Source organism: Scardinius erythrophthalmus, assembly GCF_964197995.2.
Source record: "Scardinius erythrophthalmus genome assembly, chromosome: 21".
In the NCBI taxonomy this organism is placed as follows: Eukaryota; Metazoa; Chordata; class Actinopteri; order Cypriniformes; family Leuciscidae; genus Scardinius; species Scardinius erythrophthalmus.
The window spans coordinates 2,054,405-2,110,820 of NC_138241.1; the positions used below are offsets into that span (position 1 = coordinate 2,054,405).

The 56,416-nt window shown below is 43.8% G+C and overlaps 1 protein-coding gene across 1 annotated transcript; it reads left to right on the top strand.

The window, feature by feature from the left end:
* Positions 1-2,624: 2,624 nt before the first annotated feature.
* On the top strand, positions 2,625-30,794 carry LOC308681666 (neurexin-1b-like; the record flags this gene model as incomplete). The annotated part of the gene is made up of 2 exons (XM_081350747.1): positions 2,625-3,321; positions 30,685-30,794. 2 exons carry the CDS (start codon positions 2,625-2,627, stop codon positions 30,792-30,794), a joined length of 807 nt encoding a protein of 268 aa, XP_081206873.1.
* Positions 30,795-56,416: the final 25,622 nt, after the last annotated feature.

The window sequence follows — 56,416 nt, forward strand, 5'->3', positions numbered from 1 at the left end:
CCTAACAATGAGCAGCTGTGTTTCTATTAACTAATGTTAACAAAGATTAGTAAGTATTGTAACAAACATATTGCTCATTGTTAGTTAATGTCCTGTAATGAATTAATGGGACCTTATTGTAAAGTGACAATGCTTGCCAATATTTGTATGGCAAACACTCGAGCTTTAGTGAAGGCAGTGGTGAAAACAATAGTAAAACTCATGTTTGTCGTCAGTATTTTCCAACCAGATTCATCATCTGGTTAATAGAGACTCCAAGACCTGAAATAGATGAGTGAGATGAGCGGTGGTTCTCACCCAGAGGCCCTCAGGATGACCTACAATTAGGCTACTTTAAATAGGACAAAACAAGCATGAAAATAACTAAAAAGCTTATTATTATAAGCTGAGAAGTATAATAACGATAATGCTGTGAATAACTTGGGTAACACTTTATAAAACTGTTCCGTCATTAATGAATAACTACACAGGAACAAATGAGTAACGCATTATTAACATTCTAGTAACTACTATTAACTAACAAGAAACTCTGATTAAAGAATTAGTAAGTAATAGTACTTAGTTGAATAAGGTACTTCACTTGCTAATCAATTTATTCAATTTATATACAATAAAAAAGTATATACTGAATAAATCATTAATAACTGGAATAATCTTCGTATTAAGCATCGCATCTGAAACCTTTCTATGAGTCTGATCATTCAGTATATGATCCGTTACCTTTCCCTACTCCACTAGTTTGCCGGATCCGTCGCCTCCCGTTGTTCCGGGATCTCGGAGTTAACAAATCAAGCTCTGCTCGAGATGTCATTCTGGGGTGTGTTTCCCGTACAACGACGCATCTCGAACACTTAAATTACACTTTTATTTATTTTTATAATAATAAAGTTATATGAAATATAAACATTTAAATGGTGGCTGTCATTAAAACTTGCCAGATTTATTTAAACATGCATTAAATATTGAAGAACATTAAAAAAATAATAATGAATATGTAATATGGTGCGTATATTTAGCAAAATGCTCCTCTCTAGAGTTAATTTTTCTCGCAGACTGACGAGTTTATGGTCACTGGATATGGTTTTTCTGACGTAAATGTGACGTTGCATGACATTGTTTACAAGCTGATTTACTGACGTCTTTCCACGGTTGAAACACTGATTGAGCGATTCCATGTCACATGATACAGACTTCGATAAGTTGTACTCTACCTTTTAACACTTTCAGACGCTCATTCATGTTTATCTCGCACTGTAACTGGTGTTATTAAGGCGGAAGAGAAGATCACGTGCTTCCCTTGAGCTATTTATGTTTTTTAATTTCGTAAGAAAATGGACGTAATTTGAAATCTGAGACTTTGTTTCATAATAATAGTAACAAAGCACAAAGATTATTGCGATTTATTGGATGGGATGCGCTACAATGTTCCATTCATTCATCAACTGAGAACAGGATGACTAATCGATTCTTGGGTTTTAAGAATCGATATCGATTCGTCACTAACTAGTCTCGAAACTATATTGTCGCAAATTGGTCGTTCAACCACGTTGGTTAATGATGTCATGCAGGAGTAATACTGTAACTACTTTTAATGAATCTGTTTGAGATCGAATTATTGCTAGATGTTTTGCTATAAATTACGGACATGACATCTGAGAATCATGCTTCTGGGAAGCTCACCCCAGATTATCAGCTGAACTGTTTTATTGTGTTTCTCTCCAGAGTCAACGGCCCTGTGTTGAGGGATCAGAGATGACGTCTGCCGGCTTCATCGGAAACAGGATTTAACCCACAAATTCAGACACAAGACACAGTGATGGCACATGAACGTGAATAAGGTTGATAACATGAGGACCATAACATGTCTCTAAACATCTTTTGGCTTCTGGAATTTGGAGATTGTGTTCACGATATGTCCCAGAAACAATCTTTCTAAGACTGTGTTCACACTTGGCAGGTTTGGTTGAATTAAAGCGAACTTTGGTGCGTTTGTTCTGTTAGTGCGGTTCATTTGAATAAATGTGAACGCTGCCATCCGAACCAAACAAGCGGACCGAACCGCATCTCCTCGCATCAGCTCTTCTTTACAGAATTTATAAGCTCTTTTCTAGTTCTCATGTGATAACAATACCATATGTACGGATTTAACCCAGCACACAACATTGTTTTGAATGTTCGGTAAGTTAAAGTTAAAAATGACAGTGTGAACCGGACTGTTTTCTTTTTTGAAATGAAAGGATGAGCTGGTGCGTTTGTGCTTTATCAAGTAAGTTATGCAAGATTGTACACGCAAACATAACAAACGAAACCCAACGCCCTTATCCAGATTGCGTTATTGATTTAGGCTATACATATAATCTTTGAGACATAAGAATCAATCTTGATATGGATCTCATCCGTGATGATTTATAGCCTACAGATGCTGGAATATATAAAAGAGATTTGGCTAGTTGTCACGTTTTTCTCCAGTAAGTATCAGGTTAGATTTTTTGTGTCTATACTTTTTTTTGTATAGACACATGCATTAAAGACTTATTTACAAAACTATTAGACATTAGACATAGACTGGTCTGGAGTACAAGTGTGAACACACCCTGAGATATACGCTGAGCTACATCTGCATCATGATTCCTCCAGTGTGCCGAAGCGCTGGTCTTCTGTGGATCGGGCTGGTGGTGTGTGCGGTGGACGCCGGGGCCGGTCTCGGTTTCACGGGTTCAGACGGACAGTGGGCCTCGTTTCCCATGTGGAACGCTTGCTGTGAGAGTCAGATGAGCTTCAGCGTGAAAACCAAGAGTTCGAAGGGCCTTCTTGTGTACTTTGACGACGAAGGCTTCTGCGATTTCCTCGAGCTGCACATACACACGGGGAAACTCAGACTGTGCTTTTCCATTTTCTGTGCCGAGCCGGCTTGCGTGCTCTCAGATGTTCTCATCAGCGACAACCAGTGGCATTCGGTCACGATTAGGAGGAACTTCAGAAACACCACCCTCGTCGTTGATGAGGACATCAAGCGGGTGGAGGTTAAGTCCAAACGGCGGGATATGACCGTCTTCAGTCACTTGTTTTTAGGCGGGATTCCTCCCGAGTCGTTACAGCTGACATCGGACACTGTGAAGGATCACGCTCCCTTTATGGGCTGGATAACAGAGCTGAAAGTGAACCGTTCTGAGCCGGTCCTCATTAACAGCGCCGGGGTCAGCGCTGACCTCTGCGGCTCAGACAACATGTGCTTAAATGGAGGCGTCTGCAGTGTAGTCAATGACCAGCCCACATGCGACTGCTCTGAAACCGGCTATCGGGGAAGGGACTGCAGTGAAGGTAAGAAATCTGCATTCAGAAACACTGATGAAGGTGCAAGTCATGTGTAAACCAAGACTAATTCATGCATTTCTGCCTTTGAGTTCAAATAACTCAAACCTTCTCTTCCTATGCTCCTAGACTCTTCTCATATTAAAGATGCACAAAATCTAAACATTTTTAAATCCAAACAAAAAACTCACTTTTTTAGGTTGGCTTTTTCCTAATGGTTTTAATTATTTTGTATTCCAGTGTGTTCTTTTGTTTTTTGTACGCTTTGTATTTCTGTGTATTTTTTACTTTAATTCTTATTTATTTTTCTCTTTTTGTGTAAAGTGCCTTGAGAAGCTGCTTTAAAGGCGCTATATAAAATAAAGTTTATTATTATTATTAAATACATTCTTACGAACATCTACACTGGCGAGCAAAAGTTTGGAATAGTTACGTTTTTGCAAGAGTGTCATCTTCTCACCAATGCTGCTTTTTATTTGATCAAAAATACAGTAAAAACAGTGAAATATTATGACAATGTAAATCAGCTGTTTTCTATGTGAATATACAGTAAAGTGTAATTTATTCCTGTGATCAAAGCTGAATTTTCAGCATCATTACTCCAGTCTTCAGTGTCACATGATCCTTCAGAAATCATTCTAATATGATGATTTATTATGAATATTTCTGATCATTATCAATGTTGAAAAGAGTTCAGAATTTTAGGGTAAGATCTTAAAAAAATATAAATTAATTATTTTATTCAACAAGTACGCATTAAATTGATGTGTTACAAAATACTGTATTCACATAGAAAACTGTTCTTTTAAACTCTAATAATATTTCACTGTGTTTACTGTATTTTTTTATTGAATAAAAGCTGCCTTTGATGAGCAGAAGAGACTTTTTTTTTAAGCATAAAAAAATCGTAAGTAATCCAATCTTTTGACCGCCTATTTATTATTGTCCTACATAAATCACAGAGATCTTTGATGTTTGTAATGCACTTTGTCTCATGGTTTGCTTTCGTTCAGTAAAATAAGATCCAAGACAGATGAGCTCAAGTTTTTCATTCCATGATTATAGTACATAAATGAGCAATTATGGGTTATGCTTTATTTTACAGTGTCACTGTTACATATGTTACATGTAGGCTAGTTACTATAGTAATAACTATAAATTATGCATAATTACATGCAACTAACCCTCAACCAAACCAAACTCTAATCCTAACCCTTAATATTACTCAGTACTTAAATGTATAATTACAGTGTAACAAAGACACCTTAAAATAAAGTGTAACCCAATTGTGTATATATTGTAATTAAATGTGGCATATTGTAATTACAACGCTGTATTTTGTTTCAATGAAAAATTAAGTAGCCTATGTTGTGCAGGATCAAATAATTTCGGTAATTTTTGTAGATTAGCTATAGACTGGATCAGTCAGCAAGAGTTATAATGATGTTGAATAACGCCTATTCTCTATAATCTCTGACAGAAGGTTTCTCTTGTTTTGAGTGCATGGACATGGATGCAGTGTGCAGACAATAGTGTCATTAAACACTGAGAAGATCATCATTAGTTGGTTTAAAGGCAGGAGAGAAGCTTTCTTTGTATGCTGGAAGGTCTTTTCTTCTGAGACTCGTCATAAACAACTACCCACATTATGGATATTAACACATCTAATGTTTCTGTCACCAACAGCAGCTGTTTTGTTGCAAATTGCATTCACCACACTTTTATTATCAGTAGCAGTTTTGGCGAGCACAGACTCCTTAATAGATTCTTTATAATAAGCTCATTGGTCACACTTTAGATTAGGGTCCAATTCTCACTATTAACTAACTATTAACTATTACTTTTGCCTCAATAAACTCGTAATTACTGCTTATTAATAGTTAGTAATTAAGGGATGTAGAATATGATCATGCAGAATAAGGCATTAATATGTGCTTTATAAGTACTAATAAACACCAAATATCCTAGTAATATGGATGAAAATAAGCAATTTAATCAGAGCATTGTGCTAAAGTAAAAGAAAAAAAAGAAAAAAAGAATTCCTTATGTATTAATTATGAAATGTTTGAAGTAATTAGTGTTTTGTGGTTGTATTCATTGACATTGTGGTGGATTTTTAATAGATAAAATAGTAAACTGTATATTAAACTAACCATGTTTCTAACATCTAAACTTATTTATCTTTTTAGGCCTAACATGATAACACTTTGAAACACAATGTACTAAAACGTTCTGTCCTGTGTTTTTGCATGTTGTATGTTGTGTTGCCATACCCCTTTTACTTTGGTTGTGTGAGTGTAAAAATAACAAATATGGGAAATGAAAGTAGACAGATGACTAGGTTAGAACCTTGTGATTAACAATGAAGTAATCATTAAAACAAAGTTTGCTTTACTTAGTAACAGAAGGGTTTGCATATGAAGAACCAATCAAATTTATATCATTTTGCCATACCTACCTATTCTATAAAAACTGTTGTATTCTTTTAGCTGGTGGGATTCTCAATGGAATTTGTCTGAGATCCTCCGGCCTTGCTTCTTCTTGGGGGAGATTCTCTGAGAACTGCTCGAGAGATCCTGCGGCCGTGATTAAATCATTTAGAGGACATTTATTCGATTATTATTCCTGCGCAGGAAGTAAGCTAGCTAGGGGAACAGGTATTAGCACCCAGCCGATGTCTATGTGTAGATGCGCTAGGGTATAGGATTAGCACCCAGCCGCCGTCGATGTGTAGACGCGCTAGAGTATAGGATTAGCACCCAGCCGCCGTCGATGTGTAGACGTGCAATCCACATCAGACTATTGTCATTCCCTCACAAACGAGGCCTACATTTCCCATAACTCACTGCCCGGACTCATCCCTGATTGCATCCACCTGTGTCTCATTACCTTGTTAGTCTCAGCCTATTCAAACAATGTACAATCATTCATTCCCTGCGAAGTCTTGTATGTCTCACTGCATTTCTGAGCGTGTTTGTATTCTGTTTCTCCCGTCTCTCTTGATTCTCTGCCTGTCCCCTCGGATTTCTCTCTTTGCCTCAGCCCTTATCTGTTATTGTTTGGATTGTTTGTTTGTGTATGACCCTTGCCTGGATTTGGATTACAATTGTGGATAACCTTCGACTAGGGATGGGCATTCGATTAAATTTTCTTAGTCGATCGTCGGGAGAATTAACGATCGACTATCGATTAATCATTAACATTTTTATATTGAAATTCATTATTTCTTTAACTTTTTATAAATTAAAAATGCAATGAAAAAACTAAAATAAAGTTTGTCCCCGATGAGATCTTTATTACAAGAAGATCAACTTGTGGCAGTGAAACTGGACGTTCGGTAGACTTGAAGATATGCCCTGCGGTGCTCTAAAACAGCGGAACCTGCAGCTGCGAGCCGGCGTTCTTAAACAGAGACCCATGGCCACTTCATTCATAGTTATCCGATCGTGAAAAGACCAGGTGTAAATGCCCTCCGAAACGCATTCAAGACGGATTTAAACCCGATCGCTCAAACCACTTCAGGAGGAGATCTGAGACGCATTCCAGACGAAACTGGACAAGAGTAAATGCATCTGGTTGTTGAAACCACATATGTAAAGTTGACTTATCCCAAAAATGCTAAGAAATAAACGTGTGAGAGCGTGTTATAGGCTATATGTCATGTTATAGCCAGATATGACGACGCTACTTCAACACGCATCACCACAGATGAGCATCTATTCATCAAGCCAACGTGCAAACTATCGCAAATCAAAGTGAAAGTAATTCATCAACACACAATCATCTTCATTAAAAGTAAAGAACCGAAATGATCTTACCAGGGCTGTTGCCGCAATATCTTGTTGCGGTCTTTGATTTAGAAATTTTCGCTGATGATCAATAAAATGCAGCTCATATCAGTTGCTTTCAGTGACGTGCAACAATTTAAATATCATATCGCGGGAATTCAAGATCGGATTTATATCCGTTTTGCAAAAACACATTTATGTGACCAGGTGTAAATGGAAGCGTTTTGATAAATCAGATAGCTATCCGATCTGAGAAAATGCATGAAGTTCCCATAGAACTTTTGCACCAGTCTACTGATTTCTGTTGAGAAAGATAAGCATGTTGACATGATCTGGGATCGGATGCGACCGCAACCTGGTGACAGCCAGTCCAGCCGCCGAAAACACCCGCTCTGAGGGGACTGACGTTGCCGGGATGCACAGGTAGCCTACCTCCACGCTAAAATTAATTCCATTGCTTCAAGACTCACACTACGCAACGCAACCTGCATTAGTTTAATCGATAACAAATAAACGTTATCGACGAAATTCTTAACGATCAATTATCGATCGTCGATTAATCATGCCCATCCCTACCCTCGATCACACCTGAGATTTCCTAGACCTTGCGCATTTCACCGACTTTCCTGATTTTGCCCTTATTTACTTTTTTTTGACTCAATGAGTTCTATCAAAGAAGACTCATCCGTGATGGTCCTCGAGGTTCACTCATCGAATTTATGGACTATGCTCTGTTGTTAGCTGGTTCCTCCTTCACTGTTGGGTAGGTTGAGGAGGACTCTTCCTCTAAACTTTCTTTTGGGGTGGGAACCATGCAACAAGCGCCGATGGCCACCGAGCTTGGCCCAGTACAGTCACCAGCATGCCCAGTTCTGATGATTGCTAGTCCTGTGTTTTATGTACCTCCCTGTCCTTTGGTTCCCACACCAGAGCCTGAGATTCCTCACGTCATGCCTGCCGCGCCTGTGTCAGCTCCGGAAGATACAGCACTCATTCATAGTCGCCACGACTATTTTGAGTGTGTGGGCAGCACACACATTGGCTCCAGCCCGTAAGCCCTCGGCCAAAATGGCCGCCACCCTTCCAGAGTCTCATCCCGTCATGGCCGCCCTTCCAGAGTCTCGTCCCGTGATGGCCGCCGCCACACCTGTGTCTTCTGACAAGATGGCAGCATCTACGCCTTTGTCTTCGGACAAGATGAAGCCTCTACGCCTGTGTCTTCGGACAAGATGAAGCCTCTACGCCTGTGTCTTCGGACAAGATGGCAGCCTCTACGCCTGTATCTTCGGACAAGATGGCAGCATCTACGCCTGTGTCTTCGAACAAGATGAAGCCTCTACACCTGTGTCTTCGGACAAGATGAAGCCTCTACGCCTGTGTCTTCGGACAAGATGAAGCCTCTACGCCTGTGTCTTCGGACAAGATGGCAGCATCTACGCCTGTGTCTTCGGACAAGATTAAGCCTCTACGCCTGTGTCTTCGGACAAGATGGCAACATCTACACCTGTGTCTTCGGACAAGATGAAGCCTCTACGCCTGTGTCTTCGGACAAGATGAAGCCTCTACGCCTGTGTCTTCGGACAAGATGAAGCCTCTACGCCTGTGTCTTCGGACAAGATGAAGCCTCTACGCCTGTGTCTTCGGACAAGATGAAGCCTCTACGCCTGTGTCTTCGGACAAGATGGCAGCATCTACGCCTGTGTCTTCGGACAAGATGAAGCCTCTACGCCTGTGTCTTCGGACAAGATGAAGCCTCTATGCCTGTGTCTTCGGACAAGATGAAGCCTCTACGCCTGTGTCTTCGGACAAGATGAAGCCTCTACGCCTGTGTCTTCGGACAAGATGAAGCCTCTATGCCTGTGTCTTCAGACAAGATAGCCGCCTCTACACCTGTGTCTATGCCGGTGTCTTCCGACAAGATGGCCGCCTCTGCCCTTGAAGTGTCGGATCTGCCCGGGCTCCCTGAACCGTCTGATCCGCCCTGGCTCCCTGAAGTGTCGGATACGCCCGGGCCCCCTGAACCGTTGGATCCGCCCTGGCCCCCTGAAGCATTGCATCCACCCTGGCCCCCTGAACCGTCAGATCCGCCTTGGTCCCCTGAAGTGTCAGATCCGCCCGGACCCCCTGAGCATCTGGAAGCCGCTCCTTTGAGGAGGGGCTATGTAACGGTCACCAGCTGGAGTGCCCTTGAGAGCCACCAGAGGGCACTCCACATCAGACTGTTGTCAATCCCTCACAAACTGCATTTCCCATAACTCACTGCCCGAACTCATCCCTGTTTGCATCCACCTGTGTCTCATTACCCTGTTAGTCTCAGCTGTACACTCATTCATTCCCTGCAAAGTCTTGTATGTCTCACTGCATTTCTGAGCGTGTTTCTATCCTGTTTCTCCTGTCTCTCTTGATTCTCTGCCTGTCCCCTCCGATTTTTCTCTTTGCCTCAGCCCTTATCTGTTTTTGTTTGGATTGTTTGTTTGTTTATGACCCTTTCCTGGATTTGGATTAGGATTGTGGATAGGCCTAACCCTTTAAATAAATACTGCATTTGGATCCTCAACCTTCGTGTCTCTGAGCAGTTCATGACAATTAAGCAACAGAAAATATACTAGCATTTTTACATCAAAGATTAATCCATTAGATTTCATTGCTATTTCCAACCAATCTCACTTCAAAATAATATTTCTCAGGTGGAAGAAATTACTAATATATTTGTATTTTAGTTAATAAATGTTATAAAGAGGTGTTGATCATCACCTATACATGTTAAATTATGCATCAGATAATGTTAACATATGCACTATTTAATGTTAAGAGAGTAGTATATGTGTAAATTAACATTAACAAAGATGAATCAATGCTAGACATCTTATCATATAATGCATAATGTAGTGTTAATGAAAACAGCCTAATTGTAAGTTTTACCTTTAATGAACTTCATAAAACAGTTTGAAGTAGCAGTTCCAGAATATGATTTTAATTCTCGTTCAGGCCGAGAATAGCACAGCACTGTAAAAGTTATCATGTTGTATAACAGTGAAGTCCAACTGGTTTAGAATACATATAACAGTTGTGTTTCAAAAAGATGCTCAGGCTTAGTTTTTTTTTTTAGATGAGTAGTACAGTATGTGGTAATACATGCAATTTTGATCCTCTTCTGTTTTTTTCTGGGAATGCAGTCATATGATTATTACATTTTCATCTGCCTGCTGTTAGTCATTTCTCTGCCATTGGAGAAGCATTTTATTACACAAAAATATTCATCATGAAATATCAGATGAAAACATTCATTATGTAGTTGCCTACAATCAGTTGAGCAGCATAAAATACATTGTCTTAAAAGAAGAAATTGGATGAAAAAAGGATGACAAAATAAATAAAATAAAAAACTCAAGTGTGACTACCACTTTAAACAATAAAAAATGGAAAGGACAATTCTCCGGGGGTGAAGCCACAGCACTCCCTGCCAAACACCAGATAAATATATGGGGCATTTCTCAATATCAAGAACACAAAATTCGACTCAGGAGAACTAGCCTACCCCATTAATTCTGCAAATGGATCGCTCTGCCTACGCCGGTTATGTGTAAGGCAACAATAAAACAAAATATGTTATTTAAAACCACTCTGTTTGCCTGTTTTTGTTTTCATGTAAAAAATCTTAAACATAACAACAGCCACACAAATGTGGTTCATGCAACACTTACATTGATTATCTTCACTGCTGCATGTATATTTATAACAGAACATAATATAAAACACAACCCTGCCTCATTTACATTTTAAGAATATAAAACATATTAATATGTAGTTCTGGCAATATGTGCAAATGTACTCTGATAATTGTCAGTTTAATAAAAATTTAATTAACTGCCTTAGACATTGTTGTATTGATTAAATAAATAAATAACCTCAACTCTGGTGCTCACGTGTTACTGTCCTGGAGATTTTAGCTAAAAAATAATCAAACACACCCGAACAAGCTAATCAAGGTCTTTTTTTATTATTTTAGCATATAAGGGGCCGTTTACATGACAGTTTCCAACTAAAACTCGAAACTTTTTATGTGTTTTGGCCGTTCATTTAAACAACAACAGCGTTCTGGGGGCCTGAAAATGCAAACTTTTGAAAACAGGTTTCGAAGTGCACATTTTTGAAAATTATATCATTACTACAAAACTACTTAAACTATAGAAACACGAGTCTGTGAAAATGGTCAATAGGGGTGTAGTGTTTCTTTACAAAGTGACATCGCCATCTACTGGCCTGACAAGCAATTTTAGTCGTTTTGGCGGATCCGTGTGAAAGGATCGTTTTACTACATTTTTCTCCTGTACACAATAAAACGCAAAAGAAAAACTACTTTTTTTAATACATCGTTGTCGTGTAAACTTACCCTTAGAATGTTGCTGTAATACTCAGTTACTGCATCTTTTTATATAAGTACATACCAGTACACAAATCTAACAATGAAAACTCAATTCATAGATTACATAATTTAAAAATGGATTACATTTTGTAATAATCACCAGCTGGAGTGCCCTTGAGAGCCACCAGAGGGCACTCCACACCAGACTTTCATGTTCACTCACCGACTACATCTCCCATCATTCTCTGCCTGGACTCATCAGCACTCATTATCACATTCACCTGCATCTCATCTTCTTGTTTAGTTCACCCCATATAAGCCTGGTTCACCCCATCACTCACTGCGAAGTTTTGTATGTTGTTGCACTGCATTTCCGAGCGTTTTCCCTGGTTTCATGTCTCTTGGTTTTTTGGATTTCTTGCCTGTTCCCTGGATTACTCTTTTGCCTCTGATCCCTGCCTTTTTTGATTGTTTGTTTCGACTGCCTTCCTGTGTTTGACCCCTGCTTGTGCTGATTACGATTCTGGATTACACTTCAAATAAAGCTGCAATTGGATCTCAACCTTTGTGTCTTGGAGCAGTTTGACCTGCATGGAAGAGGTATGCTTAATGATATTTTTTCGGGGAGGATTATCTGAGCCGCTCGGTTCAAGCATGCCTCTGCACAATCCTCATTGGACTCTTGGACAGTATATTAACTTGGCCCTGCAATTGAGCGATTCAGCTTTTACTGTGGGTTTGGCGGACGAGGAGCCCCGCAACCCCACAGTACCTGCCAAGTCTGAGCTTCTCCATGTCAGCCCTGCCGAGCCTGCGCTCCACGTCAGTCCTGCCGAGCCTGTGCTCCACGTCAGTCCTGCCGAGCCAGAGCTTCACGTCAGTCCTGCCGAGCCAGAGCTTCACGTCAGTCCTGCCGAGCCAGAGCTTCACGTCAGTCCTGCCGAGCCTGTGCTCCACGTCAGTCCTGCCGAGCCAGAGCTTCACGTCAGTCCTGCCAAGCCAGAGCTTCACGTCAGTCCTGCCGAGCCAGAGCTTCACGTCAGTCCTGCCGAGCTAGAGCTTCACGTCAGTCCTGCCGAGCCAGAGCTTCACAACGTCACGTCTGCCGAGCCAGAGCTTCACGACGTCACGTCTGCCGATCCAGAGACTGTTCACGTCACGTCTGCCGATCCAGAGACTGTTCACGTCACGTCTGCCGATCCAGAGACTGTTCACGTCACGTCTGCCGATCCAGAGACTGTTCACGTCACGTCTGCCGATCCAGAGACTGTTCACGTCACGCCCGCCGAGCCAGTGTCTCCGGACAAGATGGCCGCCGCCGAACCAGTGTCTCCGGACAACATGGTCTCCGCCGAGCAAGTGTCTCCTGATAAGATGGCTGCCGCTGAGCCAGTGTCTTCGGACAAGATGGTTGCAGTCGAGCCAGTGTCTCCGGACAAGGAGGCCGCTGCCACTTCGCCTGAGCCCTCCGCAGAGATGGCCGCCGACACGCCTGAATCTGAGCCCTCAGCAGAGATGGCTGCTGCCACACTGTCTGTTCCTGTTCCTGAGCCAGTGTCTATTCCTGAGCCAGTGTCTGTTCCTGAGTCGGTGTCTGTTCCTGCCCATAACCCCATAGCCGCCCCCAAGGAAATTTTGGGGGGGGCAGTGGTCTTCAGAACTGTCTGGTCCGTCCTGTAGCCCTGAACCGCCAGGTCCGCCTGGTCCCTCTGAACCGTCTGCTCCGCCCTGGTCGCCTGCACTGCCTGCTCCTCCCTGGCCGCCTGAAGGGTCGTCTCCTCCCTAGCTGTCTGCACAGTCTGCTTCGCCCTGGCCGCCTGAAGGGTTGTCTCCTCCCTGGCCGCCTGAAGGGTTGTCTCCTCCCTGGCCGCCTGAAGGGTTGTCTCCTCCCTGGCTGCCTGAAGGATCATCTCCTCCTTGGTCGCCTGCACTGCCTGCTCCGCCCTGGCCTCCCGTCTTGCCGCAGTCTCCAGGTCCTCTTCCACTTCACAGGCCTGGCCCTCCATCCCGCCCCCGGGTCTGCCTCCGCTCCACCACCCTCCTGGACTGTTTTTCTGAGCGTCTGGAATCCGCTCCTTAAAGGGGGGGCTATGTAACGGTCACCAGCTGGAGTGCCCTTAAGAGCCACCAGAGGGCACTCCACACCAGACTTTCATGTTCACTCACAGACTACATCTCCCATCATTCTCTGCCTGGACTCATCAGCACTCATTATCACCTTCACCTGTATTGCATCTAGTTCACCCCATATAAGCCTGGTTCACCCCATCACTCACTGCGAAGTTTTGTATTTTGTTGCACTGCATTTCTGAGCGTTTTCTCTGGTTTCATGTCTCTTGGTTTTTGGATTTCTTGCCTGTTCCCTGGATTACTCTTTTGCCTCTGACCCCTGCCTGTTTTGATTGTTTGTTCGGACTGCCTTCCTGTGTTTGACCCCTGCTTGTGCTGATTACGATTCTGGATTACACTTCAAATAAAGCTGCAATTGGATCTCAACCTTTGTGTCTCAGAGCAGTTTGTGACACATTTACAGCACCCAGAGTACTATGCATTCATTCTTTTACTCCAAAAAGTAATACTTGATTTATTTTTCTTTATAAAAATCCATAATCACACACTTAATCCTGGCTCCAGTTAAATCTGTTTAATGACAATAATTAGTAGTGAACAATACCAGAACAATAATTAAGCATCTTTGCATAATTTAGTAAAATGCAGTAATCTAACTGAATTTATACATATACCTACCCCCCTACTTTTTATTATGGAAGGCATAAGAGACCATTATTATTATTATTATTTTTTTTTATTTTTTTGGTCTTGTGACTTTTTTATGATTTTATGGTCATTTCAATCATTAAAAGCAGTTTAGTTGGGTTGTGAGTTCTTTGGGCCATTAGGTTAGTCTTGCTTTGATGCATCAAATCCAAGTACTAACTTAGGCTGTATAAGACCATATATATGTCATAGATTTGCCATTGCCAGTTGGCTTGTAATACACTACTAACACTGCATTATTTTGATGTGTTCATTTTGTGATACTTAACCACTTAGTAGTTATTTTAATTGATCAGTGAGTATAAAATATTCAGTGCTAGTTGTATAATAGTGAAGTACTCAATTCATCAATTTGCCATTATCTACAAACTAGGTCATTACTCTTAATTTTTAGTTACTACTGGTGACTGAGGAGTAAATGCTTAATATTCCTTGTTATGTATAACTATGGATCAATATCTTTTGAAATATATAGCTATCCAGTTATATAATTAATAATTATATCAATGATGTTTTTTTTTCAATGAATGAGTAACAGGGTTGTATTAACCTTGATACAAAAATACCCGAAATGCCATGAAATTTTGTTCATTTGCAAGAACCGTCCAAATGTCATACATTTGTCCAAATGTCACTAGAATGAATCAGATTTTCCAGCTCTAAATGAAAGTAGAAAGCCACGAATATCTTTGTTTACCTCATGTGATATAATACATGAAACACAAATGTGACAATAAAAGAGTTTTGATGTGCCTACCATTATAGCATTGCAGAAGCAAACCAAGCGATCGACAAAATGTCCTGTCTCATATCAGATTTACATGGAAAATAACCTTTTTTTTTTGCTTGTTGCCTTATCACGTCACAACATGGCGTTATATATAACAGTATCTTTTCTTCAAAGCATTTGGTTCAAGCTTATATGAAATAATACTGGGATTATGTTTGCTTTTCATGTTGTGAAAATCTGAGGTGTTACTTTACTTAACAACACATTATGAAGTTAGATCAATAGCTAGGCTACATCTTTCACCATAAATCAGTGAGCTGATGAATTGAACCACATGTCTGTTTATTTCACTGCTGTATCTAGCATATATATAAAGCTCACAATGCTGCTTATTATTTGAAATTCGAACTTTCCATTAAATGATTTAAAAAGCTTTTTTCATTACTTTGATCAGACGGAAGGATTACAGGATTTGGGCCTCTGTCTCCATCTCTCTCACACACAAATCACTTTGATTTGCTAAAATAATTACTCTGATGCACTGATCTGTGCTGTAATTCTAGATATCAAACATCACATTATGGACAACTTTTACTCAACATCTATCTTTCTGATTAATTTTATGCATCAATGATTTATATTTTTTATTATCTTTTTCTTTATGCTGCGGAAATGTTATTTAATATGATGTTATTCATTTAAAGGGCAACTGTACTTATTCTTGAGGGAGAGAGAGAGAGAGAGAGAGAGAGAGAGAAGGGGGGGGAGGGGGGGGGATGAGGAGGAGGGAGGGTCGAGCTAGTCCTAGGATTGCTCTGTAAATTAAATTGAGAATATTATGACGGCAAATCAATGCCAATAATAAACGAGCGCACAACTGATGCGGGCGCGCGCGGTAAATGACTTCCGCGAGAGGATAACAGATCTACACGCGAAGAAACGGGAACTCGCGAGCTCATTCAAACCCTGCGCGCGCGCATAACATCATCTCTGCACGCGATACAAGCCCTCTCGCGCGCGCATGATCATTCCCCACGCGCTCGCGCTTGATCTGCTCTCGCCTGCTGCTTTTGCTCGCTCGAACAATTTTATTTTTGGCAGTCGAGGGGCGGGACTTACTGTTTTAATAACCTTAAATGTCATTGGTTACTTTTCCCCTTTTCCAGAAGTCAGTTGCGATTGGACGCCTGTCCAATGACTCGTAATTCACTTGACTTGAGACATGAGACATCACTTCATTTGTTTTATTCATTGTGGTTTATTGATGTGTGATGTGATTTAATGCATTGTTAATACAGAATAGATTCTTACCAGATAACTTTATTAACAGAAAGTGTTGTTGCATTGTATTGTCAAGAGATATTTAGGCTACAGACTATGACGCATTTCCATGGTTATTAGCATTGCAAATTGACCCAAATTTGTATACATTTTTACATTTTATATTTATAACACTGTGATTTGTGATATTGGCATTAAAATATCTTAAAGAAATTGGAGAAAAACGGGAATGTAAAGTCATACAAGTGAAACTCGAAAAATTAGAATAAGTTAATGTGCAAAAGTTCATTTATTTCAGCTTACAAGGTGAAACTAATTCAACCTACAAGGTGAAACTAATATATTATATAGACTCATTACATGCAAAGTGAGATATTTCAAGCCTTTATTTGTTATAATTTTGATGATTATGGCTTACAGTTTATGAAAACCTTTTCACAATATTCTAATATGGAATTTGTTTCTAATTTTGAACTATTGCATGATGTTCTAACTTTTCGAGTTTCACCTGTATTTGCTGTATATCACCACTACATTACCACTATTCTCATTCACCACTATTTACGTTTACCCAACCAAAATTATATTAGTTCTGTGAACCTCAGAAATGTAAAACGTGACCATTAAATAGTTGCAAATATAACAAGGGCTTTGGATGAAAGATACATTACTTGTTTATATCAATATTCAAGAGTTGTTGTGTAAGCTTTTTGTTATCATCCTGTGTATTACTATTATGTGAATTTTGAGTGGTTTATTATATTTTCTATTAAATGTAAAAGGGATTCTGGATTCTCAAGATACAGTACAAGGCATAAATAATTACACCCCTCTGAAACCCAAACAAATTCAGAATTTTTTTCTTTATCTAGGACATTTAAAAAAAAAAAAAGATATGTTATGTTCAGATGGGGTGTAATCATTTATATGGTGTACTGTACTTGCCTCATACTTTCTCTTATTAGGTTAATAGTTAGATGGTTAAGATCACTATATATTTTAATATCTAATTTGCTGGGTTTAATTTTGTTCCTCTATATTTTGTAGCAAATTCTGAAAAGGCATATGTAAGCTAATTCATGCTGTGTAGGCTACTGTATCTTAACTTGAAAAGCCAGAACCCCTTTTGCATTTAATAGAAAACATAATTAACCACTTATATTACCTAAAAATGTATGTGTCATTAGTCTAGCCTAAATATCTCTTAACGACACAATGCAATAAGACTTTCTGTTAATAAAGTATCTGGTAAGAATCTATTCTGTATTAACAATGCATTAAATCACATCACACATCAATAAACCACAATAAATAAAACAAATGAAGTGATGTCTCATGTCTCAAGTCAAGTGAATTACGAGTCATTGGACAGGCGTCCAATCGCAAATGACTTCTGGAAAAGGGGAAAATAACCAATGACATTTGAGGTTATTAAAACAGTAAGTCCCGCCCCTCGACTGCCAAAAATAAAATTGTTCGAGCGAGCAAAAGCAGCAGGCGAGAGCAGATCAAGCGCGAGCGCGTGGGGAATGATCATGCGCGCGCGAGAGGGCTTGTATCGCGTGCAGAGATGATGTTATGCGCGCGCGCAGGGTTTGAATGAGCTCGCGAGTTCCCGTTTCTTCGCGTGTAGATCTGTTATCCTCTCGCGGAAGTCATTTACCGCGCGCGCCCGCATCAGTTGTGCGCTCGTTTATTATTGGCATTGATTTGCCGTCATAGAATATAACTAATGCATATGCATGCTATTTTAAACACTGTAGTCTATACCAGAGAAGCGACGTGTTAGTCTGTGAAAATACTTGTGTCAGGCAGGCTACACAAATATTGATCTTGACATTGTTAGCCTCTTGTCTTTTTTACATGTCTTACACTGTACATTTAACTTAAAATATAAAATTTTGTACAAGAAAACAGCCCTTATTAATGAATTATTAGTAGCCTATTGTAGTGTCTCAGGGAATCTTGCTCATTGTCACATAGCTCTTCTGCGGCTACTGCACTGAAGCGGCAGTTTAAGGTAAGCCCAGACTTCAGCGAACGTCAAGTAACTTTTGTCTGGTTAATACTTTTAAAGACAATTTGCCTTGGCCATAATGTCAAATCAAATGAAAGAATGAAGGTGATTCTGATAACACATTTATTAACCCTCTGGGGACCAGGCTGTTTTTGGGGTCCTTGAGATGTTCTGACATGCCTTGACATTTGTGCTTTTTTCAGTTATTTATAAAGACGTTAATGGCAAAGGTGTAAATTCACTCTATATAGCACAAACAGGGCTACCATAATATGCGAGCAACGTGTATGTAGATGTTTGTATTTTTAAGAGAATAATGTTTATGCGTGGTTATTGGAAAAAATTAAAATGAAAGTTGCTGAATTAAGACCACAAAACACATATTAAATATGTGTCCACAAGACTTTTGACCAATGGATGTTGTCCCTTTGAGTTCTAGCTTCAAAATTATGTTAAAATAGTCTTGCTTTATCGTTCACAAAAAAATTACATTGATTTAAATGGTGTAAAACGTACTCGGTTACTAATGTAACCTCGGTTCTCTCTAGAAGAGGGAACGAGTATTGCGTAAGTAGCTTACGCATCGGGAAAGTCTTCTTTCTTCGAGATCTGAAGCCAAAAAATGATCCTTAATTTTGTATTCATTGTCAACGCAGTGCAACAGCCAACAGACCTAGGCAGGCTAAATAAGCGTGCTCATTGGCTGCTCGGCTGCAACTGCTTAAGCCTATCGGTGAGCGCTCTGAACGCGGCAACCAATGAGGGCGCTTCGCGCCCTCCACACCCTTCTAACCGTCAGAATGGGCGTGGCCAGCGTGTATATATTCAGCGCTCACAGGCTAAAATTCTGGTTTTCGCAGTCTGAAGCGCAAAAGCTCGTGGCGCGACACGGCAGGTTACGCAATACTCGTTCCCTCTTCTAGAGAGAACCGAGGTTACATTAGTAACCGAGTACGTTCTCTTACGAGAGGTTCTCTCGTATTGCGTAAGTAGCTTACGCATCGGGAACCCTTTGTCAACGCCGTGTGCGCCGAGCATCCAGCCCATGAATCCCAGGGGAACCGGGGAAAACACTCTGCTGGGAAATGTGGCCGGTCGGAGAGACGGGCCAGCGCAGTACATGCACTTCATGCAGCATATGAAATAGAGCGGCGCGGCCGGTCTATAAACATAACAGTACAAACAGTAGGGCCGGCGGAGCGAGCCCATACAGTACATAAGCACTCATAAGGGTAGGAGAAAACGACATAGTCGGTCTCACATGAAGAGAAAAATTCCCGCGCGGCAGAGAATAATTCGGGCGGCCAGCAGCGCGGGCCAGCACCGATAACAGCGCGTAACGGGAAATAGGAAACAGAACGGATCAGCCGGTCTGAGTCAGACACTTCACCCTGAGTAGTTACCAGAATAGCGCCAGCATATGAACGTAGTCTGCACACGGGAGCTGGGCAGAGCATACATGTCACTTATACTGACAATATTTTTGCCTGTAGGGCAGGAACTTCCAGGTTATAAAACCTCACGAATGTTGACGGGGAGGCCCAGCTCGCCGCCATACAAATGTCGTGGATAGAAATTCCGCTGGACCAGGCCCACGACGAGGCCATGCCTCTAGTGGAATGGGCTCTGATGCCCAGAGGGCACTGCAGGTGTTTGGAGGCATAAGCTGCTGCTATCGCGTCCACTATCCACCTGGACAAGCTCTGCTTCGAGGCGGCAAGACCTTTGGTGCGTCCGCCGAAGGAAACAAAGAGCTGCTTTGAACGCCTGAAAGCGGCGGAGCGCGTGATGTAAACTCCCAGCGCCCGGACAGGGCATAGGAGGTTATCACTGTCCCCACTATCGGATGCTGGCAGAGCCGAGAGGGAAATAACTTGTGCCCTAAACAGGGTTCCAATCGCTTTGGGGATGTAACCGTGCCTCGGTCTGAGAATGACTTTCGAGTCATTCGGCCCGAACTCGAGACATGCAGGGCTAACAGATAGCGCGTGCAAATCACCCACTCGTTTGACTGAAGACAGAGCTATCAGAAAAACGGTTTTAAGCGACAGATACTTTAGATCCGCGTATTCAAGCGGTTCAAAGGGAAAAGCCTTTAGGGCCGCCAGGACCAAGGACAGATCCCACGAGGGAACCGAGGGGGGGCGCGGGGGATTCATCCGTCTAGCTCCTCTGAGGAAGCGGATAATGAGCTCATTCCTTCCCATTGCCCGGCCGCGCGTCGTCTCAGCGAACGCTGTAATAGCGGCTACATATACTTTGAGCGTGGAAGGGGATCTGCCCTTTTCCAACAGCTCTTGTAAGAAGGAGAGCACCCGCGGGACCCCGCATGTGCGCGGATCCAGGTTTTGAGTAGCGCACCATTTAGAAAACACCGACCATTTAGACGCATAGAGCCGTCTCGTGGAGGGGGCTCTCGACTGTGTGATCGTGTTCACGACCCCTTCTGACAAGTCAACGGGTATCCGTTGATCACCCATGCATGCAGCAACCAGCGCTCTGGATGGGGATGCCAGATCGATCCAGCGGCTTGGGAGAGGAGATCCTTTCTCACCGGGATCGGCCACGGGGGTGAGTGCGACAGCCTCACTAGCTCTGGGTACCAAGTTTGGTTTTCCCATCGCGGGGCTATAAGCAGCACTGAGTGGTGCGTTTCTCTGATCCTCGAAATGACCTGTGGCAACAGGGAGATCGGAGGAAAAGCATACAGCGGGAGGCTTGGCCATGTCTGGGACAGCGCGTCCTCGCTCTTCAAATAAAACTTCAGGCATTGAGCATTGTCTTTCGATGCAAAGAGGTCGATTTCCGCTCTGCCGAATAGGCGCCAGAGAAACTGGACTGTCTGGAGGTGCAGAGACCATTCTCCCGGGGGAATGTTGTCCCTGGACAGTCTGTCTGGACCGACATTCAGGTGGCCCGGTACGTGCGCGGCTTTCAGCGAGCGCAGCGAGCGGTAAGCCCACACGAGAAGGCGTTCTGTCAGCCTGCACAGATTCCTGGATCTGACACCGCCCTGTCGGTTCACATAGGATACCACGGACATGTTGTCCGAGCGGACTAGCACATGGTGATCCCGTATGAATGGGAGGAAGCGCCTGAGCGCGTTCTCGACCGCTATCATCTCCAAACAGTTTATGTGGAGGCATTTTTCCCGGTCTGACCATAGGCCAAAAGCCGGTTTGCCCTCGAACAGAGCGCCCCAGCCTGAGGTGGAAGCGTCCGTCGAGATAATTTTGCGGTGTGAGATAGCTCCCATTGTCACTCCCCGCTGGTACCAGTCGGCCGCTAACCAGGGCTTCAGAGCTGAAACGCAGCTCTGAGTCACTCTGATGCGAATACCGCCGGAAGCCCATGCTCTGTGAGGCACTCGGGCATTCAGCCAGCATTGTAGCGGGCGCATTTGTAAAAGACCCAGCCGAAGCACTGCTGCGGCTGAGGCCATACAACCCAGTAGCCTCTGAAATGTTTTGAGAGGTACGGTGCTGCCCGGCCGGAGGGACGCGGCCAGGCGTCGAATGCAGCGCGCGCGCTGTGTCGACAGGCGGACCGTGTACTGATATACCTGACCGTCGAAGGCGAATCTCAAGAATGGCCTGTGACGGGGTATTATCAGGATCTGAAAAGCACGCGTCTTTTAGATCGAGAGATATAAACCAGTCCCTCGGGCGAATTTGCGCGAGAATTTGTCTGGTTGTGAGCATTTTGAACGGTCTTCTCATAAGAGCCTCGTTCAAACGTCTCAGATCCAAAATTGGTCTGAGTGCTCCGTCCTTCTTGGGAACGAGGAAATAACGGCTGTAAAAGCCCGACTCGCTCATGGAAGGGGAAACCGGTTCCATAGCCCTTTTGCACAGAAGTGTAGCTATTTCTGCTCGAAGTAGATGTGCTACTTCCCCATTCACTCTGGTCTCGATACGCGCTTGAAAGCGCGGAGGGCGGCGAGCGAACTGCAGAGTATAGCCCTGTTTTACTGTGCTTAGCACCCGTTCTGATGCGCCTGGAATAGTTTCCCACGCTTTTGCGTGTGCAGCCAGGGGCAGAATGGCATCCGGGCTCCGATCGCCGCGCATCGCGGGCTCGAGAGCTCGAAACGGAGGGGCGGGCGCGGCGCGCGCGGCGCGCGTGCTCTTGGTGCTTAGATACGGCAGATCGCACGCAGCGATAGCTGGCCGTTTTACACACAGTGTCCCGGTGGCTTTAGACGGGGAACATAAAGTGTGAGGCGCGACGCGCGATGGCGGCGTCGGGGCGAAAATGTTCGTTAGTATGTGTGAGCGCTCGAGGGCGGGCACAGGAGTTACATTCAGGGGCGGGCGCGGCGCGCGCGCTCTTGGTGGTTAGATACGGCGGATCGCACGTAGCGATAGCTGGCCGTTTTACACACAGTATCCCGGTGGCTTTGGACGGGGAACATATAGTGTGAGGCGCGAAAATGTATGTGTGAGCGCTCGAGGGCGGGCACAGGACTCACATTTAAAACATGACCGGTCGTGCGAGGCCGTGTGACAGAGCGGGCAGTGAGTAGGTGTGGGCACGGAGAAGTGGACACGTGACCTACTTTTAACACTAAAGCGGCTTTTGCCTGCTTCATGAGAGTGGGCTCTGTGAGAGACACGGGATGTATAGTGCTTGTGTACAGGGGTGAGCACAGAACGTGGGCACATTCACTGTACTAGAAACACATACGGCGTCAGCCGTGCAACCAGACATTATGTTCTTTTGACATTTTTCTGGGTTGCCGTGAGAACGGCGGATGCGCGCAGGCGAGCGGGTAGATACCGGCTCGTTGACTGCGGGGTAAACAGCTGCAGTAGCCGTGGCAACGGGGACTGACAGAGCGTTAAGCTTCGACGGTGGTCCAGCCGCAGGGCTGCGGGATTTAACCGTCTTTTCTTCTCTCGTGTTTAGACGCTCAAAAAATACTCGAGCACCCTGAGAAGGTGTGGTGCGAGGGGCGGGTTCGCTTTCTGTAAGTAAGAAAGACTGGCCGCGAGCTCGGAGAAGCAAGCAGCATAAATTTTATTTTCCCCGAGAGCTGGGATCGAACGCGGGTCTCTCGCATGAAAGCGTATGATTCTGCCACTGAGCCACAGGGGAATCACATAGGCTTTCAGTTAGCGCGAGCATATAAAAAGCGACCTCATGTGTCGCGTCGGCGTTCGTTTGCAGGCGAGCGTGTGTTTAAAACAGGCTCGTTTACTGCAATAGTAATATTTCCAGTCGCCTGAACTTAAGAGGGGACTGAGAAATGTGTGAGAATTGGCGGTTGTCCAGCCGTAGCGAGACTAACACACTCTCTTCTCTTTTCGCTGGTGAGTGAGGCGCGCACGCTGAACGCTGCTCGTGACCGTCCGCTTTGTCATCCCTTGAACGGCGCAATCTGCGCGGCCCAACGAGGGAGAGAGCGGGCTTGTTTTCTGTATGTAAGAAAAACTGGCCGCGAGCTCGGAGAAGCGAACAGCATAAACTTTAACTGCCGCGAGAGCGGGGACCGAACCCCGGTCTCTAGCTTGACAGTCTAGGATTCCGCCACTGAGCCACAGGGGAGAATACATTAGTATCATGTCTTGTGACGGCGTTTGCTTGCAGGCGAGCGTGTATTTATAACAGGCTCGTATACTGCAATAGTAACAATTCCAGTCGCCTGAACTTAAGAGGGGACTGAGAAATGTGTGAGAATGGAGGTTATAGTCCAGGCCACGGCGGGACGAAAACACTCTGTTCCCCTTTCACCAGTGACGCGCGAGGACGGAGTAGCTTTCTTGTAACGTAAAGAGAGCTCAGACCGTCCGCTCCTGCTATCCCTTGTGAGCGGCGCAGTTTGCGCGGCTCGAACAGAGGGAGAGGAAACTCGCTCCGAGACCGTCCGCTCCTGCCATCCCTCGTGAGCGGCGTATTGCACGGCTCCGTCCTTCTTGGGAACGAGGAAATAACGGCTGTAAAAGCCCGACTCGCTCATGGAAGGGGAAACCGGTTCCATAGCCCTTTTGCACAGAAGTGTAGCTATTTCTGCTCGAAGTAGATGTGCTACTTCCCCATTTACTCTGGTCTCGATACGCGCTTGAAAGCGCGGAGGGCGGCGAGCGAACTGCAGAGTATAGCCCTGTTTTACTGTGCTTAGCACCCGTTCTGATGCGCCTGGAATAGTTTCCCACGCTTTTGCGTGTGCAGCCAGGGGCAGAATGGCATCCGGGCTCCGATCGCCGCGCATCGCGGGCTCGAGAGCTCGAAACGGAGGGGCGGGCGCGGCGCGCGTAGCGCGCGTGCTCTTGGTGCTTAGATACGGCAGATCGCACGCAGCGATAGCTGGCCGTTTTACACACAGTGTCCCGGTGGCTTTAGACGGGGAACATAAAGTGTGAGGCGCGACGCGCGATGGCGGCGTCGGGGCGAAAATGTTCGTTAGTATGTGTGAGCGCTCGAGGGCGGGCACAGGAGTTACATTCAGGGGCGGGCGCGGCGCGCGCGCTCTTGGTGGTTAGATACGGCGGATCGCACGTAGCGATAGCTGGCCGTTTTACACACAGTGTCCCGGTGGCTTTGGACGGGGAGCATATAGTGTGAGGCGCGAAAATGTATGTGTGAGCGCTCGAGGGCGGGCACAGGACTCACATTTAAAACATGACCGGTCGTGCGAGGCCGTGTGACAGAGCGGGCAGTGAGTAGGTGTGGGCACGGAGAAGTGGACACATGACCTACTTTTAACACTAAAGCGGCTTTTGCCTGCTTCATGAGAGTGGGCTCTGTGAGAGACACGGGATGTATAGTGCTTGTGTACAGGGGTGAGCACAGAACGTGGGCACATTCACTGTACTAGAAACACATACGGCGTCAGCCGTGCAACCTGACATTATGCTCTTTTGACATTTTTCTGGGTTGCCGTGAGAACGGCGGATGCGCGCAGGCGAGCGGGTAGATACCGGCTCGTTGACTGCGGGGTAAACAGCTGCAGTAGCCGTGGCAACGGGGACTGACAGAGCGTTAAGCTTCGACGGTGGTCCAGCCGCAGGGCTACGGGATTTAACCGTCTTTTCTTCTCTCGTGTTTAGACGCTCAAAAAATACTCGAGCACCCTGAGAAGGTGTGGTGCGAGGGGCGGGTTCGCTTTCTGTAAGTAAGAAAGACTGGCCGCGAGCTCGGAGAAGCAAGCAGCATAAATTTTATTTTCCCCGAGAGCTGGGATCGAACGCGGGTCTCTCGCATGAAAGCGTATGATTCTGCCACTGAGCCACAGGGGAATCACATAGGCTTTCAGTTAGCGCGAGCATATAAAAAGCGACCTCATGTGTCGCGTCGGCGTTCGTTTGCAGGCGAGCGTGTGTTTAAAACAGGCTCGTTTACTGCAATAGTAATATTTCCAGTCGCCTGAACTTAAGAGGGGACTGAGAAATGTGTGAGAATTGGCGGTTGTCCAGCCGTAGCGAGACTAACACACTCTCTTCTCTTTTCGCCGGTGAGTGAGGCGCGCACGCTGAACGCTGCTCGTGACCGTCCACTTTGTCATCCCTTGAACGGCGCAATCTGCGCGGCCCAACGAGGGAGAGAGCGGGCTTGTTTTCTGTATGTAAGAAAAACTGGCCGCGAGCTCGGAGAAGTGAACAGCATAAACTTTAACTGCCGCGAGAGCGGGGACCGAACCCCGGTCTCTAGCTTGACAGTCTAGGATTCCGCCACTGAGCCACAGGGGAGAATACATTAGTATCATGTCTTGTGACGGCGTTTGCTTGCAGGCGAGCGTGTATTTATAACAGGCTCGTATACTGCAATAGTAACAATTCCAGTCGCCTGAACTTAAGAGGGGACTGAGAAATGTGTGAGAATGGAGGTTATAGTCCAGGCCACGGCGGGACGAAAACACTCTGTTCCCCTTTCACCAGTGACGCGCGAGGACGGAGTAGCTTTCTTGTAACGTAAAGAGAGCTCAGACCGTCCGCTCCTGCTATCCCTTGTGAGCGGCGCAGTTTGCGCGGCTCGAACAGAGGGAGAGGAAACTCGCTCCGAGACCGTCCGCTCCTGCCATCCCTCGTGAGCGGCGTATTGCACGGCTCGAACAGAGGGAGAGGAAACTCGCTCCGAGACCGTCCGCTTCTGCCATCCCTCGTGAGCGGCTCAGTTTGCGCGGCTCGAACAGAGGGAGAGGAAACTCGCTCCGAGACCGTCCGCTCCTGCCATCCCTCGTGAGCGGCGTATTGCACGGCTCGAACAGAGGGAGAGGAAACTCGCTCCGAGACCGTCCGCTTCTGCCATCCCTTGTGAGCGGCGTATTGCACGGCTCGAACAGAGGGAGAGTACGGGTATCTATCACATTCGCCTCATCTCCTGCCGCGGCGGCGGCGCGGGCAGAGCCGGCGGTAGAGCGGCCGGGAGGGAGAGGGCGAGAGAGAGCTCGAGGGAGAGGTTCCGGCGAGCTCCTCAGTCACAACAGTCTCCGGTGGTCGCTGCGAGCGGCGCTTCTTATTGCGCGGCCCGGCAGGGACAGGCGGAGCGACAGCTTGGTCGAAAGCTTCAAGTCGAGCCCGCAGGGTCGACATTGAAAGCTCTTCGCACTCGGAGAGTGCGGTGGCGGCGTGCAGAGAGGTGGCGGTCTCCGTTGCTGAGCGGGGCGCGGCACGAGCCGCAAAAACGAGGCGTTTTTACAAAAACGCCTCGTGCTCTTTTAGAGTACACACAGAAACAGTAATAATGTAAAGGATATGTCGCCGGATAGCGTAGCAGGCACGGATGGCTGAAGGCGGCGAAGACGGCCGGCTTCCTCAGGCGCTGTCCTAAGCTTGCTGGTCGCTGGTTTCAACGGCGGCGGCTCTCAAGATCCAGCGATGCGAAGAGCGTCGCTGAAGACAAGAAAATCAGAATTTTAGCCTGTGAGCGCTGAATATATACACGCTGGCCACGCCCATTCTGACGGTTAGAAGGGTGTGGAGGGCGCGAAGCGCCCTCATTGGTTGCCGCGTTCAGAGCGCTCACCGATAGGCTTAAGCAGTTGCAGCCGAGCAGCCAATGAGCACGCTTATTTAGCCTGCCTAGGTCTGTCGGCTGTTGCACTGCGTTGACAATGAATACAAAATTAAGGATAATTTTTTGGCTTCAGATCTCGAAGAAAGAAGACTTTCCCGATGCGTAAGCTACTTACGCAATACGAGAGAACCTCTCGTAAGAGAACAGGCTTTGCTTGGAAAGCCAATATGCGAGGGGGAGGAGTAGTTTACACATTAGATTTCAATGTCCCACCCACTCTGCATAATGACTCTGCATAATTAGCCATTCATTCAGGTGTGACACTGACTGAGCCACAATACAAGGACAAAATATGTATTTAGAAGTAGGCTTATATTGACCATTTAAGATTTCGCTTACATCTCTCTTGTAAATATGTTTTGCTATTTTATTAAAAATGTTACAATTACAAGAATAATTAAAATTTCAACAATATTTCAAGTGTACTCTTTCTTTGTAAAAAAGAAAAAGAAAAAAGATTATAGGCCTACATTTTATCATATGTATTCATTAGTTTGAATATAGACAATTGCTAAACAAAAGCTTATTTGATGTGGCAGTATATTCTACAGTAGCCTAAAAACTGTACCCAAATCTAGTCAACAAGTGACTGACTGTAACGTTGTTTTTATGAAATATTAGGGCATATACATGCTAATTTGCAGTTTAATAAGTTGCTTATACAAATACATTTTATTTCATTTTATTTCAACATATTCCAGTCGATTTTTACTCATCTCAGTAGGCTATAGCAAAGCAGTTTATTCTTTCACACACAGACGCGCGATTCATATTTAGGCTAAACAGTCTTTACAAATATGTCCCCTTCATTCATCTCACAGAAAGGCGAGTCATATTGTAGAAATGCGCTTCATCTTTTTGCGGTTTACATAGGCCTACACTAACGTTATTCCATAACGTTATTCCACACGTGAGAAAAGAAAACAGCCTACCTCTTTCCTCAGCGGAATCTGCTCCTCATATCAGGATATATTGCTCCTCATATCAGCAACATCTTTTCTCCATAAGGAAAGCTAAATTATGCCTCACTCGATCGCGACGCGCTTTGTTTACAGCTGATGTGGGCGTTTCACAGGTGTGAAATGGTTCTCAGAATTTGCGTTTGAATAGCACGCGCTCTCCGGGGAGTGGTCACATTACTGTGAATTAGCTCGTAATGAGCTCGACTGGAGTCGCTCTCTTTTTATACAGGTTACAGAAGCTGAGAATATTTGTTTTTTATATAAATGACTTCATTTAAAAGATGCAATCTCAAGCTTTATGCCCGTGGGTCTGTTTGCCTGTTTGACTGAATTTTCGCGGAGTTATAGATCATTTTCGAACGCGTTTCAAATGGGAGTTTACTGACAGAGAGAAGGCAGAAATCGCATCATGTTAATTTTTCTTTATTTGTCAAAAAGCAAAACACTTTATTTTTATTATGAGTATACAGAAAAAAAATAGAAACTGAACAGGATCGATTGATGTATTACACGAAAATGAAAGATCAAAATTAACAGAGCATTTAGTGTTTATTTTCATTGCAAAAAAAAAAAAACGAGCAAAACGCGCGGGCGCGTTTCTGGTCCCCAGAGGGTTAAAACACAGAAGAACAACAAATTAGGAACAAGAAAACAGGAACAACACTCAGACCGAAACTCTGGATTTCCATTTCACTTATAATTAGCAGCACAATTAACTTTTTGTCGTGCAAAGCATAGGCTACAAAATAAATTATGTTATTGAAATATTGTACAGTGGTCATATGCTACATTAATGAACGCTTAAAAAACAAAATGCAAAATCAAAATTAAATAGCTCCGTAACGGATTGCGAAAAGTGCGCAAGTCTAATATGAGAAGTGAGAAGTCTAATATCTTTCACCATAGACCATGTTCAAATTTCAATGTTTCTGGCCAGAAATGCCAACATATTCACTTTCTCTGGTTTTAATAGGCTGCGGATTGTAACTACACTACCCACTGTGCTGAAGACCTGATCTGATGGATTACTGGTAGCACATATGCACAGATATTTCCGTGCTAATCTTGCCATGAACGGAAACCTTTTTACGTTCGTTTTCAACCAAGTCAGTGGGTCCTCTTCCCCATCAATGGCCATTTCCTGCAGGTACATGGTCATTTCTGACTCGACCTTTTGCTCATTAGTGAGCGCCGTGGCTGCTCTTTTTCCAAGAAGGCTGCCCAAAGACCACTTTTATTTCTTAGGCACGGTGGCGGTGGCGGCGCCGGCATCTGGTTCCTCTTCTCCAGCATGTGAGGGACCTGGTGTTGGACTTGGCAGCGACAGAGCAATCTCTATCACAATCTCTTCCATCATTTCAGATTTTGTGGAATGAAGTTCGGGAAGTTTCATATGGTCCCCTCGGTACCTGGAGCCAAACAGTGTTGCTTTACGCATCATTCTCTGGATGGTGTCATCACCATGTCTGCCTTCCATCTGCTCCAGGATGACACGCTTCAGGTCAGCTGTCAGTTTGGAATCATCATCTGACTCCTCCAGCACACCTTCTAAATGGGCCAACGTGGGCAGCAGTGAGGACACCGTTACGTAGTTTTCTCCTGAGAGAATGTCTGTGAAGTCTGCTACTGGCTTTTTTAGTTTTTTAGTTTTTAAGTAGAAAAAAGAGATATAGTAAAATAAAAAGTGCTTACCGTTTTCACTACTGGGTTTTAGTTTTAAAACGCATAACTTTTAAAATGGTTACGCCTGGCGTCCACAGTACTCCGGAGTTTTCAATCCTTGAAAAAAAAGACTTTTGGAAACACTTCAGACCCCGTTTTAGTTTAAAAACTCCAGGGTTGCTTTTGAAGACGAAGGTGTGGCTGCCAACATTCACTCCCTGGTTGGGTCTTCTGGATCACTGTGTATCCTTCCCTGATTCTTCAAGCCCCTATCACATGACCATTACGGTACCAGAACATGACAATAACAAACCAGCCTCGACGACCATGTAAAGAATAACATGGAGACGAAACTGCAAGCTTTGCCGACTTTATTGTTCTTTTTTTACTTTTTAAAACGCTGTGAAATCGAAAACGCACTAGTGTGGACATAGCCTTTATATATTCTAGGCCTATATAAATGTGCGAGTTGCTATGGTGCCATAAACAGCCCATAGTTAGATTAATTAAATGTATGACTTGTTAGAAGTAATTCTTCCTATTATTATTACAAAAAAAGTGTATTGTGTGCATATTACTCTTGCCCACATTTTTACGCCAAATTCTTGCCCACTATAATGCTCATCCTCGAGTTGCTTAGTTCTTAGTATAAAACTGTGTCTCGTGTTTAATTCATGCATTGTCTCAATCACATCCTCAAGCATTATGATGACTCAGTCTTAGTTTACTCCTGGCCAAATGCTTTGCTGACTGTGCTCTTGTTTTCCTTTAAGGTCTGGCACACCTCATGATGGGCGACCAAGGTAGGGCCTCTGTTTCTTTTCCACATTTGTCTACCTTAGTCCTGTCCTGTCTTTTCCCCTCAGTACCTTCAGCTACTTAATGAATTAATTGGAGGGGTGGTCACGGGAGTTCTTCATGATTTGGTCATAAAAATGTTGACAGATTGTTGTTGTGTGCCAGTAGCAAACATGGGTTTCATTTTAGATGAACAAAAATATGCCAACAATCATTAGCTGAAACAGGCATGTTTCTTTTCCATAAGGGGCAAATATCTTTTGAGGTTGGAATATTCATAGAAATAGCTATACACTATAGAGTGCAACAGTAAAAACGCCATTCATGTTCTCCATAGGAAAATTAATTTTTAACTATAACTTGTTATAAACCTTTAAAGACAGCCATACTGAGAGCTACGAGGATGTTAATCAATAGAATTTGCTTGTGTTGAAGCTGTAAGCCTGCATTATTTCAACTTAGTTTTAAAATAATTGTTTAACAGTGGAATTCATTGAAAAACTACATTGCCCATGATGCTGTACAGAAAATTCCAGCAATTAGCTACGTTCACACTGTCTGTTTTTAGGATTGACAACTGCATTTACTGACAGGTGTGAGTCTCAATGTCCTGTTCACACAGCAACTTACAGCAGCGTCTCGAATACTGTCTGTATGAACGTGCAATGGGAGTCAAGCCCGTATTTGTAACATTTGTGTTTCGTTTTGTTTAGTTTCAATGTGTTTAAGTTTGGTTTTCCATATTTCCGTTTGCCTGTGTTCCTAGTTAGTCTCCATAGTTGTTAATTTATTTTACGCACCTGTTCTGTTATATGTTGATTACTCACCCGTGTATTTTAGCCCTCAGTTCCCAGTCAGTCAGTCACGTTCGTCGTTACGTCAGACTGACGTCATGGGGTCTCGCCTGGGAGCCCAATCACCTCCGAAGTGGTAACGGAACGAGCCAATTAATATATTGTCCAGTGAGATTAGCATGCCGAGTCACACCCACCCGGACATACGGGTACTGGCATTACTCACTTCATTCATATTTTGCTTCGGAGCCGAGCGGTTGTGACAGCGATCGCTCATTCCATTCACCTTCTAAAGAAGAGTAAATTTCTACAAAGAACAAAGAGCAATTTTAATTACTATCAGGAGAAACATTCCGAAAACAGCAATTTTAATTGCTATTTTGCCAGCAGCTCGTTGTGGGATCTCTCTTCCGGTAAGAAGGCGCATTCCAGCGGTGTCTGCATCCAGCTTGCTGTGCACACAGTGCAGCATTCGTCCCTTGGTGTTTCAGCTAAAAGAGCAAGCGCGAGCGGTCAGCGTCTTTTTCAAGCTGTCTTTCTGTTCGTGTGTTTCTGGATGCGGTCGTCTCCTGACTTCATCTGACGGCCATGATCGCTGTCTCTCATGCTTGGGCAAACAGCATGCTGAGAGAGCATTCGGGGATGGTGCTTGTTCTCGCTGCAAGAGCATGTCCATGTTGGCATTGCGGTCGTGACCCGCAATCTCCTCCTCTGCGTGCCATTTATATCCCGGACGAGCTCAGTCGGAGACTCCATCCCTATAAGGTCCAGCTGATTTGGAGCCGATTCAGGGACACACAGGTAGACCTGTTGTCCACTGCCAGTTGTTCTATTCCCTGACCGACGGGACCCTCGGCACGGATACAGTGGCACACAGCAGGCCTCTGGGCCTACACAAATATGCGTTTCCCCCAGTGAGCCTTTTCGCACAGACACTGTGCAAGGTCATGGAGGACGAGGAGCAGGTCTTGTTAGTTGCGTCGTACTGGCCCAACCAGACCTGGTTCTCAGAACTGATGCGCCTCATGACAGGCCCTCCCTGGCCCATTCCTCTGAGGAAGGACCTGATTTCTCAGGGACGGGGCACCATATGGCACCTGCGTACAGACCTCTGGAACCTCCATGTGTGGTCTCTGGACGGCATGCAGAGGACTTTAGTGATCTACCTCCAGTGGCAGTTGGACACTTTCACTTCAGCTAGAGCCCCCTCTATGAGGCGCGCTTATGCTTTGAAGTGGAAACCTATAATAATACTAAGAGTAATACCGGTCCTGTTCATACCTGTATGTCCGGGTGGGTGTGACTCGTCATGCAAATCTTACTTGCCAATGTTCATTGGCTCGTTCTGTTACTACTTGGAGGTGATTGGGCTCCCAGGCGAGACCCCATGACGTCAGTCTGACGTAACGTCACTGTTCCCTCCGTCAGGGAACGGGGGTTACATTAGTAACTTAGACGTTTCCTTAAATACTCCTGGAACCAGCGCTGCTGGAAAATTGGATGGGCACTTATGCACTTATACATTATTTTGACACTGGAAAAGACCAATCTTTTATTCAGTTCATTTACTTTTCATATTCTTTTGAGTATTTGTGTCCGATTCAACATTCTCTGTTTAGCTGTGAACACGACTGTGAACAGTAAGTGCATCATTACATCATTACACGATCTGTTAATGTTTGTAGGCTCTTTACTAACATTATTTAACAACAAAATAGTATTTAATAGGGTCTGTAAGAGCCATATGTTATTTGTTTCTTATGTAGAGGTGGAAAAAATAATTGTGTGTTGGTTAAGCATAACAATAAGTAAATAATTTAATATGTATTATATTTCATATTGAAGATGATGTAGTTTCTGGCAGTGACCGTTCGTTTTTTGTGTGATGCAATATTGGAGCAATACAGTTTTTTGACTGTGTAATATTTTTTCCAGTTAATTTTGTTATTAAACTTTACCTAAAATAAGTTACTGGACTACAGGATGTTATTCAAGTTCAAATCACACTCACACATGAAGAAGAAGCAAGATGAGAATTTAGCTGGATTGTTATCACAGGGGCTTTTGCTGGACATCTGTTTTCTTTAGCATTTGAATATGCTTTGTAAGCTGTGTATGTCATATGTTTGCATTGTTTTTATGTTTTTGTTTTTATTTTTCTCTTTTATATTTTCTGTACAGCACTTTGGTTCCACTTGTGGTGTTGAAAGTGCTCTATAAATAAAGTTGAGTTGAGTTGACATTGTTGTAAAGTCAACATTTATGTGCATAAGAAAGAATATATTTTCCAGAAATCTTTGAAAAAAAATTCTCAATCCAACTCCAATTTAATGTCAGGAGGTTTTGCACAAACAAAACACAAAACATTTAAAACACACCTTGCTATCTTGGCCACTCTTAACAAGCAGTTCAGTGAGGAGCTTCCGTTTATTCTTCATAGAGAAATTTATTTTTTTGCAATAACATATTAAAGGTAGAACTATCCTTGTTCTCAAAGGCTGTTAAAAGATAACGTGTCTGTATAGCAGCCATTAGAAAGTCTGATTTAAATTTTGTAAAAATTAGTACAATACCCACAATCCTAATTATCGTTACCAAGGACATGGGAATGACTGCAAACACACAGCACTGTGGTAAGAGCACCTTCTTTGAGTGGCGGACTTCACCTAAAGATCCAAATGTATCATGTATTGGGTGCAACACATGCTTCCTATTGTTTAAAAACAGTTCAGTAACCTAACGTGGAAGCTAAGATTGATGCTATGCTTTATATTTTCTAAAATGTCTCATTAGTGTACTGTTGTGTGCTTGTGTAATGGATGATGGATGAGAATCATGATACACTGGAAAAAGTGTTATGAAATCAGGAAATGTAGGCAAAGCAAATTTTTAATGTTGCTTGGTGTCAGAGCCAATAGCCTAATGGGCAGCGCTCCAACAGGTAACGTGATTGTGCTTTGGGTCATTCGAAGTTCCGAGTTCAAGAAGACCCGAGTTTGAGTCCCGGCTCTCGGACCATTTCCCAAGACTCTCTCTCCCACTTAGCTTCCTGTCTACTCTATACTATCCTATCAGAATAAAGGCAAAAGCACCAAAAATATTTTTGGATTTTTAAAGAATGTTGCCTTGCAAAGTTCCAAAGTTTAAAACAGCATTATGTTGAAGTTGTAGGATTGATTTAGTTTGAAACAGGGTTGTACAACAACAGGCTTTGTCATTTATGAATGTTATTCCTTTTCTTTGTTGGAAAAAAAAAACAGGTCAGAGATCCTATGAATGAATCCATCTGTAAAAGGTTCAAAGATAGCAATGACGAAGAAGTTGGGGTGGCGAGTTATCCAAGTTTTTTATGAACACAAAATAAACACTCTAGGACACTGCCTACTCTTGTACATCAAAAAATTAACAGTCCAACAGTGCAGCACAGGTCTCTTTCTCTCTCCTGTCCCAGGTGTGTGGGCTGCTTAAATCTGTCTCTCCACCAATCACTAGGAATAGAGACAGGTTTTAAAATGGGTGTTAGCCATCATTCACTTGACCTCATCCCCGCTCGTCTCCGCACTCATTCACCCACTGCAGACTTAGCATAATTACCCCTCGCCACATACCCCCACTGCCCCACTGTTCCTCATTTCTAGAGAGAAAGTTGGCTACAGCCATCTGCACCCCCAGCCCGTGGACTGTAAAGCTAAATACCAACGGCTGATCTGCGCGTTGGCATCTTTCGTGCAGTGGAGCCACTGGAGGGCTGTGTGGTCCGAACAGAGAGTGAATTCCCGTCCCAGGAGGTAATAACGGAGGGTGAGGATGGCCCAACGAATGGCCAAACACCTCATTTAAATGGTATCTAGTCTCTCTGTTTGAGAGCTTTTGGCTTAGATACAGCACTGGCTGCTCCTCTCCTCCGACCACCTGGGACAGGACTGCACCCAGCCCCCTGTCCAATAGGTCTATCTGTAACAAAATGGGGAGATCAAAGTTAGGAGAGTGTAAGACCGGCCTGCCGCACAAGGCAGCCTTTACTTTGGTTAGGGCCTGTTGGCATAGCTCCGTCCACTAGACTAGATCTGGTGCTTCCTTTTTAGTGAGATCAATCAGCAGGCTGACAAGCTCCGAATAGTTAGTAATAAACCTCCTATAATACCCCGTCGGCCCCAGCAACTGTCTCACTTCCTTTTTGGTTTTGGGACTAAAGCAGGCTGCAATCGGCCCATGTGCCAAGTGAAAACCCCAGATTCATTATCTCCACACGCCCAATTGCACACTTCCGCGGGTTCGCCTTGAGGCTAGCCACCCTCAGCGAACTCAGGACAGCACATAGATGTTTCAGGATACGCGGCATACACACTATGTGGCTGGAGGATTTTGTCCATAAGACGCTGAAAGGTAGCGGGAGCCCTGAAAAACCCGAACGGAAGAGTAATAAATTTGGTGTAATCCGAATGGCATAGTGAATCCTGTTTGTCTTTGGATAATGGTGATAAGGGTATCTGCCAATATCCTTTTGTTAAATCCGGTGTCGAAAAAAAGCAAGCCGAACCTACCTGATCAAGCAGCTCATCAACCTAGGGCATTTGATAAGCTTAAAATTTCGACACAGCATTCACTCGTCTATAATCAACACAAAAACGGACAGACACATCCGTTTTGGGTACCAAAACTATCTGGCTCGCCCTGTAACTATGCGATTCTTCTATTACGCCCAACTCTAGCATGGCCTTTAAATCATCCTGTACTACTTTTTTCTTGTGTTCAGGTAAATGATAGGGAAGGCTGTGCGCTATTTCCCCGAGGATTGTTTCGATATGGTGCTGTATGAGGTCCGTGCGACTGGGCAGGTGTGAAAACACATCTGCAAAATCTGCTTGCAACTTGGCTAAATCAGTGAGCTGCAGCGGCGAGAGGTGTCTCCCCCCAGGACCAGAGCGAGTAGATTAATTTTGACAGCTGCTTCTGGTCCGAGATCTTCCTCTGCCAAAACGGTCGCTGCTAACTTAACAGATGTCACCTCATTCCAGCATTTTAAAAGATTGAGATGATAAATTTGACATGAATTGCCCCTGTCCGTTCGTCTTACCTCATAATCGAGATCCCCAACTCGCCGTGTAACCACAAAATAACCTTGGCACTTTGCGAGTAATTTAGAACTAGTCAAGTCAAGTCAAGTCATCTTCATTTATATAGCGCTTTTAACAATGTAGATTGTTTCAAAGCAGCTTTACAGAGATAAGCGTATAATTTAAGGTAACAGAGATTGTTTTGGCTTTATAGCAGAGTTAAGTTATTTCCATCTAAAGTTAGTTTTAATTGATTTGCTTCTGTCGCAATGATCATTTGTTATTAAATTAGGGGCCGCTAAGACGACACCATTCTCTCTACACAGACTTTAAACGCGAACCTGTGAGAAACGCTGATGGCGTTCACATGCGCATTTAGAATGGGTTCTATAGTTATGTGCGTTTGAATATACGCAGGTTTTGAATTCCCTACAAGCCAAGCCTAAACAAAATACTTGTCTTTCCTTATAAATTTTGATAAGGAATTATATTTTATTTGTTGCTTTGGGGTAGGACCGCGAGACGAATTTTCCCGACAACGCCTTATCTGTATAGTGGTAGAGGGATCCTCCATTGGGAGAGACTAGTTGGCACTTCAGCACTGCGTTGTCATCGGTCCAGGCGAAGGTCCTTCATCAGATCTGGATACGGCCTGGATCCAGCAGGCTGCAGGAAAACCTCGGGATAAACACAGACACTAAAAACTAGACGTTGGTAGCAATACTAGCACTTTATCTCCCGGTGCAAATTTACGCTTTCGCATACCCCTATTGTGCAGCTTTCTTTGTCTGTCCTGTGCCTGAGGCAAATTCTCCATAGAGAGCTGCCCCAATGTATTGAGTTAAGCTTGGAGGTCCATGACATACTGAATTTAACTTCGGCTGTGTGAAGGCATTCACGACATGCCGCACACAACCGGCTGACTTTTTTTGAATACCCAGCCAAAAAAATCGGACCGTGAGACGTGTCTTTGCTTCCCCGAAGTGGCCTGCCATGGGACTACAATGAGCCGCCTGGAAAGGTATTTCCAACGACTTTTTGGCACTAATGACTGGGTTGTATCTTCCTTTGACTGGTTGTCTTGGGCCACCACGTACAACCTGTCTTTTATAATAGGAAAATGGGGATAGGAGAGCGGCTGATCCCGGTCATACGCATTTATGAGTGTTTCATCACAAGACTGCTCAAGAGGAAAGTCATCTACTCATCGTCGGCATTAGCTCTACCCTTGTTCTCATATACACTGAGTCGGTCTGTGACGGTCCCGGAACAGCTTCCCCAGCCTGAACCACGGCATCACCCGTCCCTAGCCCTGTCCTCCAAGAGGCATCTGCACACAAATTTCTCAATAATTGTGCTGGCCAATGCTCAATTGCTGACCAAATGCTGGCCAATCTGTACCCAAAATTAGTGGACGCCTAAGGTGGGGAGGTGGGGTCGCCTAAGGTTCTCCCCTTAATTAAATATTGACAGTTACTAAAGGATAATCCACCACATCCCTGTGTACACACCTCACCTTAACCTTGCGGCTCATATCCAGTGCCCTCTGTTGCATCAGGCTTTGATGAAAGGTGGTTTGGGTACAGATCGGGGGCAGTCCACAGGGAGTCGGGGACCCGGATCAATGTTTCCACTTCTATCACTAGACACTTGTCCTGGAAATGACACGGGTCTCCGCAGACTGGCCCAGGCCTTCCCGCCGCCCTAGCAGCAGAAGAATGGCAAAGAGACTGGCGGAGAGTAGGAAAAGGTGGAGATGAAGCATCGGCTACGACGCCACGCCCCGTGTCCTAGATCAAACTGGTAACGGAGGTGGGGCAAGAGAGAGAAGGAGAGGATAGAGAGAGAGAGAGAGAGATTAACAAGGGGCTTGCCGACCCCGGGGCACACCACCAGATGATCCTCAGCCAGCTGGATGGCCTGATCCAGCGACACCGGGCAGGGCGTTCCTCAAGGTAGCCGAGCTCCAGTACCACCTGAGTCTGGGCCATCTGCCACTTTCAGTAAGCGTCCCAGAGCTGTTTGGCCATCAGGAATGGTGGGCCGCTGTCACCTAGCCAGGTGAGTGGCCGATGCGTTGAAGAATGGCCCGCTTCAGATCATCATAAGCCAGGAGGTTCTCCACAGGCATCTGTTGTGCTGCCACCTGTGCTTCCCCGGACAGCAGCGGGATCAGGCACACCCAGCCACATGCCTCCACTGGTACACAAATGCCTCTGGGTTGTCTGGCGGACCCATTTTCATCAGCGGGACGGGGGCGACGGTGGGGGCTGTGTCCAGGGCGTGCTGACTTCTTTGTCCCTGGTTTTGGAACCAGTGTAAAAGGTTCAAAGATAGCAATGATGAAGAAGTCAGGGCGGCGAGTTATCCAAGTCTTTTATTAACTCAAAATCAAGCGAAAATAAACTCAGTCAGGCACTCTGCCTTGTACATAAAAAATGAAAAGTCTAACAATGTAGCTCAGGTCTCTCTCTCCCATCCCAGGTGCTTGGTTTGCTTTTAGCTGTCTCTCCGCTAATCACTAGGATAGAGACAGGTGTTAAGAAAGGTGTTAGCCATCATTCACTTGACCTCCATATCACCGCTCATCTCCACACTTTTCAGGTTTTTAACTCATCATTTTCATCTTTGTTTTCAGGAATAGAAGAAGAATATGTGGCGACATTCAAAGGTTCAGAATACTTCTGCTACGACCTTTCTCTGAACCCGATCCATGGCAGCAGTGAAGAAATCACACTGTCGTTCAAAACACTTCAGATAAATGGACTGTTACTTCAAACAGGAAAATCCGCTGACTATGTCAACCTGGCGCTGATAAACGGGGCGGTGTCTCTCGTCATAAATTTGGGTTCCGGGACGTTTGAAGCTCTGGTGGAGCTGGCCAATGGGAAATTTAATGACAATGAATGGCATGATGTGAAAGTAACACGTAATTTGCGTCAGGTAATAGAGCTACAGGAGCTTCGAAGGAGCCAAACAGACCAATGATTCAGTTAAGATCTCGTAACACAAAGTGACATTACTATAGAAATAATTCCTATAAGAGTTAGTTGACATGTAGATGCAAAGTTACTTATTATTAGTTGAATGTAGTGTCAAATTAAAGTGTCATTTCATATCAATTATTTTGTTTGATTTTATGCAGCTACTAATATGCTTTGTAAAACTAACGTCGATCATGGAATATGTCATTCTACTAAACGTTTCTTTAATGTTTAACAAACAAATTTTTGAGTATCATTTGTTATTTTATTCACAGTTTTTTATTTTCTTTCCCCTCTTATTCCACAAAGCACTCGGGCATTGGATATGCTATGGTAAAGAAACTACATTGTCATGTAGATATTATTTAAATTGTTTGTTTTTTTGGGTGTGCTGTGTGTTTTCTTTATTTGTAAACATCCTTTTAACTGGTTGGTACTTTTTTCCATTTTCGATTTTTCTATTCAATCTTCTTCATTTAGTCTTTTCTCCTATTTCCTTGTCTAGTTCACTTTCAAGGTGCCACCATTAGAAGGATCACCCTTTACACAGCAGTTTGAAACATGTCCTGACTGCCACAGTCAGCTCTATTCCCTCCCATTCTGCATGGTCTGCATTGAAAATGCTGTGCTGATAAAGTCACCCATAATCTATTTGTCTTTGATTTACTATTTTTTTACTCTAGCCCCTCCATGTGCCACATTTTTTAAACGTTTAGTTGTCATATTTTGATATATGCTCTGTATACACGTAAAATCCACACAATATCTGACTATAATTAATGTGAATGGACAAAAAGGAAAACTGCATGAGATTTTGATTTCTTGACTAAATTGTGGCACTGCTAAAAATAGAGTGCATTTTTTAGTGTTAACCCTGTTGCATGGTTTTCTTTTAATTTACTTACAATTAAATATCCTAACAAGACTATCTAAGTTACTAAAACCCTTTTTGTGTCTGTCAATTAATTTTAAGTTGTAATGGGGCAACACTAATGCTATTGTTTGTTTAATACATCAACACCTAATTGTATTCAAGTAAATTAAGTCTTCACACATATACCTTGTGCATATATAAGTCATGCAATAAATTAAAGGAAAAAAAGGGTTTTAGTCTAAAGAAAATAAAGGAAAAATGTTCCTGGATGTAACCCTGGTTTCCAGAGTGGAAACGAAACGCTGTGCAATAGAGAACATGTCAGTGGTCACAAGGTCAGAAGCCTTATAGAATCACTGTGGTTCCGTGATTTTAGCGGGAGTTTTTTGAGTGTTTAAACTCATGCTAGACTCAAGTTATGGACAGCCTCACCATCGCTCCTGGCACTGCACGAGCGCTTTTATTTGGCGTGCTCTTTTTTTACGCAAAAGTAATATTTTATGTGCATCTGGTTTGCAAAATTTACCCACTGTGTAGAATTGGCTGGGTGTGTATATTTCGTATCATATGCACGCACAAATTGCGTGTCATATCTGTACGCTAAAAAGTGCTTATTGGATGCACGTAAAAAGGTAATTTATGCCTATAAAGAGCATGCAAAGCATGACCTCGTGAAGATTGGGCTCGATCTGTCACGTTCTCTGCTCCCTTTCTACAGTTATTCCAGTTAATATAATTTAATCATCCTGCTGATAAGATTATGTGTAGTCTTCATTTTCTAATACGTAAAAAGCATTAATATAATTCATAAATGGTTCTTAGGTTTTTTTATCTGTGTAGCCAGAATATGATGTGCAGTTTCCCCAAACACTTTTTATTTTTTATTTTTTTATGTAGCCTATTCCTATTGTAGAAGTTTGAGTGGGATTTTATTTACTGAATGAGATTGATCAGTACTGGAAGCACAGTTGTTTTATTTACAGAACTACAGAATAGCATTTGGTGTTTTTAAGTTGTTAAGACATCCTGTTTTGTATTACTAGAAATAAATTATAGCTGTTAAATATATTTCCATGTGTCACTCGTCACAGTTCCTGGTAGTTCATGCAGTAAATGGCCGATTCAGGTGTTTTAAAAAACAAAAAATGCTTCATGGTGGGTCTTTAAAAAGAATTCTTGCTTTTTTTCACTCGCACAATCACATCCCTGGTTACTTAACAGCACCCTTTTAAGTGCATACTTGGTCCATTGTCTTATATTTTCTGCAAGGTTCACAAACCATAATGATGCAGCGGAAATTATATACTTTCATGCCATGCAAGCCGTAAATGTAAATACAATAAAGTCTGTGTGGTAAGAAGATGCTGCACACTAACACTAGGCAATACTAGGAAATACTTCTCAGAAAGACAAAACGTGTGCAGTGGGAGCCAAACCCTTATCCGGGTTATAAAACCTGACAAAAACTTGTAGAGAAGACCAACCTGCCGGCATACAAAAGTGCTGAAAAGAGAGGCTTTAGCAAGGGCCCACGCTGAGTAGAATGTGCCTAGATACCCAGAGACGAAAGCAGCCCGTACACCTCATAAGCTTTGGAAATTGCATCTAATAGCCAATGTGAAAGTCTCTGCAGCTCCTCTCTTAGGACCACCAAAAAAGCTGCTCAGATGTGCACCATTGATCCATACGGTCAACATAGGCCATTAAAGTATTTCCTGTTCATCTGTCTCAAACAGGGGAAGTGAAAAGGACTGCAGAAAATAACTTTTGACAGGCCTGGTGCAAAATCCATAAACACTGAACTAACAATAATGCATGTAAATAGCCTACTCTCTCAAACAAGGCCAAAGCTAACAACAGAGCTGTCTTAAGAGAAAATAACTTGTCTCATACAAATGAAAGAGGCTTGAACGGCAGGCACATAAGTATCTCCATTCATTGCAGCAATGCTCTGACAGAAACCGGTGACATTTCCACTGAATCTAGCTCTAGATCCAGGAAACGCATCTGTCCCAGTTCACTCCCAGACGCAGGTCTTGTAAATATCTGAGGACAGTATCCCAACGCTGTGCTGCCAGAATATAGGAATTACCACTTTGAAATTCAGAGGTGCCTTCTGAACTGGTTCCTACAAAAGGTTACTTTTGTAATCTAGGTTACTGAATGTAACCCTGGTTCCCTGAGTGGGAACAAGACACTGCGTTGCTGGTCATACTCACCATTGCTGCATAGGTTTGTGTACCAGAACAATTTGAGGCGATGGACCCAAGTATGCACTTAAAAGGGTGCTGTTACCTAACTCCTTATGGGTGTAGCTTCTAGATTTCTACAACAGCCCTATCCTATACTATAGGGGGAACGATGTGTAGAGCTTGTAACAGTGTCCTCTGTTTGATTTTAGAACACTTGGCATGTTAAGCATTCCCCAGGATGCAAGCATGGGGACAGAGGCCATGTTTTGTACAAGAGCATTTGTGATTCAGTGCAAGGGGAAACTGAACCCTCTAAACAATGGTGGTTCAGTGGCAAACTCATACCAACAATGAAAGGAAAAGGAAAGGAAAGCACAACACCTTCAGTGAGATGCTGTGAGAAAGACCAGGGTAAATGGACAGAGGAAACCCTGGCTTGTCTTTCTCACAGTGAGGGTGTGTGACCGGTCTTACTCGACCCGATCCGAGCAGGATTGAAACCGGGATCTCTGGCATGGGAGCTGGACACGAACAACGACGCCAAAGACCGCAGCCTCTAGCGCGCCTCTTGAGGCCAAGGGAGTGTGGTTTACACGCACAGCTCTTACTCGCTTGCTTCCATTACTCTCTCACTCCCCTAAACTTCACTCTCATCCAGGTCACGACACCAAATGTAACCGGTCCTACTTCGAACCGGTGTCTCCAGCATGGGAGGCGGGCACGCTAACAAGGACACTAAAGGCGTCAGCAGTCTCTAGTGTCAGTTGGTAGTGCGCCTCTTGAGGCCTGGGAAGTGAGGATTACACGCACAGCTCTTTCTGGCCTACATTACAAGTGCATCTGGAACGTCTGCTGTTTCACTGAGCGGTGTGAGCTAGGACAGGTAGAGAGAGAAAGCTTCAAATCTCCATGTGCTTGCTCCTTTAAGCTGGACGTACACGGTGCAATTTTTGCTGTCATACGAGCTGGCAGGCGATTTTTTTCTCTCGGGAGAAATTGTGTGGAAATCATTGATGCTCGTATGGTCGCGGCTCCCAGTGTGTGAGAGGAATATGATTCTAGCCGAGTACGTTACGAGCATCTCCTGACCTCCAGATCATTTTCAAACATGTTTAAAAAGTTTGTGGAGTCGACCCGATTTTGGCCAGTGAATAGGCTGTTCTCTATTGCCAAATCATACACAACCACATCACATAGGCTAGATCTGTGATTATTATTATAGCCCAGTAGTTGCTGCAACCCTACAGTGTGCGCATACACTGGCACACACACACACACACACACACTGACACACACATATATTCACACTCTCTAGTTGTTTTGTTGGAAGGATAGCTGTGTTCTCTGCTTTTCACCAAATAATTTGCACTTATCTTTTTATTCTTTTCTATCCAAAGCTATAGCAGCAACATTGAAAGCTCCAGCCTCCATGTGTAGCGCAAAAGCTCACGTGATTTCCACCAGCTTGCCGCGCAGTTCAGACGTACCAGCTGGTTTGACGTGATTATCAGGATAACTGACTCGTAACGTGTGCAATGGCTCACAACCTCCCGAGTGTAAGAACTCGCACAGTGTACGTCCGCCATTACTCTTCCACTTCTGCACCTCATAGGTAGGTGATTAGAATGTGGCCTGATAGTCTCCCACAGTGAAAGCATTGTCCGAAGCTCATGATTGCTCAAGATCTTGAAATGTGGAAATCCATATCCCTCCAACATGGCCTCTGCATGACAAACCCCCAAACAGGACAATGATGCACGTTCATTAAGGCAGACACTTCAGAAATGCCACCTTGTCACTCAAAAAGGGAATAATCAACTTAAAGGCGAGTGGCTAGACAAAAGGGGCTGAAACTATACTGCACTGAAGATAAGAAAATCAGAGGTGATGGTGCCAGGTTATGCAGCTCCTTATGGGTGGCACTTCAGGACCATCAGCCAATGAATTGGTGTGTTTCTATAGGGCTTACGATCATGTGACCACTGGTGTGTTCTCCATTGTGTCATTATGCAGTGTTGAGTGCATCTTAGTGACTGAAGAAACCAAAATCCAGACAGTAGCAAAGTGGTACCTATATTTAATTTTCCTGTGGTTTGTTCTTTAGGTAACAGTATCTGTGGATGGAATATCGACCACCAAAGAATATACTCAAGAGGACTATGCTATGCTTGGCTCTGATGACTTTTTCTATGTTGGAGGAAGTCCTGGTACAGCCGACTTGCCTGGATCACCTGTTAGCAACAACTTTATGGGTTGTCTGAGGGAGGTAAAATACCTTCTAAAATATATCAGTGCAGATGAAGCTTTATAGAGCTTTATAGAAGCTTATGTTTCTGTTATGTCCTATATTGTGTTTGCAGAACAAAACAGGTTCAAAGAGCCTTTAATTAACCATTACATGTTTTGAAAGCAATTGACCTTGTTAACTACAGTGCTCATTATGGATAGGGTTGGAATTCACTGTAGGAGGAGCACTGAGGTTCTCTTTAACCTCTCCCACAGCAAATATCAACCCTGTTTACAGTTAAGTCTATTTTTAGTCTTTTACTTTTTGACTTTTCTGAAGTTTTTGTTTTTCTTATAAAAGACTGCGCTTTGGTTCACAAACCTCAACTCACGTGTAAAGCAGATATACTAAATAGTACGTGTAACAATGAGGCAGGAATGAAGCGGAGAGAGAATCCACATGCAAGCACTACTTTAATGAAACAAACAGGTAATCCAGGGCAAACAACAGAACAGTAACTCAGAACTGGAACTCAGAACAGGAACAAGGAAAAGTTAACAGCAACAAGCAACAGCTACAACGACCGACAAACAACAACTGAAGCACAGAGGTTTAAATACAAAGGCAACAGGAACAGACACCGGCTCAGGAACAGGAACAGACACCGGCTCAGGGACAGGAACAGACAGCGTGGCAGCGGCCATCTCTGCTGAGGGCTCAGGTTCAGGTGTGTCAGCGGCCATCTCTGCTGAGGGCTCAGGTTCAGGCGTGTCGGCGGCCATCTCTGCTGAGGGCTCAGGTTCAGGCGTGGCGGCGGCCATCTCTGCTGAGGGCTCAGGTTCAGGCGTGGCGGCGGCCATCTCTGCTGAGGGCTCAGGTTCAGGCGTGGCGGCGGCCATCTCTGCTGAGGGTTCAGGTTCAGGCGTGGCGGCGGCCATCTCTGCTGAGGGCTCAGGCGACGTGGTGGCGGCCATCTTGTCCGGAGACACTGGCTCGGTGGCGGCCATCTTGTCCGGAGACACTGGCTCGGCGGCGGCCATCTTGTCCAGAGACACTGGCTCGGCAGACGTGACTTGAACAGACTCTGGATTGGCAGACGTGACTTGAACAGACTCTGGATCGGCAGACGTGACGTGACGTGAACAGTCTCTGGATTGGCAGGCGTGACGTGAACAGTCTCTGGATTGGCAGGCGTGACGTGAACAGTCTCTGGATTGGCAGGCGTGACGTGAACAGTCTCTGGATTGGCAGGCGTGACGTGAACAGTCTCTGGATTGGCAGGCGTGACGTGAACAGTCTCTGGATTGGCAGGCGTTACATGAACAGTCTCTGGATCAGCAGGCGTGATGTGAACAGTCTCTGGATTGGCAGACGTGACGTGAACAGTCTCTGGATCAGCGGACGTGACATGAACAGTCTCTGGATCGGCGGACGTGACATGAACAGTCTCTGGATCGGTGGACGTGACGTGAAGAAGCTCAGGCTCGGCAGGACTGACGTGAAGAAGCTCATGCTCTGGAACAGCGGTCATGACGGGACTAGACTCCAGAATGGTGGGTACAGCGTGGCTTTTGTGTTCCTCCTCCACGACATCCACAGTAACAGCAGAGCCAGTCAGTTGCAATGCAAGTTTGATGTATAAACCAAGCGACCAATTAGGGTCGTGCAATGGCATGACTGAACTGAGTGGCTCAGATAGCTTCCCCCTAAAAGAAATCATGAGGCTTAACTCGTCCATGTTTGTCAACTGAGCCAGGTTGATAAAGTCCAGTACATAGTCCTCTAGACTGCGGTCTCCTTGTCAGAGACGCATAAGTCTCACTGCTGGATCCATGTTGGCGTAATCTTCTGTTATGAACTGCTACGAGACTCAAAGGTTGAGTATCCAAATGCAGTTTATTAAAGTAAATCAAAACCGTAATCAGAGCACAGGCAAAGGCCAATGCAGTGGAATAACGTACAAGACTTTGCAGGGAATGATGAGGTGAACCAGGCTTATATGGGGTGAACTAAACAAAATAATGAGACGCAGGTGAATGTGATAATCAGGGATGATGAGTTCGAGCAGTGAATTATGGGAAATGTAGTTGTGAGTGAATAATGATAGTCTGATGTGGAGTGCCCTCAGGTGGCTCTCAAGGGCACTCCAGCTGATGACCGTTACAGTAGGGCTGCCCTCAACTACATTTTTATATCTAGGTTAACATTAGAGAGAGCAGACTTAGAAGTTGCTACTACTTACATGTCTTAAGTTATAAGTCATATTTGTGGTCGATGAATGATAGACGAATTATTGGATTTCCTGACATTAACAATCTGTCCTTTACAGCCTGCGTGATTTTGCCACCTCCTGTGTAGTTTTTTTTCTGCGACTAACCGACTAATAAAATCTTAGTCGATCAAGACTCTTTTAGTCGACTAACAGCAACATAATCTAAGTGAAAAGGCAATATTTTTTAATATTTGGCATGTTTGTGTGCTGCTGCGCGTCCCTGTGTGTGTAATAAGCAGAGTGTACGTGCGTTGTGCACCCGCCTATAGGCGCATATTACTAATGCACCCTTTAAATAACAAAAAAATAAATAAAATACTGCACCATTGACGCAGGTTTTTGTTGGTCAGTGGCGCAATCTATTTCAGTTACCTCAAAATAGCAAGGCACCAACAATGCGCCTGTACACACCTCCGTTTCAGATCAGCAGCCCATGGGCACACAGATGGGCGCAAATGCATTTGCTATTTAAACAACAAGGTGCAGGATGTTAAAATTATAACTGCGTCGGGCTGAAACTAGCAAAAAATACACCCGGCTGCATTGCGGCGGGTGTATGATAGGGCCAACTGTGTGCTGTCAATCTATCAGTCTTTCCACCCATTCATGTAAGGGTTCTGCAAACACAGTTTAGATCAGAGATTTCTCAGATTATTTCTCTTCAACTGATATTGTTATATATCTGTAGGTTGTATATAAAAACAATGACGTTCGACTGGAGCTGTCCAGACTGGCTTTTAAAGGCGACCCCAAAATGAAGATCCATGGAGTTGTTTCCTTCAAGTGTGAGAATGTTGTCGCATTAGATCCCATCACGTTTGAGACACCGGAATCCTTCATCACACTTCTTAAATGGAACACTAAGAAGACCGGTTCTATTTCCTTTGACTTTCGCACCACTGAGCCCAATGGACTTCTGCTCTTTAACCATGGGAAACCTAAGCAACAGACCAAAGAAACCAAGAGCCCTCTCACACTGAAGGTGGACTTCTTTGCCATTGAGATACTGGATGGTCTTTTGTACCTGCTTCTGGATATGGGATCAGGTACAACCAAGACACTGGCTGTTAACAAAAAAGTGAATGATGGGGAGTGGTATCATGTGGATTTCCGGAGGGATGGAAAATCAGGTAAGACTTTACTAGAGCTTGTGTATGAGATCAGATGACTGCTTAACAGGAGTGTGTTTCCCATTGTTGGCCAACTGTGGTCACAGGTTCCATTGTTACGATGGTAGTTGAGTAATTTGGTGTTTCTTGAAACTACCGTTCCAACAACAATTCACAAACAACATCACAAGCTTGTGTGGTTGGAACAACAGCTCTTCACCTGTGGTTAGAAGCATGGTTTGTCGTTAGTTAGCATTTTACTTTATATTTGTCAAAAGGAATTTCCATCATTGAACTTTGAATTTTTTTTTTTTTTAGAATGCAGACCACAAAAAGCACAAGAAAAAATACTGCTTAAAAGAAAAACATGGAAGTAAAATGTAAAAATTTGAACAAGCTGTTATTAAAAACAGTTCAGAGACAAACTTTCTCTACTGTCTGAATACACAAATTTGCACAATGAAATTAAGATCTTTAGGCCTTTTATACTGTGCGGCATCACCCCACCACAGTAACATTTGTTTACTGTCTGCTTTGTCTGCAGCAGGCAAAAAGTAAAGCGTCTTTAGAATACTCCCCTTTTGTCTCACCTGATTCACTGATCTGCAACACAGTGCCACAACACAACATCTGAAGGAAACTTGTTTTTGGTTTGCTTATTGTTGGCATGTGTTCCTGGCCAAAATGCCATGCGATGTCAAGCTGAAAATTAGATTTGGCCTCCAGCTGTGTTTTCCACTCCATCCTGAGAGCTGGTAATTACATAAACTATTTTGAAACCCTGGCCTTACACTGTGACCGAGATATGAGTGACAGTGTTGTTTGTCATGAGTATTTAAAAATTTGCAAGAATACTAAGAATAAATACATATTTACAGAAAATGTTACCAGATAATATTCAACAATATTATTGATCTGCCTGCATTGACACCATTATATGAGAACTGAACTGAGCTAGACAATGACATCAATGTTTTCTCCAGAGCGGCTATATATATAAATTAACTCAATTAAGTGAAGTTCATAACGCAATTTTGGGAGGAGTGAACCCATCTAATCTGTCAATTAACTGCCGGAGCAGATAAGCAGCCGCTCACCTTGCTCTGGCATCAGCTGTTCTGGCGTCCCTCCACCTCCCCAACTTCACCAACATAATTTAGGCATCTTGCTACCATACTCATCATCCAAGCATTAGTGTTCCCACTGGAGGGTTTATCTAAGCTCGAGTTGAAGCTACTTTCTTGAGCCCCTCCACTGCAGACAGCAAGCCACATGAAACATCACTAAGCTTACTTAAGCTGGAATATGACACTATTTTCTTCTAGATCTGCTGTACAGCAGAAACAAACTTTGTTGTATTGATAAACCTATTATCACTGTAAAGCTGCTTTGAAACAATCTGTATTGTAAAAAGCGCTATATAAATGAAGGTGACTTGACTTGTCTTACTGATGCTTTAAGTCATTCTCTACATAACAGGATCTTCTTTCCACCGTCTCAAATTTTTCTCTGGCTTTGTTGAATTGCAGGTACTATCTCTATCAACGGAATTGCAACGGAAACAACATACCAAGCACCAGGAGACAGTGAGATTCTTGACCTGGATGATAACCTGTATCTAGGAGGATTGCCTGAAAATAAAGCTGATATGGTGTTTCCCACTGAGGTGTGGACTGCTCTGCTCAATTATGGTTATGTAGGCTGCATTCGTGACCTATTCATCAATGGTCAGAGCAAAGATATCCGCCGCTTAGCTGAGGTGCAGAAAGCAGCAGGCGTAAAGCCCTCCTGCAGTAAAGAGGCACCCAAGCAGTGTCTCAGTAACCCCTGCCAAAACAATGGAATCTGCAGGGAAGGATGGAACCGTTATGTGTGTGACTGCTCTGGGACGGGCTATCTTGGTCGCTCCTGTGAGAGAGGTGAGGCCTAATACTTCTTTTATTTCTTATTATATGTGACCCGTGCTGGCAAATGAGTCGCATTGAGCAAAATCTAAAATGTATTATTGTTATTTTCACATTCTCTATTAAAAAACCTTCAAAATGATGTATGATTGGTTGGAATCAGACAAAGAAATGACTGAGCTGCACCTGTTTGAAGTTCAATCAGACATCAAAGTCAATTTTGAGAAATCGAGTTAAAGTTTTCTGATGGTTCCAAAACAAAATCACCCAGAAACCATACCTTAAAGGGATAGTTCACCCAAAAATGAAAATTCTGTCAGTAATTACTCACCCTCATATTGTTTCAACCCCGTAAGACCTTCGTTCATCTTCGGAACACAAATTAAGATATTTTTGATTAAATCTGAGCGCTGTCTCACTCCTCCATAGACTTCTAAGGGACTGAAACTTGCTGGCCCAGAAAAGTTTTTAAAGAGTTCGTTAATATAGTCCAAGTGACCACAGTGGCTTAATCTTAAGTTTATCAAGCGACGAGAATACTTTTTGCGCGCTAAAAACAAACAAAAATAACGACGTTATTCCACTATTCATTTCCTTCTCTCTGGGCCTCGAGAGTTAACGTAGTGTTTTTGCGCAGCGCGCCAGTGTTGCACGTCACCACGTAGGCTCACTATTGGCCGACGCTGGTCATGTGTGTGACGCGCTGCGCAAAAACACTATGTTAACTCACTCGAGGCCCAGAGAGAAGGAAATGAATAGTGGAATAAAGTCGTTATTTTTGTTTGTTTTTAGCGCGCAAAAAGTATTCTCGTCGCTTGATAAACTTAAGATTAAGCCACTGTGGTCACTTGGACTATATTAACGAACTCTTTAATAACTTTTCTGGGCCAGCAAGTTTCAGTCCCTTAGAAGTCTATGGAGGAGTGAGACAGCTCTCAGATTTAATCAAAAATATCTTAATTTGTGTTCCGAAGATGAACGAAGGTCTTACGGGGTTGGAACAACATGAGGGTGAGTAATTACTGACAGAATTTTCATTTTTGGGTGAACTATCCCTTTAAAATGGTAACAACTAGGCTTGGCACGATAGTCGGTGTTACCGGTGTTACACGGTGTTCAGTCGCAACACCGGTTTCATCACTTGCAGCACCGCAACAAATTTTTTTTAAAGCAATTATGCAGTATCCGTATTTTCTGTCACCAGTTGACTAGCTTTGTATGATCACGCTCAACCATTCAAGCGTGACAAAACAAGAGACAGCGCTGTAAGTCCTGCCTATTACACACACACACACACACACACACACACGGAAAAGACGCGCGTCAGTATCAAGTTCTCTTTTCGGCCTTGAACAAAACATAACACACACACATTAGGCCAAAATGTCAGTTTTGTCGAGTGTCCTCATAAGAGCAAATGATTTAAATAATATCATAAATGAATGTAGAGATTTGTGAGAAAATGGGACGCGTGTCAGATGGAGTGTCATTAATGTTAATCAAAGAAGATTAGTATACCGGTAGCCTAATAATCATGAATGCAATCTCTTGTGTGCATGAATGAATCTTTTAACACATCTCCGGCGAACGGCTTCTTCACGCAAAAGAAAAACTCTTCATAAAGCGCAGTGAAATTCATGTGGCGTTTCCTGATGGAACGAGGTTGTTCGTTAACTTCATTTTATACGTAAAATTCACACGAGCTCTAAACGAATGCGAGACTGCTGCGATTAGTCAAACTTTATTAATGAAACAAAATCAAGGGAATAGTTTCTTTAATGTATTTTTTATTTTATTTTTTACCGGTTGGCCGGTCACACGGCTTTCATAGTTTTCAGTTAGGCTAAAGCGGAGACCAGGGCCAGGTTTCCCGATAGCGATGTATCTTAGCTCTTAACTCTTAAGAGCGTTCTCTATGTGCAAGGTTACGAACGCTCGCCGCAATTCCATGCATGTTTCCCAAAAATGCACTTAACATGAATGCGCGAGAACGCGTTCGTGCTACTGTCCATTCGCGAAGTGCTGAAATATAACCTTATATGCATTTTTCATGAATAATAACAAACCCACCATTCAAACACTGTGGTTGAATCCGAAATCGCGCCCCATACCCTCTAATAGGGCGTTATTGTTCTTAACATGATCTCAAGCAGTGAAAAAAAAAAAATAGGCCTACCGTTTTTTGGCTCTTTAATGTGTCGTGACAGATTGCCTCAGTTAAAGCCAAGTTCAAATCCACCGAAGTTAATCAATAACTCTTCTGACTGCTTTGTCGCACAAAAATGGTGGAATTTGATTGGTCAGATCGCATGTCAATCAAACTCAATACGAATGATGAATTGACGCCATGTAAAAAAAATAATTACATCACTCTAACACCCCCCACTCCCACGATGAAACCGGTAATACCGGTGTTGTCACAAGTCAATTAACCGGTGGGAGAATATTATCACCGTCACATCTCTAGTAACAACACCAAATTTGGCACACACCAAGTCAAAACCAAATATGTCCTATATCTATATGAAAAATATATATTAAACTTTTTTCCCATGATACCACAATTGTTTGATTAACATTAATGAAACAGACAGCCTATACATTCAGACCTACTGATCCGGACAGATCTAAAATAATCACATCAGATATTTTTAGTTAACTAAAAAACAGTTAACCAAACGTTCACATAAGACATAACAGATAATGTTTGCGTGAATACTCGCCAAGAGAGATATTTTGAAATACTGTAATTCTGTGTATATGTATATATAGGGATCACTCACTGTCTGAGGCGTCTTTGTGAGCATGCTTCAGATCTGTCATTCAGTGCGAGTAAGATCATTTTGTATGGACAAAGGAAAGGTACTCCTCTCAGAAAACGCACAAATAAAAATACTTTTAGATGTTTAATTGTTAATTGGAGCATTGGGATCACTAGACGAGAGCTTAATGAACTGGATTTTATTTCTATATTGAAGCTCTTGAAGTGAGCATCTGTGTGTGACTATTGGAATGTGGATTCACATTTTGGAATTGCAAACTTTATTTTATTTATTTTATTGCAAGTCATTTTCAAAGTGATTCATATTCGTTTAATGTATGCAAAGTTTTGATACTGTTGAAATGTAGGGGAAAATTACAGAAAATGTATTTTTATTTTGTTTTATTGGAAATCTGTTTAACAAATGAGGTGTTCTCATGGTGACCCCTTGAGTTCAAGGGGCGGGGTGATTTAGATATTTTAAACACCTAAGTTACGACTGTAACCTTGGTTCCCTGAAGAGGGAACGTGCCTTGCGTCGAGATTGACGCTATGGGAATGCTTCGCGTGATGACGTCTTGAAGCACATGTAAAATCAGTCCAATGGTGTGGCGGAACGTCAGATGCGGGTGACGTCACGAACCAGGAATCTATAAAGCCTGCTCGAAAACAGAGAGCGTTAGCTTCGTACAGTCTGAAGTAGTCGCTGACAGGCATGAAGGAGATATGGCAAGGTGACGCAACGCTCGTTCCCTCTTCAGGGAACCGAGGTTACAGTCGTGACCTAGGCGTTCCCTTTCAAGGGAACTTGCGCTGCGTCGAGATTGACGCTATGGAAACGTCTATACCAACCCCACTATTAGCTACGAGTGGCTGCACAGTGTGAAATCCAGTTAGCAGCACTAGGACGACAGCACCTAAGACCCTGGTGTAGAGTCCAAGTCCAGAGAGTGAAATCTGACGAAAGTGTGCAGTGAGGACCATCCTGCCACATCACAGACGTCTTGAAGAGAAACTCCTTATATAAGGGCCTTGGAGGCCGCCATACTCCTGGTAGAGTGAGAACGAACAGCCATAGGGGAAGGCTGTCCAGCCGACTCATAAGCAAGTGAGATAGCCTCAACCACCCACTTGCTCATTCTTTGCTTAGATGCGGGGAAAAAAACACACAAACAACTGACAAGTTTTACGCCACAGGGCAGCTCTGTGGACATATGCATCTATCACTCGGACTGGGCAGAGCAAATTATTCTTTTCCTGGTCTGGATTCTGGAAGGGAGGAGGACAGAAGGCCTGCAGAACAATAGGTCTGACCACATTAGTGGGGACCTTAGGAACATAGCCTGGTCTAGGATGAAGGAACGCTTTTAACCATGCCAGGTGCAAATTCCAAGCATGAGGGAGCAACCGACAGTGCTTGCAAATCTCCTATTCTTTTAAGAGAAGAAATGGCGAGGAGGAACAGAGCTTTCAAAGTCAAGAACTTGTCAGGAACCTCCTCTATTGGCTCGAAGGGGGCCAGGGAAAGGCCTTGAAGGACAATGGCCAAATCCCAAGTCGGCACCCTGGTACAAGCTGCAAGCCTCAGCCTCAGAGTGCCATGGAGGAAACGAGATAACAGAGGGTCCTTCCCCAAAGATATTCCACCCAAAGGAATGTGGTAAGCACCTATGGCTGCCACATAAACCTTTAAAGTGGACGGGGTTAGACCTGCAGTGAACCGTTCCTGCAGGAACTCCAGCACTGTACCAACTGGGCAGTTAACTGGGTCCAACTGACGATCACTACTCCATGAAGTGAAAACTCTCCACTTCAAGGCATAACGTTTCCTCATGGAGGGAGTTCTGGAATGTAGAATGGTCTCTACAACCTCAGTTGAGAGACCTGTCCCTATGAGCTGGGCCCCCTCAGAGGCTAAGCCCACAGGTTCCACAGTTCTGGTCGGGGGTGAAATATCGAGCCCCCTGCCTGGGACAGAAGGTCCCTCCTGACGGGTAGCTCCAGTGTAGGCCCGTCAAGGAGAGATACAAGATTGGGGAACCATACTCTGCCCGGCCAGCACGGGGCTATAAGAAGTAGGCGAACCTGGTCCCTGCAAACTCTATCCAGAACTCCCGGGAGCAGAGCGATTGGGGGAAAAACATATAGACGTAGCCTCGGCCATGTCTGTACCATAGCGTCTAGTCCCAGAGGAGCTGGATGTGTGATGGAGAATCAAAGTGGACAATGAGACGTCTCTCGAGACGCAAAGAGATCCACTTATGTTCCAAAATTCTGGGCCCCACAAGAGGATTTGGCGTGCCAGTTTGCATAATGGGCGTGTGCGCAAACCCCCTTGGTGATTTATATAGGCATATAAGGCTGGGCCCATCTCAAACCTCTCTGATAGATCCATTTGCAAACCCCAAGACCGCAATCGCCGCTGTGCCTTGGCAACAGCGGGACCAGAGCCCTGGGGAACGCGAGACTGAGCGTCCTTGCGAAAGAACGCCAGGCGGGATTGGAGCGTCCGCATAGGAAGCAGATCGCAATGCTCACAGCTAGCACCCTTGAGTGCTGACTGGGCATGCTCCTCACCCAAACAAGCTACACAAAGAACATGTGTCCCTACCTGTTATATAACGCGGGCAGGGGTGCACACACAATCTAAACTGCTGCTTGCTTGCCTTAACTTTATATATGTTTTAAAGACAGACAACACCAAATAAGACTGGACAGATTTCACAATCTCGACGCAACGTGAGTTCCCTTGAAAGGGAACACAGCCTGGTGTCAGTAGAGAGTCCAGTGAAGAGTAGTAAAGTTGAATTCTATTACAAGAGAGAGAGACACTTGTTGCTGTAAACTTTGAGTTTATGGATTTAACTTTACTTTGAGAAGTGGATTGAACTAAAAAGTGATCAAAAGTGATTGAGAAATGTACTTTGAAGACAGAGTGATCGGACGGAGAGATCAAAGCAGATGTGTGTTGCGTGATTGGGATTCGCTCGTGGACGGAGGAGTTCATCTAGACAAGTTCATCATCGTCACTGGACGGATCAAGGTTGCTGCTGTTCTCTTCTTTATGCTTCCTGGTTTGGGATTAGAATCGGTTTCCTGGAATCGCGTTTTCCCTGGATCTGTGAGTACTCAATGTGGTTTCAAATTAAAAAGAGCTCAAACACAGCGCGCCAACAAAAAAACTAAAATCTCAGCTGGGTAGAATTCATTACTTTGGGTTTATTGGGGTTTAAATGTGATTTTTCTGGACTTGTGTTGATGTGAATTGTGATTTCATTTATTTAAAAAAATAAAATAAATAAAGATTCAAGAATCAAAAGAGTTCCAGTTTAGTAAATTTATGTTTATTGTTCAGTTCACATTCTTGTTTTTTTTGTTTTTTTTTCTTTGGAGAAAGAAAACATGTATGAGCATTTTTACAGAACGTGTGCACTTTGCATTGAGATTAAAATTTACATTTGGATTATAGGACCACAGTATTTGTAACTTCAGTCTGTAATTTCTTCCAAATTCTAACAACAAAACACTAAACT